This window comes from Cydia pomonella, chromosome 7 (assembly GCF_033807575.1).
Source record: "Cydia pomonella isolate Wapato2018A chromosome 7, ilCydPomo1, whole genome shotgun sequence".
NCBI lineage: Eukaryota > Metazoa > Arthropoda > Insecta > Lepidoptera > Tortricidae > Cydia > Cydia pomonella.
In genome coordinates, this window is record NC_084709.1 from 14671251 (window position 1) to 14743339 (window position 72089).

At 34.7% G+C, this 72089-nt stretch overlaps 1 protein-coding gene across 1 annotated transcript; it reads left to right on the top strand.

Moving 5' to 3' along the window:
* Window positions 1–6178: 6178 nt before the first annotated feature.
* Window positions 6179–47689, top strand: LOC133519905 (uncharacterized). The gene is made up of 5 exons (XM_061854101.1): window positions 6179–6333; window positions 37712–37779; window positions 41412–41596; window positions 43122–43494; window positions 43779–47689. Exons 2-5 carry the CDS (start codon window positions 37756–37758, stop codon window positions 43830–43832), a joined length of 636 nt encoding a protein of 211 aa, XP_061710085.1. The 5' UTR covers window positions 6179–6333; window positions 37712–37755; the 3' UTR covers window positions 43833–47689.
* Window positions 47690–72089: the final 24400 nt, after the last annotated feature.

Sequence of the window (72089 nt, forward strand, 5' to 3'; positions counted from 1 at the left end):
TTCCAGTGCAATAAGAGCGTAGTACCATATTAATGAGACGATTCTTTCGATACATATTTTTGGACTTGACTGTACATATTTTCTTTTTTACATTTTTTACAGCTCACTGAGCCACTAGCTTACTAAACTAAATGATGAAGTATGTACGGATTTGTTTATGGTTTTATTGATTTTTAGGGTTCTGTAGCCAAATGGAAAAAAACGGAACCCTTATGGATTCGTCATGTCTGTCTGTGTGTCTGTCCGTCCGTATGTCATAGCAACTTTTTTCCGAAACTATAAGAACTATACTGTTGAAACTTGGTAAGTAGATGTATTCTGTGAACCGCATTAAGATTTTCACAAAAAAATAGAAAAAAAAAAACAATTAATTTTGAGGGTTCCCCATACTTAGAACTGAAACTCAATTTTTTTTTTATAGGATAGGTCTATAAAAATGATATTGAGGTTTTTACTATCATTTTTTTCTAAACTGAATAGTTTGCGCGAGAGACTTTTCCAAAGTGGTAAAATGTGTGCCCCCCCCCTGACTACTAAAATAAGAGAATGGTAAAACTAAAAAAAATATATGATGTACAGTCAGCGTCAAATACTTTGTAGCAGTCAAAGTGGCCAAATAGTTCGGTACACCATACTAAATATATGGTGTACCGAACTATTTGGCTACTTTGGTTGCTACAAAGTATTTGACGCTGACTGTACATTGCCATGCAAACTTCCACCGAAAATTGGTTTGAACGAGATCTAGTAAGTAGTTTTTATTTAATACGTCATAAATGGTACGGAGCCCTTCATGGGCAAGTTCGACTCGCACTTGGCCGCATTTGAACACTCATTTTATACAAGCTATCTTATTTGAGTGGGGTAAACCATCTATTATTGGCCACCTTCTAACAACTGGCCACCTTATATTTAGTATTGTTATTGGAAAGTGGCTAGTAAGTAATAGACGGTTCACGCTATAACATTTACTTTTACTACATGGCATGGTCTAATTCGCATGATGCTATTTGATGTCATTAGCTAATTAATTAAATAATCTGGTAGGCCGCCTGTTGTTTACCTCTATCTTCATGTTTTTTTATGTGTTTCCATGTACATTTTTTTTCAGAGGTTGGCAATAAAGAGGATTTGTATTGTATTGTATTGTATCTATGATACAATTTTTGACATTGTAGCAGGAAGCGAGTGACGATTATCAGTGAATGCTGTACAAGAAATGAAAGGTATGATGAAATACATATATTCGGCGAAAAATTACACATACCGATACATTGTAATACGATTGTATTATATAGTAATTATACACATGATTAAATATAAAATAAAAAACTGCTTGAAAACGTGCATTCGGTAAAAGAGCGCTTAGAAAATGCCACTTTCATTCATTTTGTGTTTTTTCTACTCAGAATTACGAGTTCTTTCGATCCTAATGGGATAAAAAAATGTCCCAGGGTTTACTCCTATTGTGTTACCAGTTTACCATATACTTTGTATGGCGGTAACAAAAAGGAAAGGTTGAAAAATGTATGGAAATTATATGAAATGATATAAGGATGAAAAAGGGTTCGCGATATTGACTACAAATAACACAAAAGCGGCAAAAAAGGTCATATAAAAAAGGAGCACAAAAAGAAACGCTCAATAAGATGTGCCAGATCATGCATGACAATTTAAATAATTTTTATAACACGCATAAGACTCTTACATTTATTAAAGTATTATAACCCATCTTACTTCAATATTTGTGCCATTTCAACCAAAAGGGTACTTATTGTTTGGTGTCAATAGGGCGCTATTTCCATATAGCTTCAATTTGAAATCAACCTTCCCGACAACCGACAATGTGGTACCTTTTAGTTGAAAACGTCACATTTAATGAGGTGCAGTCATAAAGTTTAACTGAATTTAACGGTAGTATTGATTTAGTTCATTAAGAACGTTACAATTTTGTCCTTAATATCAAGATATCATAGTAGATCATCAAATACAGTTAGGTATTGCTATGTAATGCAGTAGGAACTTAAGGTATCCGTTAGGAACCAATATTGGAAATAATTTTATGTAACGTGGAAGTAATGCCATGGTTCATATAGCGCCTACTCGAACGCGGCGTATTCTTAAGTGTATAGAGGGTGCTTCATTTAGCTGTCATTTTAAATCTATTAATTATATAGATTAAGGGCAAGATGGTTTGGACGCGTAAAGAGAAGGCCTCCTGATTACATCGGAAATGTTGCTATGGGTCTGAACATCGCTGGGTCCCGAGGAAGAGCAAGACCCAAGATGACATGGGCAGATACCATAGCAAAAGACATGAGTGTCTGCGACGTTACACGACACGTCCGATCGTGCGAAGTGGAAAAAAAGATAAGAAAAGCCGACCCCACAATCAGATGGGAATAGGTAATAATGCCTCGGAGAGAGAAAGAAGGGCAAGCTGTTGTTTTCGGGGGTTTGTTCTCCTAGCAAGTACTGTTAATTATAACCACCAAAAAACAGCTTACGAATGAAAATAATGAAGTTTCGAGTAGTTTTTCTTGTGGATATGGATGGCTGGTTCAAATAAGTTGAAGCAAAAACAAAAACAAGCACCAGTTCCTAATTTTATCATTTGTTCGTATGCCAAAAAATACAAGCAAACAAGTTATTAGACCGTATCGAACATAATTATGTATTCGTCATTACTGGCATATCCGGTGACATCTGTGAAAGTTTTCACTCGCTTACTCGTAATAATTATCGATATAGGTATTTTCGTTTTATTTCTGGACGCATGAATCCGCGCTTTGTTTAGTTATTTTATTATTATTCCAGTCTTAATTTTATAGTTATGTCAGTCCTATCAACAATAAAACAGAATACAATTATTTTATTAATATTTTAATAAGTAATGTCTGGAGCTTCGATAAAATACTACAAGAAGGTCTGGATATGATTTGCGTTAATAATAAAAAACAAAATAATGGTACAAGTAAAGTAATGATACTCGCCATCCAGTTTATTGCATTCCATAGCATTATGAAGAGTTAATAAAATGTGTCTTTAATTTTTGCCCGTATTGAAACAAAAAAATAAACCCACTATACATAAAATGATGGCCGCTTATTGATTCCGATCACATTTTTAAACCATTTACGTAATAATTATCATGAACTACGCGCTGTATTATCGTTAGACATTCTAGCCTTTAGTTGATGAAATATAAAACCATTAAAAGGATTTATTAACTTGTTCTAAATTTGTAATTTAAGTATGCATATAATTGTTCACCGTAATGAATTAATATTGCCAACACGTCTTTGTCTTAGATTACAAAAACATCTTACACATACATACAATAATATGTTAAAGAAGTGTGTTAAAAAATTTGCATACCGTAGAAGAACCTCATTCGTAATATCATTTTCCTTGATCAATACGATGCGATAAGCAATGACAAAAGCGGCCAAGTGCGAGTCGGACTCGCCCATGAAGGGTTCCGTACCATTTATGACGTATTAAAAAAAACTACTTACTAGATCTGGTTCAAACCAATTTTCGTTGGAAGTTTGCATGGTAATGTATATCATATATTTTTTTTAGATTTTTCATTCTGTTATTTTAGAAGTTACGGGGGGGGGGGGGGGGACACACTTTTTACCACTTTGGAAGTGTCTCTCGCGCAAACTATTCAGTTTAGAAAAAAATGATATTAGAAACCTCAATATCATTTTTAAAGACCTATCCATAGATACCCCACACGTATGGGTTTGATGAAAAAAGATTTTTTGAGTTTCAGTTCTAAGTATGGGGAACCCCCAAAATTTATTGCTTTTTTTCTATTTTTGTGTAAACATCATAATGCGGTTCATAGACTACATCTACTTACCAAGTTTGAACAGTATAGCTTTTATAGTTTCGGAAAAAAGTGGCTGTGACAGAATCGGACAGACAGACGGACATGACGAATCTATAAGGGTTCCGTTTTTTGCCATTTGGCTACGGAACCCTAAAAATGGCAATAACCTCTACATATTGAAATATGTATAAGCAATTATATTTCATACATCTATATCTGCGACGACCGGTTTGGCCTAGTAGGTAGTGACCCTGCCTACGAAGCTGATGGTCCCGGGTTCAAATCCTGGTAAGGGCATTTATTCGTGTGATGAGCATGGATATTTGTTCCTGAGTCATGGGTGTTTTCTATGTATTTAAGTATTTATAAATATTTATATATTTATATATATCGTTGTCTAAGTACCCTCAACACAAGCCTTATTGAGCTTACTGTGGGACTTAGTCAATTTGTGTAATAATGTCGTATAATTTTTATTTATTATTTATTTATTTTATTTATAAGGCAAACGTGATTTTGTTCTCATTCAAATCAAATATCAAATATCAAACATTTATTCAGCAAATAGGCCACAGGGGCACTTTTACATGTCCATTTTTACAAACAATAAATTAAAAAAAAAACAATTACAAATATCGAATCTATGAAATAATGAATTTGAGTATGTTCATAATTGGTTATCTTGTAATTTGTTTACAGCACATATGATGCTAAGAATTCTTAATTTCAACGCAACTTGTATCCGTAAACATCTTGCAAACAAAAACAATATAACAACGCATAATTTTAAAACTAATTTAAAGTTTTCAATAATCTTGTTCATTAGGTACTTACAAAAGAGTAAGTACCTAATATAAAAAGTATCTTAACCATATACCTAGACAAAAAGGTAAATATTAAAAATGTCTAGTCTATCACTTAAATAATTATAAGATTATAATGCCACTTTAAATTAGCATCATTGAGTAACTGACATGCAAGCGTTTCTGTTTGTAAACATATGTAGTACTTTAGATTATTTGATAAGGCAAGGAAACGATGACATTGATTACATTATATCTAGACATTTACCTAGTAACCCAGTGAGTATAAATCTGGAAACAAAACCTTAAATACGTCGTAGATGTGGCAAAAAATCCACTCAAATCGATTAGTCTGTTTGGGAGCTAAGGTAGGTACAGACAGTTTCCCAGATACAATGTTAACGCCTAACTAACTAATTAATTATAACGCCTTTCTTTTTGCGTAATATTGGAGATTAAAATACCTATGTAAGTAGAACGGAAATTTTTACAACCTAAAATTTGTGTATCGACCTCCCAGCCTCGTCTGTAGACTGATGGGTCCTGGGTTCGAATCGCAGTAAAGGCATTTACATACATAAGCGTCTGTATATACTATTAGAAGTATTAGAACAAATTAAATTAGTTTCTGAAAATATTTTAATTTGTTTTTATTTCAAGTAGAAACAGTACTATATAAATTATAAACTGAAATGTTATATACTAAGAAAAAGTGACCAAGGCCTCCAGTGCCCCAGGCTGGGATCGAAACAGCGTCCTCTGCTATCGCGGCAGGTGTTTGAGCCACTCGGCCACCGGGATCACGGCGGCATTGGTCGAATTATTCCAAGTATATGCATTTCTTACTGAAGGCTTACGGCTATGTAGCGGCGTCTGTATATAGGTACTATAAACTAAAATAATACATACTCCTATTCAACGCAAGTACAGTAAACTACTTAAGTATTGGACAACAAATGAGACTAATCATATTTACAAATGGCAATGCGGCCAATATATAAATTTATAATTAGCCAACCACCTTTTATTACGTACTGATCGTTAAAATGTTAATATGATCAGTAGGTACTTCGATTATAAATATACTTCCTTATATGCTCATTTTATTTTTAATTTATAAAAATGATTTCTTTTTTCAAAAAAATCTCAACCTAAGTAATTAGCCATATCTCAATTTCAATTAACACTTAAGAGTATGGCTACCACCAGTTTGACACTGACATATTCGCCATGCATCTCGCTCGTACTCGCATATTAGTACCAGCGAGATGTATAGAAAGTAAGTTACGTAGACGATAGCGAATATGTCAGTTTGACACTGCTAAGAGTGGTAAAGGCTACTGTAAATAAAAGTTTCCTAAATAAGATAAAAGCTTACATCCTTGAAGTCATTCAAAAAACTCGATTCTAGCTTGTCATGTCATTGCAAAATGTTATATTCTCATGAACATAAATCTGCCATCCCATATACGTTATCAAGGCCCTCACAACTTTCGTCCAATTTCAGTCATTAACAAAATCTTTAGCAAGCTTATCCGTATCTGTTATCAGCCGGGTGAGGAGCGCGAGCGCACGCCAGTTGATGTTCGCGCGCCGCGAGGAAGACACATCCGCGCTCTCACAGTGAACGTTTTAGTGCTCTTGGTATAAACCGTGGAACGTGATACGAGCTGGCGATTATATCCAAGGGTGCGTGTATTCATTATACACCCTTTTTTTCAGCAAAATTAGATGCCCACACAGAAAAGTATGATTCATGTTCAGTTCAGAAATTAAAATGCTCGGTGCTTGAAGGGATATATGTATAACCTGAAGATGATCTGTGTTATAATTGCAGTACCAAGGGATAACATTGACTGTATATCGAACGCATGAAAAAGTATATGATAGTGTCCCATTAAGTATTATAGCTAATGGATTATTTCAATTTTTTTTCAGTTCATGAAATAAAATTTTCAATTAATAATCTTACACCGCTCATTTAGTTATAACTCAATAAATGAGATTGTAAATATACAAAGTCATTCAATTGTGTGTTATACTCGTCGTTGCACCTGCCAAAACTGTAAATATGTGTAACTTCTGTATAATTGTTACGAAAATTTGATATTATAATTAAAGTTTTTACATAATAGTGTAATATGGAGGCCTATGCGAGTAGCAACTGCTAGATGAACTAAATGCACGGTCAATTTTAACCCCTATCTCCGAGCACTTCTGACTGTAATAGTATAAATTGTTTATAGGCGTGGTAACGTTTTTTTCTAATATTCTACATATACTTTCTCCTGTTATCTGTAAGTACATGCAAATGATTATAATCGCCTTAATTTTCTGCAAGAGAAATGATACATTATTCAAGTAAGAACGTATTTATCTACCAACTTTCGACGTTATGTGAATACTTTAGGTTTATGGCGACGATTAGATAGCATAATTAATCTGATCATAATTCGCCCAAGGCTTCCAAATGTTGCATTTTGTACTTCATGACTTTAGGCGTCACAGAAATAACTCAATTATTAATAACAAATAACAAGTCGTGCTATAAATAATTTTCAAGGATGATAAATTTGTTTATAATGCACATACTTACATAATTGGACTGGCTTAATTTTATCAATAAATCACTCAATGTTGATGTAATTTTAAAATGGTGCTAATAGGATAAATAGAAGCATGACTTGATTATTTACAGTGTCCATATGGATTTTAAATAATCGTGAAAAATGGTTTCTGCTTCAGTTTTTTAAAGTATGACGAAAAATGACTTATTTTTTATAAATTATGTTTTATACGACGATGGGAACACAATAACAAAAAGGAGCAGTAAAAGCCTTTCGAAGTCGAAGACGCGTAGCGGTCACCGCCCTGTTGTCGGTCGCTGTTGTATTAAATTTAAAATCATTAATTGCATTAATTATAGTGACCCTGTAAATAAATTGTGTAGGTAAGGCGTAATTGTATCTCTATTTCTGTCAATCTCATCGCTCTCTTAGAGGGTTCCGTAGTCAACTAGGAACCCTTAGAGTTTCGTTATGTCTGTCTGTTTGTCCGTCCACGGCTTTGCTCCGTGATCGTTAGTGCTTCTTCTTCTTCTCTCGTGTCTCGTGTCCCCTAAACAGTGGTGTTAGTGCTAGAAAGCTGCAATTTGGCATAGAAATCAAGCATAGTAACAGAGTGGTAAAATAAAAACTACAAAAATATGGTTTTAAGGCACCTCCCATGGATAAATATTTTTTTAATAGGTGTAGTGTATCGTTGGATAGGTCTTTCAAAACGAATAAGGGTCTCGAACAATATTCTTTTGATAAAGTAGATATTTTCGGAAATAATGTCTACGAAAGAATAAAATGTGCCCCCTCTAACTTTTGAAACCCATGGTAAGAAAATATGAAAAAAGATATACAGTAAAAGAAAAGCTTAGTAAATATTTTCAAGGAAAATTATAGCGAATATAATCTGTCCTACCGTTTTTGAGTTATTGCAAAAAGACGTACAAAGCGCTGTGAAGGTACTCCCTTATGCTTATAATGTAATGATACTTACTAATAGCTCCCGTTTAGCCTATTCTGACAGAATAGTAACTACGGAACCCTAATGAGCATGGCTCGACATGCTCTTGGCCGATTTTCTATTTAATATTGACGCCAAAGATGACACTCCAGGTACCCTTGATCATAGAGAAGCGGCATTCGAACAATTATAATGTGTTATTAAATTGATAATGATTTATCGATAGTCTTACGTATTGTTACCTAATCGTACGTACAACATCCCAGACGCATCAATATATAAACCCTTTGTAATCATCAAATACTTTAGTTTTTTTTAGCAGAGCCCAACTGGGGAAGTACCTTACAGAAAACCGCAGCCAAATAACACTAGACCCTACTCATAGTGTTGTGTTCCTGCCGGTGAGTAAGGTTGCCAGAGCTCAACCAGGGTGCGGGGTGTTAGGGTCAGCAACGCGCATGTAACTGCTTACCACGAGGTGGGCCGTATGCTTGTTTGCCACCGACGTAGTATTAAAAAAAAAACTTTGTAACATTCCAACAATTAATTGACCTTTGCAAAAACCAGTGGTTGAAGAATATGACACGTCCAAGGTATTAGACTCGTTTACGCCTAGTGCCTTCATTACGGATGACATATTGTATAATGATTTTAAAACGAATGCTAAACTTAAAATGCAATGCGGTCGGCTATTATTAAGTGGAATTGAAATAAGTTATTTACCATAATTTACACATTTTCATTTTAATGATGATAACTAAGCAATGAAAAATAGTGTAATACTGAAATATCCCTTCGATATGCTCATTAACATTTAGCTGCATTGATCAGATATTTTAAACTTGCTCCTGTTAATTATACCTACAAAGAAAATTACTTTGCCGGTAATACACATTGCAAGTTCAAATAATTTATCTTGATTGTGATAAATTAGTATCCTTATTAAAACTAGTCAAGTGCGAGTTCGTTTAACTCACGCACCGAGGGTTCCGTACAATCTTTCAATTATCTCATGTAAAAATAAACACGAGAGGCTTTTGAACAGAAGCAAAGCATAATTGTGAACAGCGCCATCTATCAGTAAATCGGTTAACTAATCTGTTTTTTATTATTATAAAATATTTTATTCGAAAGAAGGTGTTTTTTATGTAAGTCGGAGGTTTTATTATATTTTTCCTGTAATATTTTTGATAATGTTAATGTTATGTAAAAACTTGATAGTTTTTCGTTGCTAAACTTCGGAGATAAAGGCGGGGGAATGGGTTCTTTTTTCACATATTCCTTCAAAAAAAAAACATTTTTTTCTGCTATGAATTTTAACTTGAATTTCAACTCTTTCTAACGTATCTAGAATTTTGCCCTTTCTGAATATTGGGCATTTTCCATAGTTGATAACAAAGATAAATAAATAGCACTTTCAATGTGTCTAGTTTAGCGTTGTTCACAACTATTCCAAATTTCTAATAGATAGTTCTCGAGATATTTAGCAATGTGACAGACAGATGGACGTTCGGACGAACAGTCATACCATAAGGGTTTCTTTTGTACCTTTTTGGTACGAAACCCTAAAAATGGTTAACTGAAAAAAAAAACTTCGTGCATGTTTATGTCATTGTTAAAAGTCATATTTAGGCAAATAAATTGTTAAAATAACTTATTTTTTTTTCTTTCATTAATTTTATAATAACCTCTTTAAAAAAGTCTTCAAAAGTGCGAGTACACTTATGTAACTTTACATACCTTTGTATTTTTTAGTTCTCGAGTGCATAAAAGGAGGCGCTAGATAGGCACCTTATATGGCGACGCGTTTAAATTGCTCTCAAGTAATTGGTTTGTAAAAATAAATACTAGAGCGAGAGGGAGCATGTCGACTAGGCATTCTTTTTGTTATTTAATCTTTGTATGTACAATAAATCATGTAGGTTATACACTGACAATAAGGTTGACCATGGAAACATTTACAAATTTTTAGAGTATTAGCTTACAAATGCTAGTAACCTAGAGGCCAATTCCGGATTAACGATTTCTTATTGATGTCAGATTGTAAGTTGTTGTGCGAGCAATCAGATAAAGAAAAGATAAAAATAAAAATCTATTTATTAAAGTATGATCTGTTAGATCTCTTTTGCGTCGTCAATATCTACATTTTATCTGAAACATGCACAATTATGATGTGAAATTAATTAAAAAGAGTCAATAAAATAGAAGGGAATGTTAAGCAAATCACAAAATAAAAGAGTTGAGTCAAAACGAGACGAAAGCTATAACAAATTGTTACATCAAAATCAGCTCTTAAACTTGATATTTTTAAATATGTTACCAATTTATCTGCAGGTTATAAATAATGAATAGCAAACTTCCTAGATTGAACATATTCGGACTACATCGATAACTTCATTACTATTCCAGTCATACTTGTTATGTGTAGATGGCTAGCCGATAGCGTCGCAAGACCTACTTACAGAGCTGCTATCAATAGTCAATACGTAATATTAATAACTTTGTCAGAGACCAATTGTGATGTATTGGAGTTAAAAACGTAACCTACTATTAGATAATAACTAACACTAGTATGAACACTTGTGCAGTTTGGGGTGGTAATAGTGTTAACCAATTTTCCTGATAGTGTATAATTTTTTTTTACCGAATTTTATTTGCCGTTGCCGTCGAACTTTTTTTTACGTTCGATTTGGATAACATTTGGCTGCTTTGAATTGAAGAGGATCTCATTCTGGACAGACTAAAAATTTGATCACAACTTGTCCCGAAAAAATGAAAATAATTTTCCGACTAGTTACGTAAATACCATACCTACTTTTTTTCGTAATTTATGGCATACCTACGATAAAACTGTGCTTATATTGTACAGTATAGGAAACTTTATCTATCCAGTTAATACTATCGAAGTCTGATGAAATTAAAAAATCAACAACAAATAACATTCATCCTTCATTCCTAGTAAGATCATCCATATAAACCTATTCGGTCCTTTGTGCGCCTGGTATCTCTTCTTGACATCTGTCTCCAAGGCAGAGCTTCCTAGCTCTAAATAAGGCGTTGGTTGCATTTCACTTTGGCCATTATGAGTAGCCGAGTGCACTCGTTTCTCCTTTTACACGTTCGAATTACTTGTAGAAAACACGGTGATTCCTATTTGCAGATGGCCTAGAAAGTAAATATTATGTTATAGAAAATAGTCATTTATTTTACAAAGTTGTAGTTTAACCACGAGCGTTACGCATATTTTGAAAAGTGGGATCATGAGCGGTGCAAGGATTTCAAGGCACGAGGGTTAAAGAAACTTTGCTACCGAGTGGGAAAATACTAACGGTCCGATTCGAAAAATGATTAAGACACGTTCAAGATCTTTAAAAGATCGATGACTAAGCGACATGTCAAAATTGACGTTTATTTCGATTCCGCTGTGATCCCAGTAAGATCTATCTACGATATTTCTAACGTCAAAGTTACATTGGTTGCCCTATTCGAGCTGCTTCTGTCAATTATACGAATTAGAAACGATATCTAAATGAGATCTCGAGAAGTACTTAAGCTATCGATTTGAAATAGTAATGAACAACGCTAATTCAGACTTATTGGAAATCTATTTATTTTATTTTATTTATATTAATTATGGAAAATGCCCAATATAAATAGGGGGCAAAATTTCAAAGTCTAGTTACTAGGTCAAGTAGGGTATCATTTGAAAGAGCTCAAACTACAAACATTTCTTTTATTATTTCATAGTGAATAAAAATTGACTTATGAAGGAAAATGTGAAAAAATACCATCCCCCCCTTCATCTCCGAAGCTTACGAATGACAAATTATGATATTTTTACATTGTAATAACATTATCATAAAGATTGCAGGAAAAATAAAATCAGACCTCTATCTTGATAACTTTTTTTTATAACAAAAAACATTTTATAATTTAATTTGCAATTTAATCCAGTTTGCGGGTGTTTATTATAGTTAAAATTACTATGAGACTACACTAAAGACACTTCCTTTCAAAAAAAAAATTATTGAAATCAGTTCACATGATAAAGAATTATCCCTAAAAAACCAACATACGGTGCGCAAGATAAACGAACTCTCACTTGACCGGTTTTTTAAGTTGTCTGTGAGTAAATATCCAAAAGAACACAGCATTGTATTTATTATTTCGTAAGACCTATTCACACTTATTATAAGGTTAGGCGGTGACAGAAATTTGATGCCAACTATTAAGGTTTAGAAATATCTTCATTATTTAATCGGGTTGCATCGTATTTACCAATAAAGGGCCGTGTTCGTTCGATATTTAATCTGGCTTGTCATCGATAACGTAGAGCACTACGCTGTCAGTTAGTAATCGATCATGGAGCCACGACTGCCATTTTAGGCAAATTGAATAAAATAGTAAATCTCATGAATCGTTTTTAGAAATTTATGTTACAGTGGAAAAAACAAATCGATTTAGGTGGATTGCAAATTGCAGCCACACAGTGGTCTGTATAAATGTGATCGCCGAATAAACACGGTTTATTAGGCCCCTTAGGGGCAAAACATGCTTTAAATAAGGACAAATAAAAAGCTTTTTAGGAATAGAATTAGCAATTTAGTAGTTTATCGTCACATATTGATACTAGATTCTACCTTTAATAGCTGTGGATATCCTTATTACTATTTTAATTGCAGGGAATATATCCAGTACAGTTTTTAGGGCCCCGCAGTCAGTCAGTCAGTCAGTCTGTCTGTCTGTCCGATGCTTTGCTCCATGATTGTTAATAAATCCAATAAAGCGGAAAAATAAAAATGTTTAGTGGAGAGGGGTAGGGTTCAAAACGAATGTCTTAGCATTTTTTTTTTGATAAAGTTAATTTTTTCAACATCCCTGTAACATTTGAACCATGGGTACAAAAATATGAATAAAATGAGAAGAAATGAATAGGGCTTAATAAAGACATTCAATGAAAACTATAGCTGACTTGGTCAGTTCACCCGCTTTTGAGTTATCGCAAAAAAAACGTCCCTTCATAGTAAAAAGACATAAAAATCTTCCCTTCATAGTAAAAATACGAATAAAGCGCTAATATCACCCGTTCAAGGTCTATTGTGACGGACGGGTAACTACGGAACCCTACACTGAGCTGGCTGATGTCACATAAACTATGAAAACTATGCAGAGCGATCAGCTGCAGAGAAAGGTCCAATTTAAAGCAAATATTTATAAGGTTTTGATTTTTATGTGAGTTTTGGATTTTATTTAATCGCCTCTTCAATATAAAACCAATGTGTTATTGATTTTTTGAAGACTGCTCGAGGCGTGACGAAAATATCTAAACATAGGAAAATAACCACGAAAAATATATTAAGTATCGTTGCTTGTACATGTTACCTATGTACCTACATTATTATGCTGTAATTTATAAGAATATGCGCGCCGAGATGCAATGCGAGCAATGTCAAAATGAAAATGAGATCCAATACATGAGTCAAGGTTCAAATAAGATTAGATGTACAGATAACGTTTTAGTATTTGAACCATGGCACTTTGGATCCCCTTAAATCAACGTGAACCAAATTGTCGACTGATTAATAATCGTATCATTTATTAAAGCGAGATTTCACCAGTGTGTGCCTGTGAGGCATAAGCATTTTTATACTGAATATGTTTGTACCGCACAGTACCGCACACTGATAGAATCACGCCTTTAAGGTCTGGAAGTGGCTCATTGTTTATCTGTTAAACGGTTTGACAGTGATACGTTTTAGCTCTAGGAAGTCATTTTCCAAGTAGCTTTATTTAATCTTATAATTAGCAATGACAGTTCGGGTTTAAAAAAATAGTAAATCCATTCTGATACTTAACTCCCGATTCCATAAAATAACGATCCCTTTACCTCAGTCAAAGTACTCTCAACAACTACCTACTACAAGTTTAAATTTAGTCATATTTTGTAAAATACGCATGTACATATTTTACTTTTCTCGTAGGTATTCGAAATGAAAAGAATAATGTTTAACTCGGGTGACAGACTATACTTACTCGAACTATCTCGTCAAAAAATGGGTGCCTTTCATTTTTTTGTGAACAATATACTTAGTACAGTTATTAGGTAAAGTGTCACTTTGTCACTGCATGTGTTAGTTTTTTTTTATTTTCGGAAGTACTTCAGGAACCTCATATCGACAAAGTAACATCTCGTAAATAATAATTCACTACCTATATTATAATCTTTATGAAGGCGAATCCGAAAAAATATAATGTGATGAAATTTTCGTTTTTCCACCGTATGTTTTTCTATTTAAATATTATATATCCCTATTGCACACGTGAGAAGACGAAGTTTTTTCCCGAGACTCTACCTACTTAGTCTTAGGTTTCGTAGGTCTCTTATATACACGAAACATTTGTAAGATGGGAATTGAAATCGATCCTGGTACATAGTACTTTTAGTCAGTAGAATAAATAGAAAGTGCATTTGTTATTACCGCCGTCCACACAATATAAAACTGCACTGTAGCTTTTAGCTAGGTTGCAGCTGGACTGGGTTGCTTCATCTAATTCTAAACACAGACTGCGTACCAACGCCCAATTCATTACGACACGCTGGACTCTTCCCAGGCGATCGACCCAACAAAATGTCTTTGCCATTTCGAAACCATATACATGATAGAATTTCTAACGATATTCATATTTCTCTAATAATATTGATAACATTGCCAAATGCCATCGGATATTCGTATAATACAGGGTCGACCTTCGGACGTTCATTCGTTATTACTTAACCAGTTATTTACGAGTATGTTTTAGATTGTTGAAAAATGAGTGATCTTTAAATACCAACCTATATCTTGTGACGCTTTTTCTCCTTCAACGAGCTCAATATTGACCCTAATAGTCTATACCGAAAAGGACGACTAGTGCAGGCATCATTTGCATTTTTAAACAACATTAATTTATTTGACACTTAAATTGAATACGACAGGAAATATGTAAGTACCAATTTAACAACTCCATTACGTAAAGTAATTATTTATATTTAATGGAATAATAAAATCGTTAGTTCCAATGAATATTAAAAAAAAGCTGAGTGGCAACTGGTATCATGTCGTTGTCCACACTTTTAATAATTCATAAACCTGATATTACAAAGAGTGTTATTGTTGGTACACATACACATAAACCGCGAACAATAATTTTTCACCACACTGATTGTTGAAAAAACTGTTGAGAAAACTGCGTTTTATACACAAGAGTGACATTTGTGGCAAAGTAATTTGATGCAAATTTTGAGTGGTTTTCATCATGTTGGCTGGTAGAATTGACTTTTAAATGATACATATTTAGTAACGTTCGTTTGGATTTTTGTTATGGTTTGATATAGTTGTTATTTTCCGGGCGTTGGTATGTTGAAAAATTTCGTGTTTGACTCGGTGGCAAAATTTTGGAATCTTTCGCTTGCTCGGGTATCAATAATAGCACGAGAAGTTAAACAACACCTTTTCTCCATTGTAAAACTGATAACTATTAAGTAATTTAAACAAACAAGGGAAAGAGAATCGAATCACTCGGTATTTTAATGAGTTTCATTGAAATAATATTCATATGCCATAAAGTAGTTAATTTATAAAGTTAGCTTGAGGATATTCGTGACCGGTGTATCATAGAAACATCAACAATGCTAAAACCGCATTTATTTACATTAAAGTCGCACAGGCTAGTTTAAGAAATTACGGATCTAATTGTGAAACAATTACCGCAACATACGATCTATTGTTGGATGGGCGATAATCGTTTGCTTAAACAAGGGCTCCCAGATGCCAGATGATGTCAGCTAACATTAGGCACATGCAATCTCGTAATTGTTGCTTCAATTTGTAGGGTCGAATTTGAGAGTCATGCGATATAGTGCAACTTTTAATGCTTTATTGCTTAGCTAATTACAATTACCATTATTTTATTGTATTACTACCACAATCATAACATTCGCCTGATAGGTAAGGTAACACCTACGAGTAAATATTAACTAGTATGAATGACTGAACATTGAATTATTCATTTATTATGGTCCCGATTACATTTGTGACCACAAATGTTTACATAGCTAGGTTTTAGCTAGTCTTATTGGGGTTGTACGGCATGGTAGGGTAAAAGTCACATCTATTTTCTCACTATTTTAGACATTCGGCCTGATTCGGTCAATGCTTATAAGATGACACACCAATACTGGCTCGTCAGTGTCAAAAGTGTCGTTTCTGATTGATGAAATGTCACTTTTGAGACTGACAGATCAGTACCTATCGTATAGGTGTGACTTCTTATAGGCATTGTTCGAATCGAGCCGATTGTCTGTTTTGGCGTATTACAGTAGGTATCTTACAAAACCTAAGAAATCATCCACGGACTCGTCTTCATGTCGTGCAATGTTTTGTGCTAAGTTTTAGAAGTAGCGTAGGATTACTTAACCTGGCCCATGTAACGACTTGTTCTGATTCCTTCGTTGCACAGAACGACCCGTGTACCCATTATATGCTAATTGGAAGACGACACGCAAAATTGCTTAAATTTAGAAAGTATGTTCCTAATTTTAAAGCGATTATTGTTTGACTTGTTAATTCAAGCACAAATTAACTCTTATTTAGGTTAAACGAAACAAACGAAAAAAGGAGGACATCCTGATGGTCTCGAGCGTTCGTTCATGCCTCTGCCCGTCTATCTGACATTTAGTACACAATTCGATAGTAGTAGGTTTTCTGAATTGGCTTCAGAGTAAACGTATTTTACAGTAATTTTGAATTCGTTTCCATTAAAAATAACCTAAAAAGATATTTTTGTGTAGAGGTACTAAAATAATTTATTAAAGAGTCAGCGAGTCAGTACAAATAAGTAGTAAATTAAGAACACCCCGCGGTTTTAGCCAGTGAGTGGGTCTTGAGCTTGGGATTGCCTTCCGGCATATTGCAATACAACAATTTTGACCACTCAAATTCAGAATGATAACTAAATTATGACACAATATTGCGAAGATAGAAAGGATTCTAATAGCGATGTTACTACAGTTTTACGTAAGGTACGAACACTTTTCTTGGTGTCGTGTGCTCTTCGGCAGGATCTTGCGTCAACGGGCATTTGTTCCATCGTCTTTGGGGACAAAGCTGTGGCGTGGAACCAAAACTGAGATCGTGCTTGCAAAATAAGTCAATGTGTTACGTAAAACGTTGCGGTAAAATGAAGGATGGACGCGTAGTGCATTGCCGATAGGTATGGCGCCGGCTCAACCCGTAAATAGACGTTTAAGTTTTTTGCGTGCAACGTCCCATACGCAATTTGCTTTGAGCACCAATAATGCACACGCTACGTGCTCTTTTGTTTGAACTCATAATTTGTTGAATGTTTTGTGTTTTGGTCAATGTAGGATTAATAACTGTATTAGATTGAATGATGTATGTCTGTGAAACTTTACTTTATCTTTATTATTAATGAATCTTTGTTGTGTGGTTGTCTTTAGGTACCGTTTTCTTTTATGGGTTTATTAAAGTTCGTTTGTATTGTATTTTAAATAGATGTACTATTGTTGTAGAGTTGCATACTAACCAACTATAAAATTATCGTTTAAAACAAAATAATCAATCTCTCGCCGCACGCGTAAGTAATTAATGAACCATTTTAAGTATTGTGTTTTAGTTACAATTTAAAATCTCTATTTATTATCCAATTAAATGCATTCTAATTAAAGTAACTAAATGCATTCTTCAATATTGTATATTGACATCAATTAGGTCAAAAATAATTGTGTCTATTTACTCTATACTTTAATGTAACTACTAGAGTTGCAAGTGCCTATAGGCTGCGGTCGGTCCGTTTGCTTGCTTGCCACCGTCATCGAATAATATATATAAATATATATGTCGCAGCCAACTGGTTAAATTAGCCAGCTAATTAATCACCTAGCCCGATCATTAAACGCCGAGTACCGTGATTCAATAATCCGAAAAATCTTATTTTCCATAAAATCTGTTTCTCAGCAACTTGACAGAAGCAACAACGGTGTGACAAATAGCTGGCCTTGTGAACAGATTGATGCAGTTCATGATATCACGACCGTGGCGAGCCCCGTGGAACTGGTATTCTTGTGGAATTAATGGCGTATCTCGGGCATTAGCATCTCCTAACGGGTTCGTTTATGCAACAATAATAAGAAGCCGAGCTATTGTTGTTATATATAATTAAATATTTACATTTCAATTAATTACTCGAGTGGAGATAATATGCATAATACCTATAATACCACATTCAATAATAGGTAACAAAGTTTTTAAAATCAATTAATAAATATCACCTATACATGGTGTTTTTATAAACTCCGTTTATTTCAAGGGCGCATCCCTGAGCTTAAATTAATTTTAATTTCTTAAAGACACTGGGTATTCCAACTAACTTCATTTTGAAGATAATCAATAATTTATGTTTTTCAAATAAGGCCCTTACGACCGTACGACCGTATACACTTAGGGCCTTATTATATATTGATTTAAATAAATACAAATTATTAAAAAAATACAAAAATGAACTATTGTAACCTGCATAGTGCAGCCACCGTGCGCACTGGCCAGTGGTTAAAAAAACTAAGCCTTCCCGCATATTTTTTGTGTTTTCCTCATAATTTTTCCTTCTGAATGACTGTAAATCTGAACATAAACTTTGATTGTATTTATTTAATGTTAATTGATTATCATGATTTAATTGTGATACAAGTTAATTCATATATGGGCTGCCTCTAACGCAGCCCTTTCTTATGGTTTAAAACTGAAGACGCATGATTGAAGCTACTTATTATCTTGATATTCGCTGCTAAAGTTTTCATCTATTCTGCTTGCGCCTGGTGAACCCGCGTAGCCCGCAGTAGCACCCGCTGCCGGAATTCATCGCTTGGCTAGACGAACATTAGAATTCGAGAATGTTAAGGCTAGTGACGATATTTGATTGGTTTAGCCTCGTATACTGACGGATATTAGTTAATTTTATTATTTTTAATATTGTATTGTTTTACTATAAGAACCTAGTTTTCATTTACTACCGCTTTAGTTATCTGGCAACAGTTTAGCCATATGACTGAGTTAACGGAGTTTTATAAAAACACCGTGTATTTTTTTGTGGAAATGTTTCTTCGAACAATTAGTTCTCAATAGTAATGCATCGTACATACACAAGCAAATAATTCTTGCAATAAAACTATAGTTTAACTGGTACTACAATCAGTTAAATTTGTCGAAGCACTTCTATCTCCTGATGTCACGCACACTGTCGGTTTTATAAATTGTAATGGCGCGGATGAGTTGCGGTCTAGACGTAAATTATTTTCTTACTCTTCCTTTATATTTCGAAATAAACACGGCAATAGCAGTCCTATTGCCCAATGTGTGTACGATTTTGTCCTAATCTACTCTAGAGAAATGGTGAAGTGTTGACAGGATAATAATCAACCGCTGTCATGACTGAAAGCAGAGTTAAATTATAAACATTGCGTGACCACGCGTACGGCACACGTAACGTAATCTTTAACCTCTATTAGGTACGATGGAGAAGTATTGTGTAAGTGATATAATGAAGTGAAGTCACAAACTACAATAGACATTATTTATTGCTTACCGAGTTCATCCCTGTCGAAATCTTGTTGCCAACCAAAATCGAATACCATGTATTTCTTTGAGCTAATTTATGCGCCTTTTTTGTGCGCATGTGTTTATGATTGAGGGTTTTATACTTCAAACTTTATTCAATGTATCGAGGTGAAATTAAAACAAACATAAAAAGGTTAGGAGTCCCACAGCCTCTAATATTTCAGTTAAGTACATATGATAGTTACCTTTTTTTATTTATATGCTAGTTTATTCACAAGTAGGTATAGGCAATAGATATTTTTTTCAATACTGTATAAAAAAATCGTACTAAATAAATAATATCTATATATATTTTCATATTATGACGTTAAAACTGAAAAAATACAGTCATATAATAAATAAAGAAATAAACTGGTAGTAGTATAGTAAATATTAAAATTTAATAGATTTAACCCCGTTTTAAGTAAGTAGGTACATACGAACAAAACAACATTTTAGTATGTTTTAATAAAGAGACGGCGTGATAAATTATTTGTAGGTAAGCTAAACTATTTTTTCTCTCTATCGTTCTATGTTGTCATTTGATCTCCGTAAGCGTGTTAAATTTCGGCCAAATGGTTTAAGTATCTATAAGTAGGTCAATATCGTGCTACTTAAGCTACTAACACCTAATCATATACATTACCACCGTGTCAAATTCACATAAAGTGATAAATTAAACTGAAAATAAATTCATAGCACTAAATAATGTGTACAGAACCAACATGAGAATTAACGCAGTCATGTCATTTACGCGGTGTTCGCGCAGTCGTAATCATACGCATTACGCAATCATGGCCGTGAACTCCAATGCATGTTCGCTGTCCAAATAATATTTATTACGTAAAAAACAAAAGGGTTTAATAGCTAATAGTTTAGTCTAGACCTAGGTTAGCTAGTTTATCGTGTAGGTTGTGGGCAACAAAACATTACTTTTGTGTAATCACAGTCTATTGGTGTAAAGCAAAAATCTGTGACCGAGCCCCCAGTAATGAAGAAAAATCTAACCAGTTTAATTTGTAGCCAACGATGAACGATCACCGGCGTTCGGAAAACGACGGGAAATCTATGTCAGTATAATGTGTTATTAATCGATGTCTTCCCTCTATTGTTAGAGGACTACACACATCACAACATAAGTAAACAAGGTTGAGACGGCTGTAGTATTTACTGCCATAATTGCTCTTAGCATAATTGTGAATTGTCGTTTGATTATTTTTATGCGTTTAGGAATTATCCGCTAATATAATAAATTGCGATTTGCTCATATCTAATCCCAGGCTTCATAGACACCGCATTATGAAACGCTTACAATAAATTTAAAGGTAAAAAGTGAATGTAGCAGTGTACTTCTATCAAGTATGCAACTACTACAATGTTATTTCATTGGGTGCTAATGACAGAAACCAAAGATTTATACTATAAGTAATAATCATAAACTTTAAAATTACTGGTAAGAATAGATATTTTTTAATACTTATAGTTACTTATACGTAGGTACCTAACAAACACGTTATCTGATAAATTAAAAATAGTAATTAAAATACTATTAACTAATTTTGTATCTAATTTTTGAAACTCTGGGGTCTTTTGAACTCGGTCATTTATATGAAGTGCATTGGGATATAGAGTCAACACGTAGAGGCCGTTTGGAGAGATACGATGCCTTTTTTTGATAAGTTAATTGACACAAGTGTAATTCTAATAAATTAATTTAATATTTACAGTATGCTGCAACCTTTTTATTATGTAGTACCAACAAGCACTATTAAGGTGTGGTTTTTTTAGATTTCAATACAGTTACCAAAAATGTAATAAGCAATCTTTTTCTAGTAACTACAACGATTCGAAACCTGATTTCTTATTTCTAATTATTTTTTTAAACGCAACTTAATTCTTTTTTAACTATTTTTGCACAAAAGAATAAAATTGCTTCAATAAATTAAAATTAAAAAACATAATACCCGCGATCCCGGGCACGCACATCCCTCTCGCTCACACTTACACTCAGTGAGAGTGAGAAGAACCCGGACTCACGGGGCCTTACGTCAGTCATTCAGTCATGTGTGTTCCGAGGTTCCGACCTCGTTTGGGCTGTAATTATTACAAGCAAAATTTTATTGTTATAAGCAAATATATAAAGCTTATTATAAGCAAAATAAATCGTACTTGAAAAAAAAATGCAAGATTTAACTAGAAATTTGGTCAGGATCCTTATCATATACAATACAAGATGCCTTTGTTTATTATAAAATACTCTATATCAACATTCAGAAAGCAAAAGTATAAATATTTGCTAGATGTCTGAATAAAACGTTTAATATTTTAAATATTGACATTAACATGATGTAAATATTAAATAAAAATATTTAAAATATATTCGATTGTTACATTTAACTAATGACCGTATAGCTATACCAATTGCATCTAGTAAACGTACTTAGGCACTTATCTTTCTAATAGTAGGTAGGTTACTTTCTGCGTCGCTATAAACCCTTGTGGGCCTTCTCAGCAAAGTTCCTTGTTAATTTAGTACGCCTCCACTATCTTTTTGTCTACGTTCGGATTTGACGGGAATGATTTTCGGCCTGATTTCGGTTTGTTATCGAAAGTATACTCTTGCCTAAACGTTTCAATGGCTGTTCGGACTGCACCAGTACTGACATTTTAAAACTTAGCAAGCTTTCTGCAAGTGATTATATGTATGGTACAGAATTTGTCTACTGTTGCTGAACGTCCACGCATTTTTGTGTGAAACAGTTTATAAGAAAATCAAATCACCTAAACTAAAGCTGACATTTCAATGTACACATTAACATAAATTTAAATGAAATACATATAATTTAATATTAGTTTTTTTTTATCAGAATAAATGTCTGTCAACGTATGTATTTAAGCTGGCCATACAAACAAACTAGGGAACGCCTGCGCAGTTTTATCAAGTGTACAGGTAAAACGGAGCGTGTATGGCATTCGAGGGTGCAGTTTCCTATACAGCTTTTCCTGTGCAGTTGAACTGTTCAGGCGAAACTGCGCAGGTATACCCTAGTGTGTATGGCCAGCTTTACACTAAACGATACAATCCGATACAGTCTTTATTGTTTGCAGCCATGGTAAGACACAAACCTCAAACTCGGTATGACGATAAAGTAAAATGTACATATCAACAAATAGTAAAAACTGGCCAAGCGTGAGATGGGCTCAAAGAATAAAATATTATAAAAAGTGTGGGACGGTTCAGAAACATGAGCGTGTGACTCCTACTTGCACTTACTTTAATCTTTGCTCCTATTTTAATCTTTAGTAAATTTTACTTAATGTTAATATTAGGTGGAAACCTCTAGTTAATCTACCTTGCCCTTGCTAAGCCAAGTATCCTGTGATTAGCATCTGTTAAAGATGTTAGTCGGTACCATGACTATACTTTATTATTTCCTTGTTTTTCAAATAGGTTTTAATTACTGTGTTCCTTTAACAATGGCTTGTTATTAAAACAATAACAGCTCATACCCATGGATATGTAGTGGTTGTTTTTGCCAAGTTAATGAATTTATTGAAACGTTGAATAATTCTGATACACGTATCGTGTAAGCGGATGTGTACCCAACTGTAGTAAAAACAAGACAAGTGCCTATAGTATTATTTGCTAAGTCTACGTAAATACATTTTTTTTATGTTGACGCTCTACAACGTTCTTTATAATCAAAAACATATAAAAATGACAATAAACCATTTTGAAAACATTTAAATTCAGAGGTCGCTTAAAATAAAACAATTTTGCAGTACTAAAATTAACTTGACCAAAGAAAAAAATACTTGGAGGCGTTATAAACGTTTTATATCAAAAATCTGTCTAGTTACTACCTACTAAATAAAACATAAATCGGCCATTTTTTTATATTAATACTTTGTATGAGATGTCTGCCTCCGTCTACCACTTTACTGTTCAAAAACCACAGATTTTAAGGGTTGAAACACATCCATTGTGTTTCAACTTTATACTATTGTGAACTACATCCTAATTTTGGTCAGTCGAAGAAAAAGTCAGATAATTTCATAAACTTAAAACGTTCTAAACTATAGGTGATAAGACAAAGGTTTTATTAAGTCCTCAAATACATTTCTAAATTGAACCTTATTAGTTAGTACGTAAGAATGCAAATCGTAGACAGTTTCAGGTAAAACTATAGGTAAATATAAATAAATAACAAAAGTCTGATTAGTTGAGATTTATCAAAAACATATTTCGTTTAAAGCAATTGAAATATAAAGCTACATGTTTATTGTGTCCTTGAGGACAATGATCACTCGGTCACTTTAAAGTTAGCTTAGCCTGCCCAATTAGTTGTCTGAAATATGATCTCTTTAAGTCCTCAGGTGTCAATTCTGTCACCTTACATCAGTCTCCACGGAATGGACGAGCTAACCTTGTCCCATGAAATTTATGATGTCATTAGATAAATGCGTGCTAACCACACTCATTACTCATACGTACGAGTAACTGAGATCCTAGCGGTATAACAGAAGTGAGCAACCATAACTGAGTCTTGCGTGTAGGCGCCAGTCGATGATTTATTTATGAACTTATATAAACTGTTATGCCTTTTTAGTAAATCCGACTACTTAAATTGGTAACTGAAGGTTTATTTCGATTCTTGTATTTTAATTTGTAATGGATAATTATGATCTCTTCAACCAGAAATGTCACTTTTGACAGCTGACAGAACATATCCAATTGATAAGAAGGAATTACTATCAAGGGGGCTTCCGGTTCGAGCGCCATCTTGATAGTCACGCCTCGTGATTAATTACTTTGTTTTTTGCTCATTAATATTGTTTAAAGTGTAATATCGATAGCTAATTGTACAGTAAACTATTGTGGTAGTGTGCAGTGAATGAAGAATTAATAATCTTGAAACGCGTTTAACCACCATTTTGGAGTCAACGGTCGGTAGTCCACGTGCCACTTGTAAAGTCCAGCTATCGCTTTATAAGTGCTGATGAAATCACCGTACACTGTCTTATACTAACCGTACAATTTTAGTCGTATCTGAAGCTCATAGTAACTTGATACGGGCGAATTATAAAAGAAGAAGAAGATAATAAAATCACCGGACACTGTCTTGTATCAACCGTAGAAAGCTCCACATACCTTGAAGTACTATCGAGACCGCTCAATTTCGTGGGTTAGGTCAATAGCTCCACTACTAGGCATTTAAATTCTACTAATAGAATTGGAAACGAGTGATTGACACCAGTAGATTACCGCCTATCAATCTTATTTCAAAAATAGCATTTCGCCGTTTACCAGAGATTTTTGAGTGACGAACTATTTACATGCACATGCTTATCAATTAATGTTAAAATTCTATTTTTTAAAAGTCAAATTACGGTCTAGATTTAAATTATATAATTTAGAGAATATATTACAAATACATCAATAAAGTTCGCTCTCACTTAGATATTCGTATATGTCATAGTAGCACATTGTTTTCAATAAAGTTTTTATCGTGTTGCGGAATCTGTTTATCGGTAAAGTTTAGCAGTTCGTTAAAAAATTTAACAGCGATGCTAAAAATGATTTTGTTGTCAAGCGGACCCCAGGCTCCCATGAGCCGTGGCAAAATGCCGGGACAACGCGAGGAAGAAGGAGGATGCTAAAAATGATTTTTCTTAAAAATGCGCAATTTACACGTGGATTTCAAAAATGTATTTCTTTGCCGGAAGATACGTGTCGGGTTGGGCTGTTTTTATGAAAAACGACTGTCATATTTTTTTACGAACATTAGGCACTCCAGTATGTATAAACAACGGACAGGCAATATGGCAAGGTCTTTAAAAAAGGGTTTGCAGCTTTCCCAAATCCGTATTCCGACTCTGGCACGTATGCACCTTTTTTGAATACCATATACTTGGTGCCAATTTTTTGAGTTATCCCAAAAAACAATGCTGTACCTGATCAATGATTGGACATGGCTGTAGTAAGCAAAAATAACCTTTATCTACACACATATCATAAACCCTCTATGATGCCTTCAAAATCCGTAAACAATGGCCAAAATTACGATAAACTGTTTTGTTACAATAAATTTCTTATCTATGATAATGTTGTAATTGCTTCATAACTACATTAAAATCGATTTGGTTATGAAATTTAAATTTGGAACATCTCTAAAAAAAAGCAATTTGATCGGACCTCTATTCTATAACACTCGAGATGGCTTTTTGTTCGAACAATTTTGACACATCTCGCATATTAGTTTTTATCAACTGATACGGAAATAGGCCCCCGAATTTAGTTTGTCTCTGAATTAGAAAAAAATCTACGAATGCGTGACATGCGTGAAATAAGTTTTCATTTACCGCCATTTGACGTACAGTTTATCTTTTAATTAATTTTAAGTATAAAATGAATATCTTTTGTTGTTTTTAAAGTGACTATAGCAAAAGTTTCGTGTAAAATGAGTGATAAAAATATTTTGGTGACGCCACCACATATCCGCGAGTTCCGCCAAGAAAGCAAACTTCGTTTGTTTCTTAAACCCACACTCGTATATTTTAATGCCTTTTATTATGTAAAATTCACATAAACATACCATTACCTTTGATAGATACTTTGTACTTTTTTAAAAGTGCAATAAAATTTAAAATAAATAAAAAATGTCAAAACGGATTAGTTTTAAAATGTGCAAAACCTGATTAATCGGGATGCTAAACTGGTTCGCGCGTTTCCTGTAGACATTGCAAAGTTAAGGCAATTCGAAGCTAATTTTTACGCCGTACCTTACAGGTGGGATACATTTTTCTTGTAAAGGAAAAACGTGTTATTATATTTGTACAGGGGGGCGGTTTTTGAATTTCGAGCGCTCAATTTTATCACTCGAAAATGTGCAAAAAACGACAAAATGCTATTTTTCAAATACGAGCTATAGAAATTGGGATTGGTATTTACCACTCGTTCTGGTGACGACCGGTCTCGCATAGTGGGTACTGGTACTGACCCTGCCTATAAAGCCGATGGTCCTGGGTTCGTATCCCGGTAAGGTCATTTATTTGTGTGATGAACACAGAAATGTGTTCCTGTGTCATGGATGTTTTCTATTATGTATATGAGTATGTATTTATTTATATACTCATACGTATGTATATTGTCGCCTAGTACCCAATAGTACAAGATTTGCTTAGTTTGGGGCTAGGTCGATTTGTGTACGATTATCCCCTTACATTTATTTTCATATTTTTATTTATTTTATTAGTAGAATTTAAATGCCTAGTAGTGGAGATATTATTAAAGGGAGAACACGAAATTGAGCGATCGAAATTCCAAGTCGCCCCCCTGGTCACTAAATTTTAATGTATTCTCCTCACAAAAGTGTCTATTTTCTAAAATGTGGTTGTCCCAGTCTTGATATGCCTACATATTGTTACTTGATAAAACCTATTAAACATGCACGAAAAAGCACAAAATATGAGTATAGAGGAAAAAAAAATGGCTAAGTTAGAATTTCCTTAATTCATGATTATCAACATATGGGTTAATTTAGATATGTTCTTATCACCAGAACTATTTCTACCATGTGCATAAATACTTAATATATGCGTATATATTTATTTTCTGCCTTACACGGACAGACTTAATAATTTCTTATAATCAGACCAAGATAAGTTGGCAGCGATTTTGACAACCCAGACAGTGCAAGTGTTATTTTAAACGTCAAACTGCTATGAAATTATGACGTTTATTTAACACTTGCGCAGGCTTGGCTATCGAAATCGTTGAAACCTTGCTTGGTCTGACTATGCATACATTGAGGTACGACAAAATAACTCATAAATATCATTAATCGATGTAAAACTGTTGTCCAGATATTTAGAGGCGTAGATGCTTTCTGTAGATACACTCTAGTGAGCCTGAGAAGAGAAAACACTTCACGCATGAATATCACACATGCACATTAGTGATTGTGCTACATTGGAAAGTAAAATCTATATTTTAGTGCAGAGGAGAAAGGGCAGGTCCAGTGCGGCACCTGGCCCTTCCTCGTCACACGCAACCTGCGGACACGTAACCATACGGCTCGTGTCATATAATACCTTGTATGTTAAGGAAACTGGCACAGTATTTGACGATAGAATACTGTGTATACCTTAAATACTTTACCTATGTTTTCCTAAATCTTTTACTTAGGGACTAAACATCACAATTTTACAAGGTGTAATCATTTTTATCCACTTATCCATATCTATTTTATATTATACCTTTAAACGAGCAATTCTTGTATATTGTATATATATATTTCTGTGATCTCGGAAACGGCTCTAACGATTTCGCTGAAATTTGGTATATGGGGGTTTTTGGGGGTATACAATCTATCTAGATTAGTCTTATGTTTGGGAAAACGCGTGTTTTCGAGTTTTCTTGCGTTTTTCTTTCGACGCAGAATATGGTCGCTATTTTCGTGTTACCGGCCACTGTCCGTCTGGTCCAGCGGGTTATAACGCGGACTGCTAAACGAGTGTTACGGGTTTGAATCTCGCCCGGTGTCTAACTTTTTTTTTTTTATATGTTCAAGTTTATTTTTTAATTTTTATAGTTATAACCGAGCAAAGCTCGGTCGCCCAGGTACTTACAGTTTATTCGGCGTAATGTAATTTTACTCATTGGATGACTCACTTTCAATATCAGTTTGAAGTTTTCTAATATCTGTTATATTTACGAAATAATCGCCTGATTACAACCTGTATACCGAAAAGACGAATTTTCTTAAGAATGAAATCTAGTTCGTTAAGAATCATTTTGCCTTTGTAACGGTATAACAAACATTAAGCACCTAAAAATTAAACAAAACGAGCTCAACCACGTAAAGCAATTTTGCGTAGTAATTAAGTAGTCACCCACTTAATCACCTACTACCTACTACTGCTGCCAACTGACAAGGTCCAGATTTCACACTCAGGAAAATTACTGTATAATTATGGGCCTAATTTGTGCTAAAATAGCCTGGAAATAATGGCTAATTTGTGTGCGAAGTCCAATTATCAAACGATTGTCGATTCTCATTAGCTACTTAAATTAAGCAGTCAAACGGCTACATTTCGTATTACGAGTAGGTCCTGTTGAATGACGGTGGAACGGTGAAAATGAGGTAGCATATTCAGACAAGTAAGTATTTAAGTGTTTAGTCCGTTTTATACATAGGCTGAAATTTTTATGATTGACCATACGCTGAGGGATGGGTATGTAGGTCATACTGAACAACCTTTAACTATGGTCCCAAACCAGAAATCGTGAAAAAAATCTGCCGTGTCATACCTTTTGGGGAATCACATGTCAATGTTTTCTACGGAACTGCTGATTTTTTTCGCCATTCGAGGTTTGCCCCATAGTAAAACTTGTTCAACTATATAATCACCCCTCAGCGTCAGCAGCCCCCCCCCCCCCCCCCCTTGGACGCAATTACATAAATAAAAGTGAAAATATTTTGATGGCATTAACGATATATTATAAATGGATTCTAAATTTAATTACAAAGCTATAATACATAATTTTTCAGTATTTTATTTCTTAATCGAGGGTATTTCATGGGCTTTACAATTTCAAAGAATTTTTGAGTTCCTTTATATAAACTCCTATAATTATCTAAAATATTCATAAAATGCGCTTGTACGAGACACAACAGACATTCTATTTAAGTTTTGAATTTATGTATTCAAATTCACTGAGCACGTTTATGTCATGTCAACCAAGTTCAGTGCAACAATTACATCGCGATTCGCGATACATTGGATAAGTGGGTGTGATAAATTTGCATTAGTTGTCCTGACTAATGTTACCTCTTTGTTATTTGACACATTGTCAAGGCACTGAGCCAAGGAGAGCCAATTACATATTGGCTGCTCGAGCGCACAGTGCTAAAGGTTCGTTAAACACTGTATAGTGTTTATTCTCATTGTCTATGCAGTTATTCCTTCAAATGCCTAGGTATATACCTAACATAACAATTAAAATGCAAATTACATACGCATGCTTTACTAAAAATAAATCGCTAATATGCATACAGAAAAGTACCCAAGTGTTGGTTATGCATGGATTTCTAGCGATTACGCTCATAATTAACTAATCATGGACATTTAAGAGCTAAAATTGCAGCTAAATAAAAAATATGGATGCTCATCAGGGTTATCCAATGCATAGCGGTTACGGTGGTTGCCTATACGAGCGCTGACACTCACGCATTTCTCCGTACATTGTAAGAAAGGCATCAAATGTCGGTTGTTACAGACGCGAGGTAAATTAAGTAGCGAGTTGGCAAGTAAAAAAGCATTTCACAAGTCATAGCCATCCCGTACAAGGAGGCGGGCGCGTTCCTAATTTATTGCAGAGAGCCGCCTGCGCCGCCGGAATGCAGCTGCGCTTTATGACAAATTCCCTCACACGCTTAGGGAAATAAAACGCCCAACTAGGCAACCACGGGCCACGCCGGCCGGCGACTGCCGCCTAATTTATTACAACTCCTATGAATGACGTTTGACATAAAATAGCGTCGTAAATCTGGGCAAATAGAGATAAGATTGATAATGATACTAGGTTTGAAACTAAATTAGACTTTAGTTTTGAAATTGAAAATGTTTACTTGATTTAGATGTGGCTAAAATGTTACGTTTAAAATAAAGCTCGTTACGATTCTCAGACATAAAGGTAGGGTTTAATTTCTGATTAAAGTATTATATTATTGGAATAAAAAAACTTATGCCTACTTTAGTAAAGTATTGGGTTGGTGTAGTCATCGGAAGGGACAAAATAGCAGTGTGTGTGAGTGTGCGCTATGCGTAGTTGCGTACTGACGGCCCGATTCGAAAAATGAGATACCATAACGATAAGTTCTGGTTTAGATAAGTTCTCATTTAGATATCGTTTGTATGTCGTATAATTGACAGAAGCATCTCGATTTGGGCAACCAATGTCACTTTGACGTTAGAAATATCGTAGATATTGGGATCACAGCGGAATCGAAATAAACGTCAATTTTGACATGTCGTTTAGCTATCGATATTTTAAAGATCGTTCCAAGATCTTAAACGTGTCTCAATCATTCTTCGAATCGGCCCGTGAGTTGTGCTTATTTCTGTTTGTTTACATTTTACATTTTCTGGTTTGTTTTCATGTACTACAAACCTAAGCCATTTATGGATTATTACGATATTATGTATTTACTTTTATAAAAGTATATTATTTAAAATAAATACCTATTAACAAGTATATGTATTAAATATTAGCAAAAAAAAAATGCAAATTTGTACCGCAAATGTTTAAGACAATAGTGGACGACCGCATAAATTAGTATATATTATTACTGGTTCCCGTTTTCCTCCCTCACCTTATAAAAATATTTCCCATAAAGTCAATATTCGGAGAAGAAAATTGGGACTACGTTTGTATTAAGAACCGGTCGTCTCCTTTCCTCTTTATTTCAACCATTTTTTATTTTGTGACAAAGACTTTATGTAGAAAATAATTATATTATAATTATTTTCATTACAGTATTACTTTAGAAATTCGTAGGGTATGTACATTTACACAGGTACATATTAATAATAATTGCACTTCAATCAAGCAAATTTAAAAATGTCGTATGATATGACAGTAATTGCAGGTCATGAGGCGATCGTAACAATTTATACAATGCGATGAGATTGCAATTAACCTTTTCAGAATAATACTTAATATCTGGTTATATCCATATTGAGTAAAACAAGAACAAGTTCATGTTTACTTCTTTTAAATATAGGCAAATATTGTATCTCAATACGTCGCAAGAATAAAGCTTTTTGTTAGTGAGTTATGCCGTATGATATGCGAGTACATGACAAAAAACTTACTAATAAAGATTTCTAAGAAAATCATATTTTGTCAAAAATATTCCTCACTTACATTAAAACGCTTCTTTACGTCCAGATTAAATAATCCTGAGCTATTTGAATTTAACATTCTTTATCTACACACATATCATAAACCCTCTATGATGCCTTCAAAATCCGTAAATAATGGCCAACATTACGATAAACTGTAACAACAAATTACTTATCAACTTATCTGTGATGATGTTGTAATTGCTTCATAACTACATCAAAATCGATTTGGTTATACATTCAAATTTGGAACATGAAATGTGGTGACGCCACCACATACCCTCGAGGTCCTCCAAGATAGCAACGATGCTCCGACGTTGGCTGTAATTTGGGTTAGTGAATATATCGTAGAAAGTTTATAATATGTGTATAGATAAAATAGTGTATGTAACTGTACATAATTAGGCATTAAAACACGCGTGTGATCCTATTCAGAAACTCACTTCGTTCGTTTCTTAAACCCACACTCGTGTATTTTATTTTAATGCCTTTTTTTAGGTCTTTCTAAATCTAGTCAAATAGTTAATAAAAAAAAATACACTTAATATTGTATTATCTTTCAGAATTCTATTTTGTTCACACAAATATGCCTGCCAAATTATTAAAAAAATTCAAAAATGCTTACTACGTTTATCTAAGCTGCTAAAACCTTCTCAACATACAGGTAATCTAATCAAGTAACTTTGTCGACTTTTGTATTGGGGTTCGTTTGCGTCAAATCCGGTGGTTCTGATTCTTTGCAGAACTTTTATGATGTTGGGTCTGATGGTCTCAATGAATAATCTAAGTTTGTGACCTCATACGCCGAACGCAACTTTGTCAAAAAACTAAAAAAACGCGATATTTTCGTTTTAAACGGGCAATTACAACCCCAAAAAAAGTAATTATTGATATTACTCGTACCTTTTCGTGGCATTAGTTAGTGCTTCTGGGCATTTTCCGCAAATCGACAACCATTGTGCCTATTTTGCGTGAAATCGAGGTAGCGCTACTCTAACCACCCCAGCTCCTCCACGAAGCCTAGCAAAGCTTTCAGGTTGCTAACTGCCTCCTTTAGCGTGCACGGAATCCCTAGGTATTTGCTCTTGTATACTTCTACCTGTTTGGAGTCTAGAAGAACGTGTTTTGTTTTCAGAGTATTTTGAAGTAGACTAAATTTGCTACAATAAGAGCCTAGAATTGTGTCTGTAGACCCAATAGTTTCCGAGATAAAACCTTTCAAAGTTTATAAAAGAAGGGAGAAAGAGTCGGCTCACCAGGTCCAATCTATGCTATATGTCTTCCTGCTCTTGGGAACTAGGGCAAGTTTATATATTATTTTCGTATAATTTAGGAATGAGAAATTCATTTTTGAAATATTTGTTATATCTTTTCATACAAAAAAGATGATTTTTGCACAATAAATGAAAATTATGTATATATGTATTTATTTGTGACAGTTTTGGTCTTTACAATCACAGGGCACTAAATAAAAAATTGGACAATTTAATCTATTCCTTGAATTGATCTTGTAATCTATTCCTTATTCTATAAAGTATCACTTCATAGCAGGCCGTCATATTTTTTTTGTAAAAATATGTAGCGGATGGCGGCAGTGACGATTTCCATAGAAATGTAAGTATGGCCAAAGTTAAAGATTAAAAATGTTAAATAAAACACTTAACTTGGCATTTTAAAAGTATGTGTATAATGTTTTTGTCCCTTAATTATATGATAATGATATATAACTTGCTCTAGTTGCTAAGAGCAGGAAGAAATATAGCATAGATTGGAACTGGTGAGCTGATCCTTTCCCCCCTCTTATTGGGGGGTAGCCACGGTACGATCTCATGGCTTCCGCCCAAATCAGCTTTGTTTGACCTAAGGAATAATCGTGCCAAGCGGCATCGACACAAAAGTACATAGTTACTGCACTTGCACACACTACTAATTCCAGCACTGACATAAATGTGTCCGCCATTTTCGGCGTTTGACGCCTGTCACTAAGCTAAAGAATAGTGAAGCTAGCCAGAGGCGAAACTGTTATGACAACTGTTAATATTCTGCCTACGTACTGTAACGAATCTAGATAAAATGTATTTATTTCCTTACAAGTGTATTTAAATTGTTGTACGTATATGACACTGACGACATTAAAATTTATAAAAAAAAGTCATAAAACTCTTTCTATTTGGCTCTCGTACTCGTAGCAATTTTGATCAAATCGCGCTTATAGCATAATATACTCTTTAAATATAAGAAAAATATTACAAAAAAAAAACGAGATAAAGAGTAATATATCATTATTGTGTATATATTCTGCAAACAATAAGGTAGGTAATCGTTAGTACCTAGTAGTAATCTGTGCGCCAAAGAAAATGGCGTATCATCGCGAGTGTTTAAAGTGACGTTTCAAAATAATAAATGAGCCTAAAGCAAGAGTTTTTCGCAGTGGATTGTTATTATATTGCTTTTACTATGTTTCTTGATATTATATGAAAACATTTTCATAACGCACAAAGGCATTTTTGATTTTAATTTATTTTTTAATTTTTGTTACATGCATGACATCTCGCCGGTAGTCGTAGACGTACTAAACGCAATGAAGTGCCGGCACTTCATTGAGGTGCGGAAACATTTTGTTTGAGATGCCGACTCTAATGAATTCTAGGTCGAAAAAATTATAAATTGTAGAAGGCTTTATCTCGGAGACAATTCTAGTCTCGAATTGTAGAAAATTTAGTCTTCTTTAAAAACACCCTGAGAAGGTAATATCAGAAACTAGTTCTTTAGGGTTATAATCGGTCAAAACTAAAAAAACACGAAATTTTCGAGGTTTTCTCGATTGGATTGAAACCTGAATTATTCTAGGATTATTCTAGGGCTCGCGGTCGTGTCCGTGATTCGTGAACCCGTAGCCGTGCGCCCGGTTTCGTGTTTCACGGCAACGGTTTTATGGTCCGTTCCGCACGTGACATTCGGCTACGTGAAATAGGGTACGTGAATCCGTGTAAATCCGTGTAGGCGTGATCACGGCTTCACGTATCTTAAGAACACGCCGGTTCGGTCCGCCCGCGACGTTGAGTGAAGATACGATGCGGTCTCTAAGAGCTACGAATAAAAATGTATCGTGAGTTTTTTATTCAAAGCTCTAATTCCGTTTCATTACTTTTGAATTAAAATTTATTTCCATTAGTAAGGCCTTTTAAATATTAATGAGTAATAAATGAAAAGAACCAAACATTGATTACAATGAATAGCTACTTTAATAAACGGGTTGCTAAAATACGACAAATAATACGACAGGAAAACTCATTATTTGTGCGATCATTGCACAAGGTACATAAAGCTGTATCTCCGACTCTCGTGTAGGGTTGCCAGATGGTCGGGATTTGGCGGGATTCTCCCGATTTTTAGCATGTGTTCCCGATTCCCGACGAAGTGAAGACTGTCCCGATAAACAGCTTCACGTCACGTTATAATAAAACAATAATTTCAAGTTCCGAACTGTCGCCGAGCGAACGAGCGATCGACCCGCGTCAAGGGCGTCTGACTGCGCGCGCGCGGGGCGCGCGTGGCGAGCTGGCGTGAGATTGTGCGGTGAGGGGTGCGGTGCGGGGCGGGAGCGCGTTTGCCTTACCTCTACACAAAAGAAAGGAATAGAATGGGAATGGATCTAATTAAAGCCGAATTAATGATTCGACTCAACTTTGACGAAAACTGCATGACTTTCAAGTCTAGCTTAAATAGCGAAAAAGGCCAAGAAATGGTAAAATCGGTCAAAAGTAATATAAAATACATGTGGCAAGCTAAGAAATAAATTATTTCCATAAATTTGGTTGATTATTGATACCTAATAAGTATAAGTATGATAGTATAGGTAGATAATGAGAAGACATTTTTTTTTATTTGTTCAAGATCTCAAAGAATTTATATTATTTTTATATAAAAACGTCTATGGGCAGAGCAGCTGACGTAGTGCCAATAATGTAAAATATCGTTGTTATTAATACAATTACTATAATTTGAACGTTTTTTTCCCGACTTCAGTCCCAAAATCCCGAAAAATTGATATCTTTTCCCGATAATACGCCTTTCGATCTGGCAACCCTACTCTGGTGGCATATCTCCACACCCAACTTCTCTTCATTGTTAATAGTTTAAACACACCATTAGAGTAACACTAATCATACACTAACAATAACAAAAAAAATAATTACGAAACAACAACAAAAATAACTTTAAAATCACGGCTAAATTAAAACTTGAAGACCAACTGTGATGTCAGGAGTAACTAATGACAATGAATGCGAGTTCAAAATTCTAAACTGCCCCCTCCAGATTAAATAAAAAATACCACGAATTTGTAAAACAAAACATCGCGGTCACTTCTTTCAACTTCACGAACAAAAGGTAAAGCCCACAGCTACTTATGTATATGGTTTGTTTCATTTTAATAAGTCGCTCGCAAATCTTATTATCTTTGTCTGCACGTGCAACTGCACTTATTATCTACAAAAAAACCCGGTATGTTGGCTTAGCTTGTTAGTCATACAATAAAACACTCTAACAATAATATGTCATTATTACCTTCAATCTAGAAACAAAACAGTACTCTTTAATGTGCCGAAAGTCCGAAACTGATAAGTACTGCAGCTGCGTACTTTTTTCCGTGGCCCCGTACATGTGTTTTTGTTGAATTTGTTTACCTGTATTATCTTTATCATACCTACCAAAGATTTGCAGAAATTTACCCTTTTTTTTTTCTTTGGATTAGGATTGCCTTGTTTATATTTAGGCTACGTTATATTCTTTGACTTTGACAACCAGTAGCACAGCGTTGCTTAAGTTCATAATTTTATAATGATACTTACTAGGGAGTTTTACACCTTATATTTATATTAGTGCAATGCAACGAGCAGGTCACTAGTTTTGACTAAAATCAATAGCTGGTTATACAAAAAACAGAATAACCCCATAAATTATTTAGATATAACCATTATATTCAAATCGATGCAAAAATACAATTTAAGTTTAATTCACACGTAAATGTTTGTCCGATGTACGTCCCGTATTCAATATACTAAGTGGTAACTCAATTCAATAATACCTAGTCCTTATTTATTTTTCTCCCGGGCGTGTCGAACCTACGAGACGTGCGATAAGTGCCTATCCAACGGAACCGAGCCCGAAGCTCCGCGCACGAACGCAGGTACGGGCTACGTATCATGGCGTGTCACGGTCACGGCGTGTCACGTGAATCCGCACGCGAACGCAGGTACGAGGTACGTACCTTGCCGTGTTCGTGAAATTCGTGATCTTAGTACCGCCGGGCTTAAGAACCCGTAGCTACGGATCGGCGTGTATCACGGATATCAGGAGCCCTAGATTATTCATTGGGCCGACATCATAAACAAGTCTGTAAGGAATTAGAACTACCGGATTCGACGCAAACGCTAATGTATAAAGTTACTGTATTAATCTGTTCACAACCTAAAAAAAAAATGACATTATCAAATCGAATAGTCTCAAACAATATTCGAATCTATATCATCTCATGCGATAACGAATCAATCCACTAAACAACCGCGGTAGCGTCAGTAGTTAAATGCCAAGCTCTACTTAAGTTAACCATTGTTGTGTGTGTGAAAGATTAGCGTGGCCTGTTCACCTTTCTTTTATTTCATAAGACACATTTCTAAACAATATCAAAGTTCATTAAAATGCAATTTTTGTTTATACCCTCTAGGCAAATTTTAACTATGATAAAAAATGGTTTGGCGTATTTATTTGTGCACATTAAACTTTCAGTAACTAGGCAGCCTTTCGAAATTTGAAACTACCATTATTACAGCGATTTGTCGGCTTAATCTTTGTAATATGTAAATTTGTGTAAATGTGAATAAATGTTGGTAATAATATTTGACATTTTAATAAGCTTCATTGATGAACAGCTTCACCTTGAGGATCGTATAGCAGATTTTTTTTATTGAATGTCATTATTGTTTCAGAATAAACTCGGATGAAAAAGTAGACCACCTGAGACGAAAATAACATGAGGTTCTCGGCGAGGTTACAGGTATGTATCGTAAAATGAATCTAAAACCCATTAACACATTTTCCATATCTTGTAAAATCATAAAAGGCTCGACCAGAACCATCGTTTATATGAAATAGACTATGTTGTAAATCATAGAAGGTTGCAAAAGTTGATTCTAAATCAGTAAACAATGGCGATGAAATGACAGTTCTACGTAATTCAGTGCATTTTAAATAAATGTAGTTTGCTGAAATAATGTATTTTTGCAGCAACACTGCATGCATTGCAGAATTAGAATGGTAATTCACGTGGGAAAACTCACTGAAGCCGCTAGTCAAGGCTAAGATGGGTGATCTTGATTGAAATTAAATTAATCTAAAACGACCTACCCTACACTTCGGCAAGCGGATGTTTTTGTAATACGCTAGAATGCCTTCAAGTATCGTGGTTTGTTTTTTAGGGATCTAATACATGTCTATGCAGTAGCAGAACAAAGGGCACATTATGGCAGATAGTTACATCTATGACTTAATAAAATGTTATTACTTACGGTAAGTATTACTAGTGGCTTTGTGAGCTGTAGATCACGCGAGCATAACGTAAAACTGAGATAAGGATGGTTCCGCCATTTTGAAGTTTTCCAAAAAATGAATAGACAGAAAACTCTAGGTATTTAATCATGGAACCTGCACAAAATTTCACGAAAATCGGTCAAGATTTGCAACCTATAGAAGAGAATATCCGGACATACGAAAGCATTTTTGTCCAAGCTCTACTGGAGACCTCCGCTAACGCTCGGTCAAAAAAGAAGACTGGTTCCGATTTAATAAACGAGCATTTTAATATATAATATGTCCCAATGTAATGATATTTTTACATTTACATAAAATTATGGAAGCATAGACGGTTTAGGAAAGTAAGCACAGTAAATTATCTTGTAATTTTAAACAGCGTTAGCTTTATATGGATTATTAGTTTTATTGGCAATATAGAAGCTATTGGAAACCGTCAATGGAAATGAATAAGCAATGAGCCAATGATTCAAATTGAAATTACTTAAGTATATATTCCCTGTCACCTTCGTATATTAGCTTTTTGATGTTGTGACTATATGATTTTGTATTATGAATTTATCGTAAGGTGAGATATGAATACTTAAGAAATAACAAATAAGATAAGGAATGAAATATGCGTACTTCTTTAACTTTATATGTAAAACAAAGTGGAGTTTACACTTAAATATAACTCAAGAACGGCTAAACTGATTTTCATAGTTTTTGATTTGCTGGATTTGTCTCCATCCCTAAAAGCAGAATATATTTCATGTTATAATAACTTGCGTTTTTACTTGCTGTATTACGTTTTTAATTGCAATTTTCTTTCGAACCTCAATGGTTCACCAAATAAATACAAATATTCTTACAGGCATAACCCTTTCCATGCATAGTACGATTTATCGACCACATACGCGCCATTAGAGTATCAACTTTAGCATTCCGATTTAAGGTTCAAATTAGATTACACTTTCAAGAAATGTTATTTGTCTTCAAATGAGTCATCAAAGCTGGATTAATTGGAATATATTTGGATTTTTTGGGAAAAGCTTGTAGATTGGTGCGGCCTGGAATATTAACCATATTTACACTCTCGGCCAAAAGTATAGAAACAAGCTTGTATTAGAATAGAAAAGTATGATTTTTTAAGCGATGGATTTTATACTAGGTACTCATTAGCAATTTAAAAAAACGGTAAAAAAATAATGAAACATTTTAAAAGTAAATTACTCAAGGGAAATCTGGCTGTGATGCCTGCTCAATATTTTGTAAAGCAATTAAAAGGGTATAATTACGTAACTTTTTATATTATTTTTATCTTTTTTTTTTTCAATATTTTAAGATGTTTTGATATTTAGCGTGTATTTATAATCTTTTAGAGTTGCCTTACATAAATTTTAGGTTGCAAATATACAGCATAGACAGAAACATGAGATATTAAATAAAATGAAATTGTTTCCATTCTTTTGGCCTTGGGTGTAAGGCTAGAATCATTGTATGCTGATTCAATAAACATTACCTACCTATTTGTAGTGCCTCGGAGTTTTGACAATAGCTAAGCAATTTTCTATTTAAGTTTAGGGATTGTCAAATAATGGCCAAATCTTGAATTTTGCCATTAGTATGTTTTATTTCATTTGAATAAAGTAAAAATAAGAATTACGCAACAAGCTAATGGCCATTCGTTCATGTGATTCTCTTTGCTTTACATATAATATAACTATTATGTTGCTAATAGTTACAGTGCAACTTTTGGCTGCCAGATCCTAATGGCTTATCGATCTCCTTATCTCGTCACTTAGCTTCTTTAAACACCTTAGACTACAAGCACATACTAACAATCGATAGCAGTTCTTTGGCCTGTCTAGTCACCTGTGTACGAGACAGTACTTATACAGTTCATTTGAATTTTAAATTGCGCGCCTGAGAAATGTGTATGGAATTACCCCAGGTTTGTAGAATTGCTTTAAACGACAAATCGGTGTATTTATCCATCAATGTGTTTCTAGGACTCGATTGATTTATGTAAAACGATTATAGATAACTTGCATGTCATGCGCACAAACTTGTAACACATTTTTCTTTGTGTGTTTAAAAGCTGATTTCCTTTTTAATTTTTAGTTTCAAAAGCTCTTGAGCAAAAACTGTTAAACTAATTTTAACCATTTGCCTGTGGATACATTACGATACGCTTATTTTTTTTAAATATACGAGTAGCAACATCTTAACATTCATAACATACGCGCTGCGCTGTTTATTTAGGACTGCTGAAATATTTTATGTATTTAAATTACGTGGCGTTAACATTTATTATACTTGCCCCATGTAAAGTCAGCATCAAACTAACGTACAACAATTCTCTAATAGCCTTAAAAAATAAGTATGTCTCTATATGTGGAGTAATAAGACTGTGTGTGAACTGAAGATACATTTAAAGTTATAAACACGAACTGTAGCGATATATAACAATTTCGATTTTTTTTCGATAGTGGCACATCTCCCTATGCAAGTGTAATTATGACCTTAATATTCAATACCAGTGTTTTTATTAGGGTTCGGTAGCCAAATAGCAAAAAACGGAACCCTTATAGATTCGTCATGTCCGTCTGTCTGTCCGATTATTTAAATCTGCGGGTGGCAACCCTACGGGTGGCTGTTAGACATACGTGTTTTAAGAATGTTTACATGCAAACAGCTTCATTTAACCCCTTGTCTGTGTATGATAAGGATCCGTGCGTGGGAATTTGAATTTATCGTTTTAAACTCACTTTTCAATGATCAAATTTGACAGGCCGCATACGATGGGTTAATTTTGCACAAAAAAAACATTTAGCAAGTAGATATAAGTATTAGTGACCAATTTTAAATTTGAAGAGCTTGAATTTGTTAATACATTTGCATTAGGTATCAAAAAACTAACATTATACAATAGAACATAACACTACAACATTATACTCGCCATTCCATTTTGTGTCGTTTATCGCCAAAAGATACCGCATTGTCAGTAGCGCCTTATTAACTAGCACCGCTAAAAAAAAGTACCTAATATACCTCTTGACTGAAAACAGCACACGTAGCTTACAAAAACATTCATACTGTAAAGCCAAATTGTTCCAGTTGCTGACTTGCCTGGTGCTGTACGCGTCGTGCGCACACGCAATCATGGTGAAGTTCGGCACGAAGGACGGGCCCATCGAGCCGCCGCCGCCGGAGCGGCAGCTGCCGCCCGTGCAGCCCTTCCGCGTCCCGGCGCCCGTATGGGAGGAACGATCCAACGACACACCCGACCCTAACGCTCAATGGTATGATAGATGATACATATGATCTTAGTATTAAAAGATGATGTACGGGGTGGTATGTGAAGTGACTAGCAGGCGTATGATGAATTTCGTATTCCTCGTAATAAAATGAGTGTCGTTATTTAAAGTGCTAGGCATTTTCATTATCACTCTATCAGGTAGACAACTACCATCATAACCCTTAAATGGTTCAAAGCACGAAATACCTAGTATTTCTGCTTCTCGGCAGCTGTATGGAGGCAACGATCTAACACCACGCTTGACACTAATGCTCAAGGACAGACACGGCCTTAAAATTAAATATACATCTGATCATCATTCCTGCATGATAGATATGACCTCAGTACTAAAAGACAATATAATGATCGGCGATGATACCGACCCCGATGCTCAATAGTATGACATACCAAGGAACCATAGATTTTTCCTAGATGCAAAATTTGCTACCCAAGAGCAGCATAAGCGCAATTCAAGCGCTAGGATTTTCGTCAGATTTAGATTGAGCAAGCCGATAAGATTATTATAAGATAACCTAAAGCCCGAGAAAGATAATTTAAATTTAAATAGCAAGGTAATAGTGATTTGTTCTTTATTGTTGCAAGATGCTGCCAACTTTGTAAACAATTCATATATATTTAGATTTTCCCACGTTTTCGTTAACTATGCAAATTTTATAATTACGCAAATAGCTAGAAACCCAAATATGTAATGCTCGTAACTGTAATTGACTAAGTATTACAACTTGACGGGAATTCGCATTGAAGAATTAATTCATTATTAGGTCGGGGTTAACGTTCTTTCGTTTTTATAGGCGTAGTTGTGTGTATATATTAAAGATGAAGCTTGTTTTGGCAGTTACGGATAAAGTCGATGCCATTTTTGAAAAAGTGAAGCAAGATCGGAATATTATTAGTTATAAAATAGCTGAAAGTGTATGCAAAGAAGATCAATATTTAGATGCCATACGAGCTCACTAAAATAAACCTTATTTATTGGTGTATAGCATTATACCACACGCGTCTTTAGCAACTCAGCAAAAATTGAGAGAGCTTGGTAGGAAAGTGTTAATACATCCGCCGTATAGCCATGATCTTGGACTCTCAGATTTTCATCTGTTCCGGTCTCTTCAGAATTGTGTAGGTAGTGTTGAGTCATCACGAGAGCACTGTCAAAACTAGTCGCAGTTTTTTGAGCTGAAGAGTCAAAATTTCTACAACAATAAGATAATGTCACTACTTACAAAATGGCAACACGTTATCAAACAAAACGGCACATATATATTATAACTAAATGAAAACAAACTATGTTCAAAATAATCTTGAATTTGTACAGAAAATACGAAAAAACTTTTTTACTCATTTTTATTTGCCTACTCAACATTTTGGAACTATAATTTACATTTCGGGGATTGATTTACAAAGCAGGTATTTTATGGGTATAATCTAGCGACGTGATTTTAAGTTCCCTTTAGTAAAAATAAGCAAGTTTATGTCAACATAATTTACTATACTGTTTTTTCATTCAACAGGCGGCCTCAACTCTTCGTACCGCAGCCGAGGTATACTCAGGTAGTCTACAATCCACAGCCTCTAAACAACGCGCAACGATTCGTCAACTCATATATTCCAATTCGTCAACCCATACAAGCTCAACCCATTCAACCTCAGGACTACTTCACACCTTCTCAGGTCTTGAGTTCACAAAGTCTGCCTGGCTTCGGTCTGAGATACTTCCTACCTACTTACAACCCTGATGACCAGCCTAAACAACCTAAGCAAGAAGACGCTAAATTGAACGCAATAGATGCCAATAATCTAAATGACAGAAGAGACTCATCCAACGATCTACAATGGCAGTTCGAGAAGGATCTAACTAAGAGGAACACAAGAAATACGCAAGAGGTATGTAATTCTTAAATAATAACGGCTTCGTATTCGATTTGCAGCTGCATTCCTGTTACGGTGCCACTGTATATGTCAATTACCTTGATAAAATAAGTGACGTCATATTCGTAGCAGTAATGCGGCGACAAACGCCACTCATTTTATCAAGAAATTGACAGATATATCGGTGGATACGACGCCGCAACAGAAATAGAGCGGCAGTTGACATCCGAACGCCATCTCAAATCTACTTATTATTTTTGGTAGCAATTTTTTGTCTTATAATAGTATGATTTTCGCAGGCAGCGGTTCCCTACGTCTACTACTTCCCAGCGCACGTGTCTCGGCATCAGTAATAAACTAATCTTAGCAATAAGTGTTAACAGTATCATCACAGTTCTATTGAATAAAAAAGGAAATGTCAGTAAAACTTTATAACTTTGCGATCAATCAAATCTGACTTGTAATTATTGGTAAGTTATCTGATAAAAAGGTTTTTTTCATAATTATTATATCTATACATTCAACGTCAAGCCTTTGTGAAGCATTAAGTACATAATAATAAATTTATTTAAAAACCATCTCATTGAAATCGGGATCGCAAAGTAGAGAGCTTAATACTGATGATGATGATGTTATTAGATTGTATCGTAGTGTTAAATAAAAGTGCCAGAAGATAAAGTATTTTATAACGCTGATGCGTTATGGTCGTTGCCAATAAATCTCTCCTTGAAAAGAGGAACTCTTGTGTGTTTCGAATTGGTTATACAAGGTATGGCTAATAACAGTTGGTAAAGAGTAATTAGACGACGAAATGAATCGTTTAATTGAGATATTTCATAATTGATACGAGCATTGAAATGGTCAGTACTGAATATGTACTAAACTTAGTGTTGTAGAACATTATGTATACATTTTTGGTGAAATGTCCTTTTAACATTTACAAAATACTTAGTGATTGATTTAACCTTCTTGAATGACTATGTGGGAGTTATAGTCTTTCTGATTTACAAATCATGTTAACTTTACATTTTAATTGCTATAATTTTCAAAGCCAGCTGTTATATAACCAGTATAGTTCCATTCACATTTGCTCCGGTCCGTTAACCTGACTGTCATTAATAAATATATTATGGATGGACTGAAATTATATTATGATAATGACTTTTTGAGCTGCACAAACCACAAAAACTCCCTTTCGTGTGCTCAGCTGCGTAACGAATTCGTCCGCCTTTATTCGCTTTGTGCTCTAAGGAGGACGGATGACATAATTGTCTCGACTATTTCAAAGTTGAATATTATAATTTTACTTATTTACAACGCTTTTATTAAATAAAAAACGTAGCCTAACAAAATAAATCTATTCAGTCGCAAAGTATTAAAAATATACATTATCTTATTGGAACACGAATTAAAATTAAAATTCCTCGGTACAAGCAAGATCGTGAGGTATTTGTAGATTTTATTAAATTGTTTACTACTTTTTAATTCTCAATGAAACTGGTAATGTTTTAAAAATAAAGGGACGTGTGTATATACGTTCTAATTTTCTTCTTAGAACAATGTGTTACTTGCTTGTAAATTAAAAATAACAAATGTATGCAAGTAGCTTAGGTACCTACCACGCATAGAATGTTTAGTAAAATATATACTTAAACATTCTTTAAGTAGGAAAGGATCTCAAAACTTTCATGGAGTATGTACTAGCATCAACAAGATACTTCAAAAGTATTTTGTAGCCTGGAGCGTACAAAGATCTGTCCACGAAGCGAATCATCAGCGTAGCGTAAGCTACATTTTCTCTCATCTCTTGTTAGATATTAACACAATCTTGACCTAGTTACTTCGTATTTCAGCCTTTCGAAACCCTTTAAGTATATTGTAAAGCCGTTATTGATAATCCTATTAAATTGGACTTAGTTTACAGTATATGTTAATACAGAAATAATTTAAACATCAATACTTACTATGAAGGCCAAGCAATATGAAGGTATAGAAGGAAATGCTCGGAACACAATTTTTCTCCGTAACCTTTTTTTGGACTAGTTAGGAGGTGAAAATTCCCCGGCCGTAGCCCTTGAGTTGGGGGGAGAGGGGTGTTTGAAGGTCCCATTTTTCAGTTTTTCACTTATATCTTGGAAACTGCGTAGTAACGACATGACTACTAACACAAAACGAAAGATGATTAAATTTGCTACAAGTTTACATAAGTTAACCTTTTCGATTTCTTGAATAATTTTAGAGATATCCTCTCTTGAAAAATTTAAAGGCTCTTGATTTTATCTTGACATTTATATTAGTGAAGCTACTAGGCGATGTTTGGTATCGTTTTCGTATACTTAAATTGGGAGCGCCAAATTCATTAATTTATGGTATCACATTGACACCATTATAAAGTAAAAACATTATAAACTTTAAACAAGTACCTTTTTTTAACTTCTCTTTACGCTTATACCGCTTAACCTATTTAGTTGAAATTTGGTACACAGTTATTTTGAGTCCCAAGACAGAACATAATCATATCAGAAAAATCATCCCTTAAAGGTGTTAAAGCTATTCAGCTTCTTTGCCCAAACTGAATTCGTGAGGTTAATACTGTTTAAAATTAGATTTGAAGTCATGTTTGGTATTATTTTCAACTAAATTAAAGATGTAGACCATCCCAAATTTCATCTAAGTCGGTTTAACGGTTATTGATTCCTCATACAAATTTCCACCCCACTTTTCATACCCTCAAAAGATGCTTTTGGTTATAAAAACTATCCTATGTCCTGTCCTGGGACTCAAACAATCTCTATACTAAAATTAAACTTAGTATATTTAAAAAAGAATCCATCAGATTATTTGGTATTTGATGAAACATACTTTTTGACATTTAGGTATTTTGAGACTTGGACGATATGAATAAAAGTCATTATGACAGTCAGCCATTTTAAGAAGGAAACAATTTGATATTTAGGCATTTTGGGACTGAGTTGTTATGAAATTTAGGAGATATAAATACAATGGCATTATGGTATTTAGGTGCAATGAAACCAAAGCTAAATTTCAACGAAAACGGTTCAGCGGTTTAAGCGTGAAGAGAAGTTAAAAAAAGCATTTTTTTTATTTTATTTTTCTTCGGAATGGTGATACCATAAATGAATTCAGCACCCCCGATTTATTCGAAAACGACACGAAACACGGCCTAGCAGCTTCATTAATGTAATTAAATATTATGATAAAATTGAGAGCCCTAAATAAACATTCCAGAGCGGATATCTCATAACCTATACAAGATATCGAAAAACTTGACAAAATAAAACTTCTATAAAATTTCAATTCTATAATCAATTTTAATTTTGTATAAGTGACATGTCGCTAAGACGCATAGTTTCCGAGATATAATCGTAAATCCAAAAAATGGGACCTTCAAACTCATCCCCCCCCCCCCCCCCGGTTCAATCGTACGGCTGGGGATTTTTAATATGTTCACCTTCTCACTAGTCCAAAAAAAGTTACGAAGTCGAAAATTGTGCTCCAAGCATTCCCGTCCATAGCTTTTTTGAGCATTAGTTGCCTGGTCTAATGTATTAGACTCAGTTTGTTACATTGAAATAAACTGATCACATATATATATGAGTAGTGTCATTTTAGGGAAACAAAACCCAAATATGCGAGATAGTGTTAGCCCAGCTCAAATAACCAACTGTGCAGGCGTACGATGTAGCCCGGCGTATTGCACGCGGTACGCCCAGGCATATATCACGCTTCGTATGTGTCGCTTACGCTTCGTGGACGGAATTTGTGGACTTTTCGGGCGTTTGGATACGAACTGTTCCTTACGCTTGTTTACATAGCAGGCCTTACAAACAACATAAAAGAGAACCTTTTCGCCTTAACCAGATCTTACGTTACTGGAAAATTTAATTGCGTTAAAATGAAGAAATATTTGTGTGTTCATCAATGTCATTGCCCATTTTTAAAACTAGAATTATTGAGTGCATCGTAAATTATCAGCGAATTTTCTTAATATTACGGTTACGGACATTCAGTAAGTGAGTATTGTATGTATAATTGAATACTAGATTTTTAGTGTAGATCTTCTTTGAACGTTGTAACCTTGCCTTCTTTTTTATTTGTTTAATTTTATTGTTTTTGATTGTGTTTTCTAGCTGTAACTATAACGCTTGTAAATATGTACAATAAATAAAAAAATATAGACATTTTGTAATTACTTTTTTTTGAAATACGATGTAGGTACCTTACCTTTGACAGAGACTGGTGGGAGACTTCCGAGGATAGGGACACGTCGAAGAATAAGAGGGAGGCCTTTGCCCAGCAGCAGGTCATTATGGGCTCATAATAATAATAATATGGTTCTGCCTAGCTACGAATCCCCTTAGCACCCAGCTGAAGGATTCGGGACTAGGTTGCCGGCTTCGGAGAGAGGGTGAAGTCATTTCTCCCCTTCTGTACCAAATAGCTAAGACTTGTTGGAGCTACTGGAAACCGCCGAAGTCTTCACTAGTGCCATCAACATGGAGTATGGTGTCGATAAATGTGCGGTTATGCATGTACAGCGGGGGAAGGTTGTAAATTCAACAAATTTACAACTATCTGAGACAATGCCTTTCAGATCTATCTCTGGATCAGAAACATGGAAATACCTTGGTATGTCACATTTCATATTTATTTACATTTATGTACATCCCACGGAAGTGTGGAGGTCGAGACTTCCTAAACGCCAAAGATCTCCACAACCGTGAGGGGTGCAATCTCAGGAAATATTTCCTTAACAACGAGTGTGGAATGTATCGTGATGTGGTAGCAGTAGACAGGAACTTCACGCCGCTTTCCTTGGCAAACGAGAAATGGCGCAAACCTGTGGTACTAAGTAATGCAGATCGCAAGGCGGCATGGGAGAGTAAGGTGCTACACGGGTGGTTCTACAAGGCCCTCACGGGACCCGACGTGGACCTGCTCGCGTCGGTAAACTGGTTACGATTCGGGGACCTCTTCGGAGAAACCGAGGATTTTGCCTGTGCAATTGCGGACGAAGTTATGATGACGAACAACTATCGGAAATATATCCTGAAGGACGGTACGGTCGACATTTGTCGGGCATGCCGCCGTCCCGGAGAGTCACTCAGACATATCATTTCCGGTTGTTCTCATCTTGCTAACGGCGAGTACTTGTACAGACATAATCTCGTAGCCAGGATTATTCACCAGCAACTTGCTCTTCTATATGGCCTTGTGGACCGCGAAGTACCGTACTACAAGTACTCACCTGCGCCAGTTCTCGAAAATGGTCGTACCACGCTCTATTGGGATCGACCTATTATCACTGATAGCCAATAAGCCTGACATCGTAATAATAGATCGATCGCAACGCCGGGCCGTGCTCGTCGACATCACCATCCCCCATGACGAGAATCTCATGAAAGCCGAGAAGGACAAGCCCAGTAAGTACCTAGACTTGGCTCACGAGATAACCGCCATGTGGAATGTTGATTCGACGATCATTGTTCCGATAGTCATTTCAGCGAACGGTCTCATAGCGAAGAGTCTCGACCAACACCTTGAGAGTCTCTCGTTAGGTGGTTGGATCAAGGGTCAGATGCAGAAGGCGGTGATCTTGGACACGGCGCGGATAGTACGGCGGTTCCTCTCTCTGCAGCCCTGACCAACGGCAGCTTGGGCCCTGCCCCGCCGCTCGCGGCACCCTAGATTAGGTTTTTTACAATGTGTTTATATGTGTTTTGTATTTTTTTAAATATGTTTTTATATTTTACTTTTATATCTATGTATATTGTAAAAAAATCTCAGTCTAAGAAATAAAGGGATAATAATAATAGGTATGTACCTTATAATTAGGAACATGAAATCTGCCAGCTATCGCAGAGTGCAATATTAAATGGAACTGTCAGCTCGGAAAATCAACAGTGTACCTAGACATATTTAAGACTTGCTAGTCTAGAGACGTTTTATAACACGCCGTATAAACAGATGAGTAAATAAGGTAAGTACGTAATAGCGTGGCATCAAACGTAACAAAGCACAGCATGATAATATGTGGCACAAGCGGACATAATCATCTTGATCTCAACGAGTTGAAGCATACATCGTGTGTGTGGTGCGAAAACTGCTAGGAATAATTAGAGATTGAATGTAACCCAAAAATATGTCATATGAGGCCACTGCTACTCTATTTAACAATGTTTTCATTCTGTAAACAAACATTAAAAGTTTTTCTCTTATTAGTCAATCTTTAAATCAAATACGCTTCTATTTCAAACGAAGCGATAAACAATCTTCAAGATAAATACTCAATACACTGCTGTCAGGAACTGTGTTAGAAACTTAGTAATTTAGCAGTCGTAGTTTTTGTGTAGGATGTGATTCCGTCCATGAACACTTGGGTAATGCGCGTAAATTAAAAGTGGCAGTGCCTTATTATTTTTACAAGTAAGATTTAGGTTTCATAACACGAAAAAAAAAATTAGATCAAGGTCTGTATTTTAGCTGAGTCATTTGATTCGGTACTAGCTCTAGTAACAGTCCCTTGTACCGTTAAATGTTAAATATTTTTAACATGATTTACTTACACCATTATGAGTCTGTGACAAGACGAGGAAATTATTTACGTAACTTATTAAAATAGCATAGTTAGTTATGAAAACATCTCTCCTGCCTTGCACCATGAGATAGACACGCTCATTACACCAAGTATCATCTCGAGAGGGCTGCAGTCGAAGCATTTCCTAGTAACATAACTCTAAAGATAAGAAGATGACATGATGTTTCATCAATGTACCTAAATAATAAAAGTTCACTTTTAATAATTTACTAAATTAGAATAATGTGTACACCTACATATGCGGTCGGCACCCATAGTCACTCTCAAAGATTCTTAATATCCACAATTATTTAACAGGCACTAGCACTACTTTTTCCCTCTGCACAGAAAAAAACGGACAAGTGCGAGTCGGACTCGCCCACCGAGGGTTCGGTACAAATTTAACTTACTGATTATGTTTTACAAAATAGTTTTCAGATTTTTCCCTGGACTTGTAGTGTAAGACGACATGCACTACTAAATGTATGTAATTATATTTACTAAATTTTATAGTTCTAGGTCAACGTGACAGAGTCAAGGTACCCTATACATTTTAATTTCCTTGAGCGTCGAAATATACGTTACTTGCGGCATAAACGGCCGTATCTTTTTTTTAAATTAATGTTGAGGTTTGATTTTTTCATAGCTCAAAGAGACTATGGACCTAAGTATGTGGTTATAATTTTAACTTGATACCTACACGCGTTTCCGCGATAAAGGGTCTTAACAGCCAGACACACGAACAGACGGACGGAATGGACAACAACGTGATCCTATAATGGTTACATTTTTTTGAGGTACGGAACCCTAAAAAATTAGTTATGAGTTATTAACCTTGAAAGAAATCCAGCTAACCTGGCATAATTGCAGTAGATAATCGATTATTTAGACACACATATTCAGTATACAATGAAAATAGTGGTTGACTACTAGGTCGGTAGTTTTTTTGTTTGGAAATAAATATTTATTAGAACTGTAACACTGTATAAATACGGAAGGCCTGGCTGTGGTCATATCTAGTTTCCACCAACAGCAAAAACTGGTCGTGTGAGTTGGAATTGTACACTAAGGATGTTTTTTTTATATATATTTTAGAAGAAATAAGTAAAATAAATATTATGAGACAATCTTACACAAATCGATCTTGACCCACAATAAAATCATGTGTTGTTGATTATAGATCGATTTAGATAATATATTGATGGAGATGGAGATGGAGATATTATTGACATCCAACCAACATAAAAATCGACGCATACGAAGTTGTGAGCCGCTAGTAGAATTATATATACCTATATAAAAATAATTAATACATAGAAAACATTCATAACTCACAAACAAATATTAGTGATGAACACACTAAGTAATAAATGCCCGTATCAGGATTTGAACCCGGGACCTCCTTCTAGGCAGGGTCACTATCGACTAGATTAAAAGGCCGTTAAACTAATAATACTGTAACCCAAGCAGGGTATCAAGATGGCCCGACATGAAAAAAATAAGCCACTTCTAACTCTCAGGTTTCCTAAGTGCAACCAACGCACGTGTGCACAAAAGCACGTCGACGCAACATTAAGACGCGAACAGTAACTCTCCGCGGAGATTACCGTGGCTAATAAGCCTGCATCAAGCCACTTTACCTCGTAATTAGGTTCCACTCGTTATTGCGGGGTATTTATACTACGCGTTTCTTGTTTCTAAATATCAAACGACCAAAACAATGAGTGAGCTAACATACCAGCGAAACTTAATTAGTGACCTAGTCGTGAACAAGTTTCATTAAGTAAAAAGAAGTGTATTCGTCTTAGATTTTCATGACTTACAAAATAAATATATGGTCGAATTGTAAGATTTGAAACCAATAACAAATAAAATAAATAAATAAATAAAAAGTCATTAATTGTCGCAAAAATAAATAAATAGTTCATACAGCAAGCAACAGCAAACATGATTGACTAATCGTTTTGACTGAGCAACTTGATTCGACTAAACAGTCAACCACTCTATAAGCATTCAGCACACAGTAGCAATAAGTATACAGCTTTTGAGAACTATGATAATACACCATATAAAACTATTGTTTACATTCAAACTCTTAAGTGCGACAATGGGCTCGGGACTCAGCTTTTACCGTGAGTCTGGTGACTGCACAGCGCTGTTTTTCAGCCCGTACCTATCTCGTTGCTTATTTAAAAACTAAAATTACTTGCTAGCTATAGGGAGAATACATGCCTTCATAGCCTGCATTCACATTAAAGTAGGTGCTCATTAAAATTAAAATTTTATATAGGTATAAATTACTTGTTCACGTATCTTTGTCTAGCAATGGGGCCCTAGGCGTTTTAATTTTAATTTAGCAATTTATCAATTTATCATCGTTCACATTTTTGTTCTTTTAAAAGCCTTCTTTTCAAATAAGTTTTGATAGTTGGTAATGACAATACAATACAATACAAATCCTCTTTATTGCACAACCTCTGAAAATAATGTACATGGAAACACATAAAAAACATGAAGATAGAGGTAAACAACAGGCGGCCTTATCGCTACAGAGCGATCTCTTCCAGACAACCTTTAGGTAGTGGAGAACTGAAACTTAAATTAACTAATTAGGAGGTGCAAAAAAACTAAATAGCAAACTAAAATACCCTTAAAATTTAAGTCTACAACAGTAAGACAATATATATACATATACACACTACTTACATAATTATATACCTACATATATACAATACTATATAATTCTTGCCAAAAGTGATAACCAGTAACACGGACAGAAACACTAAGGAAGGGACAGATAATAGTCTTTAAGATGGGATTTGAAAACAGCAAGGGATTGAGCGCGTCTTAGTTCGACAGGGAGAGAGTTCCATAACCGAACAGCCCGAACAGTGAATGAGCAATTATAAAATTTTGTGGAGGAAGGAGGGACAGAAATAAGCAAATTTTGTGCGGATCTAGTGGAATTTAAATAACTAAAGCGTTATTTTAGGTAACGGGGAGTGGTAGGATTAAAGAGTATACTATAAAGAAGACAAAGAATATGAACATTACGACGATAACGGATTGGGAGCCACTTGAGTTGCACGCGAAAATGAGAAACGTGGTCAAATTTACGCAATCCAAATATAAACCGGATGCAGAGATTTTGTATTCGCTCGAGCTTATTCAGTTGCTCTTCTGTGAGATCAAGATAGATGTCGGCATAATCGAGGATCGGAAGAAGAAGGGATTGAGCAAGCGCAATTTTGGTGGCGATCGGCAAGAGATTACGTAGTCGCCTAAGAGAAGCAACAGCAGCAAACACCTTCCTACTAACCTCACCCACCTGAGGCACCCAAGATAAGGACCGGTCCATAATAACGCCAAGATTTTTTACCTGGTGTGAAAATGGAATCTGGATACCATCAAAGTATATGGGGGGAAGATTCGCAAAATCTATGACATATTAGTACGGAGATTATTTTTGCTATTAAATCGTAAAAACGTGTGTAACCATCATGACGTTTTTATATAGTCGAATTAAGTATTTAACAATGAAAAATGGGGTAAGACACGCATAGGAAATAACCACAGTACTTTTATGTATTAAGGATACAAGTTTTTACTAGCTTTGTGTGCGAGCCCGCGATTCTCTTTTCGTAGAAGTCGTTTAAATACCACCGGGCATTAAGCGTGTACTATGTATGTATAAGTATAATAATAATAAAGTTTAACTGGATGTAATTCATTCCACCCTGTTAGTATAAGGCATAGTTATGTACCTATACTAAAATAACTATCTGAAAAAATAATCTAGTACAGTTTAAGCCATTTACTGATAGATACCCTTTTCAAACATTATAATAGCTATAATATCTTTTGAAGAGAATTATATAATTAATCACACTGAAATCATTACATATTTAACAAAATATTCAAAATCAACTTCTGATGAACCGTCACTAGAAAATAATGAAGGCGACGGTAGCGATGGGAAAATTTTCAGATTCTGTCAATTTCACATACAAGCGCACTTCACCCACACTACTTATTTTACTGGGACAGGTCAATGACCCATCATGTTTTTTTAAGATAGCACATCATGTCCATACCATTTGACATTCGGGGACCTCGAGGAATCGCAGCCATCTTGGAAAATGTGTACCACCCTGGAGAAATTCGCGTTTTACTCAAAGTCATGGTGAAAAATATGGTGTAAGACTAAATTAAATAACTAATTTTAATTAAATTCTACACAAAAAAGTGTTAGATATCTTTGCGAAAAAAATACATCTTGTTATAGAAAATACTTGCTGAATCTAGTTTTAGCGCTTATACACTTCCAGGGGACATTCTTTTAACAGGAAACACGTATATTTCTACGTATTCCATCTTTGTCTATACATTTGTGCATGATCTACCCCAATATCAATAATTTACTTGACTGCGGCTTCTCCAGAAAGTAGGGTTATGGGTTTAAGTACTGAATATTAGTACACCCTGTAGCTTAGGATACTGGCCGGATTTAAAAAAAAATGACATATCGGTAGATTCCTCTTACCCTTTACAACCTGTTTACATTTGTTTTATTAAAGAAAAATCAGTAGAGCCGCCTTGCGGGAACGCAGAATATTAAATAATATTTTTTCTTCTAGCGCTTCAGATAAAAATATGTTCTTTTTTTATAAGATAAAATATGTTAGATACGATGTTCTACTCAATAATAATTTATCTAAATATAAGTATAGTTTGAAAATAGTCATAATTTATAATTTAAAAACATTCATAATTTCGTTAGTTTTAAACAAATATTGGAGAAAAGAAGGGTCATTCTACGGAACTTTTTTACTAGTAATGTGAAAAGGATTTGTTAGTAGTAGTTCTAAGAATTAATTGCGACAGTCGAATGATCTGGCTTTATTAAGTATCTATATTACGAGTCATTAAAAGCTGTGCTGTCATTTTCTTAATTGGCCTACATTTTCTGTAACAAAATATGTGCGACATCAGCTTACTATGGATAGAAATGTGGAAAATTGAACGGCACTGCTTTTTCAATTACAATTAATACTAAGCTCGTTAGAGCCAATATAAAGGACGATTGATTTTCTCACAAATTAAAAGATTAATTTAGATTTGGAATGAACATGAAATACTTTACTATAATTACTTTGCTTTGTAATAAGAACTTCTATGAATTTAAGTGTTTATAATATATTCTATATATCGTTGTCTGAGTACCCACAATACAAGCCTTCTTGAGCTTACTGTGGGGCTTAGTCAATTTATGTAAGAATGTCCAATACCTAATTTATTTTATTTTATTTACCTGTTACTTTTATTCGTTATTTGTTTAAGTTGTGTCTATCACCTTATTTGTGTGTTGTATTAATGCTTGTCCTATATGCTATGTTAATACGATGGTTAGTGAATATTCAAGAAGTAATTGCCTTTGATCGCTAACTGATTTTGCATTCACCTAACGTAGGTAGTCGTATTTGATTAGAATTTGATAAATTATTGATGTATATTGACGACTATTTCTCTGTATTTTATCCGACTACTTAGTAATGTGGCTAAATTATCACCGCGTTAAACATTATGCATTCCTAACCGACTGACCCTGTCATTGCTTAGGTATCGGTCGTACATATTAGGTAGTCTGTTGATGTGGTATAGCTGAGTAAACACCCGGAATGCTAAGTTACCTAGCATTTAACGGAATATTGGTAATATTTTTTTAATCCATTCGGAAATGTTCTGAAAGCTCACTTTGTATTTTAAGAATAACTCGTTTCATGTGTTTCACCCTCAATTTCTATTCCATAAATCACATAGAACTGTAAAGTGTAGGTAACTAAACTTGACCGTGACGACATATTTTGATAGTGTGTCTTATAAATTCCATAGTGGCATATTGGCTCGTTGGGTGGACGACATTCGGAAGACTGCGGGTCACTTCTGGATGAGATTGGCTCGGGACCGGGATAAGTGGCGTACTAGAAGAGAGGCCTATGCTCAGCAGTGGGCGATAAAAGGCTGATATGATGATGATGATGTTAGTGGTATATTGTTTTGACAGTTCGAAAAAAGAAACTGATTTGACTAGTAGTGCTACAAAAAGAATCAAGCCCGAGTCGTTCCTGGTGCAAAGGCTGTCTATGGTCATCCAGCGTGAAAATGCTGCAAGCATCATGGGCACCTTCGCACCGGGGACGACGGGAAGCGGTTTGTTTATGTACATTTTTAGTTGTAATTTTTAATTGTAATTTTATTGTAAAACGAAGGAAATGTTAGTTATTGTGTAATACTCTCAAAATAAGTAAATTATGCGTTGGTTTCCAAGCGTACATGTTAAAATAGTATTTCAGCGACATTCATAAATGGCTCTTCACGCATGGTCGCCCGCAAGCCTCGCACAGTTTCATGAAAACCGTTGTACAACCAGTTCCGTGGACGGATTACACACGACGACCCCGCGGTTTTTTGTGCAATTATCCGTAATCCTGCAACTAATCATCCTTAATAACAATCTCATTGTGTACGCTCGCGTGTGGTCATCACTGCGGCTTCTCACGATGGGTATCTTTTTTATTGCGGAACAAATAAAATGAATAACATCTATTTCGATTTTGTCACTATATATAGAAGTGGGAGTCGAGTATCCATTAGTTTTGTTGGTGCTTTTAGTAAAATATATTGCCTAGTGTTGTAAGAGAAGCTAAACGGATTACACAATTATACTAATTAAAGTTTGTATTTATTATTTATGTGATTTGTCGCGTAGCCAACATGCCAATCGTTAACGCACCGTAGCAAACGAACTGCAACTGTCACTGTCGCACTAATATAGAAGAGTGATAAAGAGAGATGACTACGCTACGCTGCGTTAACAATTGGCATGTAGGCGGGCTGATTGATTTAAGTGGACTGAAAATAACTAATTTTATAATAAGTCAAAACTTTATCTAAAGAGTGGTAATAATAGAAAGGATGGGATATCCTCCTGCAATTTAGGAGGGATTTAAATCTTCTCGGACAGGAGTGTAGGGTTAGAGCCGGTGTAGCTTTATAGATCGTGGCTTGAATCGTATTGTCATATTATTAAAGGTTAGATTTGACAAATCTGCACGTCATCGCAGATGACATGAGCTATATTTGAAGTTCAATAAGCGCACTGTAATATGCATACCTACTTGAGAAATAAACTATCTTTGTCTTAAAAGGATGATTAATTGATTACTTTTTCAGTCTTTGTACCTGTGATCACCATATTGTTAAAAATATTACGATCTATTAGGTATTTTTCAAAAATAGGACATTTAAGTTTATTGAATAGATTCGTTTATTTAATAAACTTAAGTAGAAACGGACCGCAATGGTCACTTTATTTTAAAAACCGGACCCCTGAAGAAACTAATTAGTGATTCCTGGCATATACGTATACGCAACTTCAATGAGCATTTCAGCAGCTTAAAGGTATTTTACATTCTTATCAACTTAATACATTCGTTGAATATTTAACAGGTTGCCAGGACTAAGCGAGGCTACTAAATTAAAAGATAATAAGTAATGATAGTAGCATGTATCTGTTTATAATGCTCCAGAGCACAACCATGTGCGTAAGCGCGACGAACTGATAATTTATATTAAATAGGTACTTACACTGGTATTGAAGTTTTGTTTCTGAATACGGCGTGTATTGCGTCTGGCTAGACAATAGTAAAGTTCCCGCGCATCATCATTGTCCGCTAACTGGGTCAACGTGACTGACTTGTCTTCACACGATGCAACCTGACCTATGGCCTTGATTTGATAACACACTATTAATCAGTAAGTACATATGTCTCAAATTGTAAGTATAAAATATTTATCCAAAAAAAATATATATAACTACAGATATAAAAACTGTCTGTTAACATTACGTTTCCGATTTATGGATGCATAAACTTACAAGCTGTAGGTATTTGGACGTTAATTCATTTAATCATAAAAATTGGTATCAATAATTGCATAATGACTGGTCGAACCCTAGATGATATCACTATATTACGTTATTGCCTTTCAGGGAGTAAATAAATCAATGATGTCAATTTCCTTCATCACCTCTTATGTCATAGGTCATCGTCGTGACACCCACTAAGACCAGAAGGGTCAATTGTAGTATTATTCCATAGTTTGCATTTTTAAGGTGTACAACCTATAGAAAGAGCTTTGAGGTTAAGGTACATTCGGACACCTTAAAATGGTCAACTATCTACCTCTCACTGTATTTAATTTTTCTCTATTGTTAGAGTAATGCGAAAAACACAGTATTGCAAGCGTCTGACGAAAAAATTCGTCACTTAGTGACGAAACGCAGTTACGAAAGCATTCGTCACTGAGTGACGTATGATCAAATTCACTTTCGCACATTCACTTTCATTGAAAGTGCAAGTGACCCTGATCAGCTGGATGTGACGCTAGTGATTGTGACGTAGTACTTTCACACTGCGTCACTGCGCAACGAAAGTGACAGTGGTCAAATACGTATCACCTACTATCACACTTTTCGGTACTCTGACGAATTTGACGTCATTTGTAGCTGACTTATAGTTGCGAGGTAAGTGTTTCCTTTGACGAACGGATAGACGCACAATTTACAATGCAATAAAGGAAATTAAAATGCTTATTTGAACATCATCGATGTAACTACTAATACTCATAGTATGAATAATGTGACAACACTGAACACATTTATGCCTATAGATCGTGGCATTCACGATGACGCGTGCCTTGGATCGTAATGTCATGTTGTTAAAGGTTAGATTCGACAAATCTGCGCGTCATCGTGGATGACCCGAATTATATTGTAGTCCACAGATATCAGAATTTTATATTTAGAAAAAGCGACATTATAACTATTGTTGACACAACCATTTTACAGTTCGTGAACATTATTGTGATGTGATAAAAACTAGCGAATAATCAGTTATGTGCGTTGTTGTTGGTATTTAGTTATTATTATTATAGCGCCTGATGATTTTGTTCCCATTTGAAACGGTATCTATGTTAAATTCAAAACCCAATAATACAGCATAACTATGAGGTTACATTAACTACATGTACCTTCACTTATACTGAAGTCGATCCCTTAGTTTATGATAGATTAGAATTCAAATGGGTACAAATGAGCTGATCATCACAGAACCGGTCGTCTTAAGAGGACTCACTACACTAATTCTTAATTCTTTACCGTCATTCGTAGTAGAAAATCGACGCTACCCTGCAATTAAATTTATAAATTAAATTATGAAAACAAAAAAAAAACCACACACACACACACATAGTTTAAACCAAATGTGTAATGAGAACTAAAATGGCAGCTGGTATTTTTATGAAAAGGTTGAAGGAGGGAACAGTAGCTCGGTAGAAAAAAGGCGATTACAGTGGCTCACTTAACCTAATTTCAACACGAGAGAGGCGATATTTGGACGACTGAGCCACTGTTTCCGCTTTGACGGCCTGTAGCAATGATAACAATGCAGTTATGTACAATGTATCAAAAACACAAACTTTTTCTAAAGGGCATCTTAACTTTAAGCTGTCACTAGCACGTATACAATAGAAACAAGCCCAAGGCCCGTCGCCTGTGGCCAGCGTGCGTTGCATAATTAGGCGACACGTAAAAGGACATTGATGGTCCGCAGTCGAGATAAGGTTCGGCCGCCGGGTTTTAATATGCATATTGTGGTCTTTTTATTGCTTTAGTACACACTGGCACATAGTTGGTCAAGTAGCAACTTAGGCACTTAGTTTGTATGAAAAATACAAAATAATTAATAAGCGAATTATGATATCGATTGAAACATCAATGTACTATTAGAAGTACTTACGTTCAACTGAATTCTAATTAATAATTTGTGGAAATGATAAAATCGGATCCCTTTGTTTGACATAATTATTGAAAGTCATAATGTAATGATAGTCATATTATCATTAGTCATAACTCTGAAACCGTTAACTTTTCAGGAATTTCCTTAGATTATCCTATAGATAGGTTAGGTTAGGTTAGGTTTGTTTTATGGCAATCCTGAAAAGTTACGCGTTTCTGAGAAAAACCAAATTATGACTAACGAAAATGCGGACAAACAATACATTATGACTTAAAACTTTATGGGAAACAATAGAGACCCTGATAAAATATCTAGTATTTACGGTGTAAGGATGGCTACATTATGGCACTGGTGAATATAGGAAACCTCAGTGTATTGATCATTAATAATATTTAAATACGAGTAAACTGTTATCAATAATATTATTATCCTGTCGTGGTAGGGCCAGAATCCATAACGCATAATGTAGCTCCTCACTTTGTAATCAGAGAAAAAAATTGGAGTGATAACAATAACTTGGCATTAGGTTACTTTTATTTCGAATCCTTATATAAAAATACATATTTTGACCATGTCATTATGTACAGATCAGCAGCAATTTGAGAGTAATAATGTCTAAAATCGAGGAGCTTCTATGCAAAATCTGATTTGTCACCGTGATGTCAAACTGAGATAAATGGAAAAAAACTATTATTTCGTATTACATTAATTGATACCACTGAAAGTTAGCATTGTTAATTAAAAAGAATATTGCAGACCCTTTTATGCTAGAACGTTATAAGGAGAAATAATCATACTTTGTTCGTTACATAAAATCTATTTTTCGGTTTCACGTAAGATTACTTTGAAAAAGTTTACATCAAACCAAACAAAAAGAGTTTTCTCCATAGGCACAATGGCGGCAATCGACTGTTAACGATTGGCTAAAGTGATAAATCACTTTTTGCATGAGAAATTCTTGTGGACAAATCTCTTTTAGTCCACAAGAATTATCCAGTAACGCAAAATAACACTTATCCAGTGACGAAACATTTTATATAGGTGCTATTTTTAATTTTCTATATACTGATAACATTAATTTAATTTTGATTTTTTTGTGACAAATCAGGTTTTGAATATCCTCAATTGTTAACCCGTAAATTTTTCTATTCTAACACTAACAGTTTTTTAGAATTAGTTAATAGAATCAGACGTTACTTTGCGGAAATCCATGCTAATTAAAGCAAGAAATATTACTTTGCTAATCCGCGAGAAAATAACGTGTTAGTCAAACAGTGCTAACCCGTTATACTTACTTACGGAGATGTTGACGGTCTGACACCCGACAACTGACAAGTCAAAAAAAAAAATTACTACGTCATGTTTCATACTATAAGATGTTTTCCTCCATGTATGTATGTACAATGTATCACTAAAATAAGAATCGATCGATAAGTTAAGGCAACGTGGCGCTGTAATGCATTTCGTTTTACTTTAATTGGCTATATAATAAAACAATTGTCATAAATTGGTACCAGCTGAAAGGGCAGCGTTCTTTATGAGCGTTGAAGGCGTATGTTGAGGTGGTAACTGCAGTATCGTCCTTTTGCATGTGATAAAGCTGAATTTTATTATAAGCCAAGAACATGATATTTGGGATAAGTGTTAATAATCATATCAATAACATTTTATGAGATGCATATTTCACAAAGAAACATACATATCAAAACAGATTAAAATGCAAAGCAACCCTAACACGGCTATGATACACGATATTCGTATAATACTTACACACTTCACTTTTATGAGCGTAAGTTGTTCAGCAACCTTAACAATGAAAATGAATCTACAAACGTGTATACCTACTATTACTTTGTCACTGATTTTCATGAGCAGTTCCACTCCACTAAACGGTTATTATTTTTGATAGTAAAGCTTGATTTATTGATAAAAAAAAAAAAACATGGCAACGAAATTGGGGCGGTTTGTTAAATTTCTCATAGGTTCCATTGTGCGAAGTGGATTTTATGAAATATTTGATCAATCTGTATATTATTTCAATTAAAAAAAAATATCTAATTATTTTCTATGAGTGAGTTAATCTACCTTACCGACACAAAAATATGACAGTAAAAATACGATATTAAAAACCTATTTAGCTATTGTTTTCACATGAAATATTATTTTACGCAAAAAAAAGTACGATCAAACTATTCAATTAAATTCAATGCATTTATTGCATATAACCATAACACATTTTATTAGTTACACTTACAAACTAAGTAGGTACAGCTTACACCTACATAACTTAAACATATGTTTAATAATATGAATTAGTCAGTAAGATTTACTCAGTCTCAGGGTGACATTTATGTAAAATAGATCATCCGAATAACACCCTTGACCGGTAAAAATCCACGACGAGTATTAAATATGCACATAATAACCATGATGAGGCATTGGACGTAGCATCATAAGTATTTAACCTCGAGAATGGAGGTTCCAGAGATCTTATTCTAAAAATATACCAGGATTGGCTATCTGAAGTATATATTATATCAACGCGACAATTATACGGTGCGTCGCATCTGCAGAGGCAAACTAGTTTCAAGCCTCAAGTGCTTGAAGTATGTGAATACTTCAATAAAAGATAATTTGTGTCGACGATGACGATGTAGTAAAAATGGGAATTTAGGTGGGCCCAAAATTTCATACTATTTTACATACATATGTCAACTGCAGCTAGTGCTGCAGACTACAGTGACTACACTGTGTCTTTGTGTACAAGTTTCATGAAAAATTAATAAATACATTTTAAATCACTTTCTTAACAATTAATTGAGATAAAAAGCTTCTTATCATCTTCGAACGCAAAATTTCACGTATATATTCCCAGCGAAGTCTCAATTAATTAAACTAATTATACACATATGCACGAGCACATTAGAATCAAGATACGTATAATATATTTATAAATACATAAATGATTGCAAATCAATTATCGAATACAGTTCTCAGCATTTCGATTCGATGACATTTTACAATATTTTACATCGAGATTTTATTTCGCTTCCATATTCGGATATCTTAAAACTCGACAGTAATCAGTAATTCGGATTATATTTATATATTACTGAGGCATTTTTATATTACTTACTTTCTTTTTATTTAACGAAAACAAATTGCATTTTAATTGCATTATCGAATGTTTACTTTGTGCTTTAAGCTGCCATTTAAATATCTGTCAGAAATGTCATGATGGGCAGTGATCGAGTCCAATAAAGATATAGGTATATTTTTTAAACCGTGAGTAATATCATAATAAAACATTGGTAAACTTTTTTTTTTGCTATAAAATTTGTACCTTTATTTTTATATAAATGATACATATAAACGTGCCAAAAAATTTAATCCATTTTATATATTTATATTTCTTGTTGATAATGAATTTCTGTATAATTATGACAGAAACGTATAGGTATTTCAGCACTACGTTAAAACATTTAAAACTGGTGCAAGTACCTTCGTTGGGAGTTGTACAACTATGAAACCACCTTTTATGCAGCTTATAGTATCAAGATGGTGTTGTAATAAATAATAGAATATGTATAGCCAAACGATTCATTGATGAACATAAAAACTTATGTGGTGCCCAATAAAGTAAGGCAAAGCTTATGTTTTATTTATTTTTAAGGGAATTTGTTGATTCCTATTAGGTTATGTGTCTATGGCGCTTCTACTCGTGTTTAACGTACTTTGGGCGGCCACGCCACCATGTTATGTTTAGTGATTGATGAACGATCAGAAGAGTTTTTACGAAATAAAATCGGTCTAAACTTTTGTCTATGAGCTTAACTTTCATACCCATTCCTCACTCATATTTCGGATTTTACTTTGCAGGTTCTTAAATTTTATTTAACAATTAGATTTCATTTATGTCCCATAATGCTCGTTCAGTAAAATTGTTAGTACAACTAATAATATAATATGCTACCGACATCACGGTAGAAATATTATTATGCTTTAATTCACTTACAAATAAGAAAGCAAATACTCATAAGTAACATAAAATCATGCAATAAACATTATTTTTACAGACAAAGATTAATGGCTCCTCTACACGATGGCCCAGCGCTGGGCTCTGTACAAGAATGGCACTTACACAGTGACAAGTGACGTATGTTAGAATACGTTTAATCCATTCGTGAAACCACTTATGGCTTACGTTAACGTCGCCAGACATATCATTGTGACAAAAATGAAATTTAGTTTTACTACATATAACATATAATTTAGATTAAACATACTTACTCGTATTTATGAATATAAGTACATGCACTCGACGTTATTGAACGCCAGGAGAATGTCTATTCCACATTCACTCTAGTGCACTACACAAATTAAGATTTGATGTTATCTTAACACGATGTAGATCTTTGCATTTATTTGTAACGCCTCGGCGGGTCAAGGACCTGTTTACATATCATTTCGCAACGAATGGCGTTATCCGATAGTTAATTACTCCACGCTCTTGGAATTCCATCGGACGTTGGTGTCGATGGGTCAAGTTCAAGTGTGCCAGTTTTGGATTTATTTTAAGGTGACTTTAGGATGGCAGCTGCGACTGCATTATACTGCTGCGACATTACTGCTGCGGACTTGGTACGGGCGCTGTATAAGTATACATAAAATGAGTGATGGATTGAACGTTATAATTTTTATAAATAATTGCGGCAGTAATGCGGCGGCGACCGTCACTCATCAAGGAAATTGACGGAGACAGCGGTGGTAATGTCGATAAATGCCGTTGCAGCCATTTCGCAACAGTAATGCAGCTGCAGTTGATATCAGAATATCACCTTAAATCTAATCGGGTACTATCTAAAAAATACTACAACAGTCCGATGACAATCTTGTGACGTGGCGAGAAAATGCCGCCAATAAATAAGCATTCCCCTGACGTCGGGCAGCAGCGGCATCAGTATTGGATGGAAGCCGAAGAAGTAGGTTCTGGTAGAGCTCTAGACCAAACATCAAGAAGCGGGAAACCGATTTTTGAGCTGCGGTGTGGAAGGCAAGTGGGATACCACCACACTAATATGTTCCCAAACATGGAGTATATGGAAGTGCAAATGAATCTGAGTAACGTTCTTGACAATGGGCTTCCACGACGTAAAATTCCGTGGCGGACTGAGTCCGGCAGGGTTAGGAACAAGGCTAGCTTGGTCGTCATCCTACGAAATCCTTGTAGAATCGGAATGTGGAATGTAAAGACAATGCTAGCACCAGAGAAGACAGACGAGATGAAACTGGAAATGGAAAGACTGAATATCGACATATTAGGGTTATGTGAAGTAAGATGGGAAGGCAGCGGCGATTACTGGAGTAACGACTATAGAATAATTTACACTGGTAGAATAATTTACAGAGGCAAGGCGCAAGTGGTACTGCAATCATGTTAAACAAGAAATGGGGTACATACACAGGTTGAAAACACTATCCGCCACAGTGACAGGGTAACTGCAGATAAAATAAAATCAAATCCAACAGATATCGTTATTGTTCAAGTTAATATGCTACCAAAAAGCTACCCAGATGATAAAATAGACGAAGTGTATAATAACTTAGACGAAATATTAGATTCAGTTAACAAAAATTATAGCTTAATAATAATGGGAGATTTCAACGCGGTGGTAGGTAAAGGAAAGGAAGGGAAGATTGTAGGCGATTTCGGACTTGGAAAGAGGAATAAAAGAGGTGACCGATTAGTCCAATTTTGTATGGAAAATGATCTAACTATATCAAATACACTTTATAAACAACACAAAAGGAGATTGTATACATGGAATATACCGGGTGATATAGGAAGATACCAAATAGACTACATACTCATAAAAAATTGTAACCACCACCAAGGTAACATGTGTATGCTTTTCCAGGTGTAGATTTACATACTGACCACAATTTACTACTTAGGGCGCACAACTTCACTACAACTAAGATGAAGAAAAAGCCAAAGCCGAAGAACATAGATCTGTATAAACTTAAGGATGCAAATAGCAATTATAGAGCGAAATTTAGTAATTATATAGGTGATAAATTTATAGACTTTAAGAATAATTTAACGGAAAACATTTGCAATATTAGTATAGAAGATAAATGGACGAATGTGAAGAATATAAAATAAAAAGGGGCTGAAGAAACCCAATTGTTCTCACCAATAACCCCCCAATTCAGCAAGTGAAAAGTTTTAAATATTTAGGCAGCTTAATTACCAGGGACTCTAGGTGCACACCGGACATCGTTGCAAAGATTGCTATGGCAAAAAAGCTTTCAACCAGAAGAGACAATTGTTGAAATCCCGTCTCTCATGCAGAAACTGCTGATTAAGGTGTACATCTGGAGTATAGCCCTCTATGGAAGTGAAACGTGGACAATGACCCTAAGAAACAGGAAGATAATGGAAGCATTGGAAATGTGGTGCTTGGGACGAATGGAAGGCATTAGTTGGAGAGACAAGATAATCAACGCAAGCTAGGTAGAGGAAAACCCAGACGCAGTTACTTAGACCAAGCTCTCTCTCCTTAATGTCATGTCCATTGTTGCCCCGCAGATTAACATATTCGCGGATAGTGTTGGTGGTTTTGGTAAAAAGCTATCAGTATTCCTTAGCCAATATTTGGCATATTATTTTTGACTTTTATTTTTAATAATTAATTATAATGATGATGATTTCCATTTGATTTATTTAATTTATTGAATAATCCTATATTTCGTATTTTTGTAAATAATGAATTGTGTTTTAATGTACATATGTAATTTTTATTGTAAATCCTACTGTAATCTATAGCTAGTTTGTAAGCAATTTGGTGCACCTGTTAAAATTATAAATGTGTAATAAATAAACAAATAAAAGTAGGGGTCGTGTCGTATCAAAAAATCAAAGAGTTGGCGCAAGATAGGAAAAGCTGGAAGATACTCCACCGACAAGAGATAACTCTTAAGTTCATGATGATAATGAAAAACACTAACCCACACATATTGGAAGTGTATTTTTTTTATTTATATAAATTATGGAAAATGCCCAATATAAAGAGGGGGCAAAATTTCAAAGTCTAGTTACTAGGTCAAGTGGGGTATCATTTGAAAGAGCTCAAATTGAACATTATAAAACATTTTTTTTTAATGTTTTGGCACAGTGAAAAAAATATACTTTTCAAGGAAAATGTGAAAAAAGAACATCCCCGTTATCCCCGAAGGCTACGAATGAAAAATTATGAGGTTTTTACGTAATAATAATATTATCATAAACATAACAGGACAAATTAAGTCGGACGTGATATTTTTTTTTTATAAAACAATTTAAAATTTAATTTGAAATTTTATTCCGTTTACGAGTGTTTATTATAGTTGAAATTCCTATGAGATTACACTAAAGACACCTTCTTTCAAATAAAACAAAAATTATTGAAATCGGTTCACAACATAAAGAATTATCCTTGAAAAACATACAAACAGGTCGCACTAATTAGTTAGTCACTTTGCCCATAGATGGCGCCACAGACCACCTAGACGCCGCAAACATGCTCAGTATGTAGTATAGTATACGCAGTACGGGGACCGAGCGTGTCAATTTTTGATGCCTACTATGAACGTCACGCAAGCGATTTTGTGATGTGCAACGCTATCGCCACAGTGATCCGATTCAAAGGCGTTTTTATCATTGATTTTAAATCGATTTTTTTATCGAATATAAATCGAGTTTATGGACAAAAAATTCGAAGCGATTCCAGTACAGTCGGTGCTCCTGATTTGAGAAATATAGGTACTATAATATGAAGAATAACATTAGTACATTACGATACAAGTGCGAAAAATAGGAAATTCGAAACGAGTGGCGATAAATTAAAACACGACCGAAGGGAGTGTTTCAAATCGACACGAGTTGCGAATGACCTATTCGCACATGTATCGTACAACGTTTTACAGTACATATGGCCCTTTAAATGTTCGACAAAGTAACGTAATATGCTAATTTTCGCACTAGTGCGGTAAAGTAGCACCATATGTACTGTAAAATATATTATATAATCTCTCACTTTATACTTAAGCTTAAACTTCATAAAGATCTTCGTAACACGAAACCGTCACAAAATCGATTATAAATCGAATTGCACAGTGATACTGCATGAAACATCGCAGTGTACACCATTAGTGGCTTAAAATCGACAGAATATAAGAAAATCCCTCCTACCATGCAACTAAACAATATACGAAAGTATCTTTTGTTTGCTGTCCATTGCGACCTACAAATAACATGCCTTTAGTGATGTATCAAATATAAGCCGTAATGGATGACGTACTTCGTAAATACACTATCTTTTGACTATCTTGGTAGAAACGTCACGACATCATTACAAATTGAAAATAAATTATTTAAAAAAAATAAGGTATATTTATACCAAATTTTATATAGGTATATTTAATACCAAAATTACTTACTTATGAAAAGAAATGTCACCTTTCACACGACTAACCACTCTTGTCCTTTGTTGCGTGGTATTAAAACGTCTGACACTTGGGATATCATGAGCACCACTGAGAAGTAGTGAACTGTACTACTTAAAAACTCGCGCAAGTCTTGTACTGGCGGTATCTAGTTAATCCTAAATTTGTGGATGGCACTGTACACAATTTGTGGCATTATTGTTTGTTGTTATAATAACGTCTCCTGTTAAAATTTCGTTAATTTTAGTTTACTTAATTAAATTCATAGATACTGTCTAAACACTTTTAATAAATTATGGGGCCAGCGGAAAATATTAAATTAACAAAGCAGGCTCACTTCACACTTATCGTATTACCCATAAATTATGTAGTTGTTGGTTAATCTCCTCAAAGGATTTACCTTTCCAATTTACAATTATGAGCTATTCAAGTATTCCGCAATAATATAAAGGCGTAGAACAACTTGATTCCTTTCATTCTTAACAAAGAGGCATATAAAGCGAATAAATCGTTTCTTTCAGAAAATTATTACAGATGTACTAGTGGAAAAAAAAGGTTCTATCTCTCATAGATAAGTTTAACTTTCTTGAGTGTTCTATTGGTTCATATAGGTACTTTTAGTTCTTTTTAAAATTAAATTTCATAACAAATTCATTTGCATTACCTATCAATAGTACTTAGGTATTATGTAATTTAATGATTCTACGTAGGTAATATAACCGATATCTGTTTCAATTCTTTAAATTCAGTTTTATTACGAGGTTAGTTTTGATTGTTTTTATTTTACGTAGTTAATTTAAATCAATTACGAACACTAAACTTGCTTTTGCAATGCAATAAAATTTAATTTGAAAGAATGTAGCACGCTCTGTGTAATAAATATTTCGGGTTATAAATTTATATTGGTCGGTAGGTTTTGCAAAATATTTGCCGATCACAGCCAGAAATGAATACTCTCGGAGGCATTAAATGATTATTTGCCTGCTAGTGACTGACAATCCTGTAACACGGCCAGTTAAAGGTGCTACCAGACCGCAGCTTAAAAAACGGTCACGATACGGAATCGCAGTGACGCGTCGTATGCGTACCGTTTTTGACGCATGCTCCCCACACCGCTACTTAAAAAACGGTGACGGTACGGAATCGCAGTGACGTGCTTCACGCGAATCTTTTTTGTTTACAAAACAGTTGCGTCTTTTACGTCACCGGTGTGGTGTCTGGTGTCTGCCATAAGATCTCCGTGTAATATTTTTTGCGATTTTTACGCAGATCAATTTACGGTGCGTCAGCTTATTTTAAGCAGCGGTGTGGGGAGCATGCGTCAAAAACGGTAGGTACGCATACGACGCGTCACTGCGATTCCGTATAGTGACCGTTTTTTAAGCTGCGGTCTGGTCGCACCTTAATAGTGTGTGCGACGCACCTTTTTAGAAAATATTTACTTTATATACTTTTTTTATATTTTTGAATTCTGTTGTTTTATTGTTGATTAATGTTCTTTTTTACATTTTGTTATTGTGCATTCTTCTTCTTGTTTCCAACGAATAAAGTACTATCAATGAACCAGCTCACTATCAGTAATATTGTGGTCCTTGGAACCGGATTTAAACCAGCGACCTATGGATAAGAGATATTTTAAATTATATTATTGTATATGTTATAAATGAAATGAAATGAAAAGTATTCATTAAGTCACCACAGCTGCACACATATCATAGTACACGTCTTAGTCCCAGTAAAGACAGGCACAAACTACGCAAAATAGTAGGATTAATAAAATTACAGGACATAACACACTAAACAAACACCTACATAAAATGGATAAATCACGCAGCCCCATGTGCCAAGCGTGCACGGAAGAAGAGGAAACAGCAAAATATATTCTCCTAGAATGTAAATAGGTAGAAGTATACAGGAGCAAATACCTAGGGACTCTGTGCACCCTAAAGGAGGCAGTTAGCAACCTGAAGACACTGCTAGGTTTCGTGGAGGAGCTGGGGTGGCTACAGTAGCGCTACCTCGTTTTCACCCAAAATAGACACAATGGTTGTCGATTTGCGGAAAATGTCCAGCAAAGCTAACAACCTAACTAAGTACTTATTCGTTGAATGAATGAATGAATGAAATGAATGAATTAATGAATTACTTGAATGAAATACTTTATTGCGACAAACATGGTATACATAAGATGGTAGGTACATTATTGTTGAGTAGAATACGTTACGTTTAATACATTATAATAGAATTCAAAATGACATTTCTAAGCACCTACATCAAGAGTCAATTATTTAAAAAGTCCTTAATCGAATAAAATGTCTTTTCTTTTAGCCACTGAAATAATTTCCTTTTAAATTCATTTAATATCAAGTTTTTAATATTTAAAGGTAACTTATTAAATATACATATAGCCATTGGGAAGCAATTTCGACGACACAGGTCTGTTCTTACTCTTGGACAATATAGCCGGTTTGAGTACCTCGTATTGAAGTGACATATCTGGTCTTTTGTACAGAAAAGGCGTGCATGGGTCTTAACAAATACGGATATTTCAAAGATTTACAAAGAGGGCACTGTCAGGGGATTTAATGTTTTAAATAACGGCTTACATGAGACCAAAGGATGTACATCACATATACCACGTAAACATTGTTTTTGTCCTAGAAGTACCCTATTGATATCTACGGAGTTACCCCACAGTAATACACCATACCTCAAAATTGAACCAACATAACCATAATAGGCTTTTAGCGCAGTATTTTGGTTTGTTATTTTTGCAAGTCTCCAGAGCGCATAAGAGATTTATTTTACTACATACTTGTTGAATGTGATGACTCCAGGAGATTTTATTATCTATTATAATACCTAGAAACTTTACATCGTCAGATTCTGATATATCTAACATGGTTTTCGTATCTGAGTGTAATATCTTCTTTGTTGCCAAACCTGCTCAGGAATTGCATGTATGTAGTTTTTGCTAAATTTATATGTAGATTGTTATCATTGAGCCATTGGATTATGTGGACCACCGGACCACAACTGAGATGTCATCAGCAAAAAGGGTGCAATGATGGAGCGTTACTAGTGGCAAATCAGTCACATGACGACCGGTCTGGCCTAGTAAGTAGTGACCCTGCCTATGAAGCTGATGGTCCCGGGTTCAAATCCTGGTAAGGGCATTTATTCGTGTGATGAGCATGGATATTTGTTCCTGAGTCATGGGTGTTTGCTATGTATTTAAGTATGTATATATATATATATATTATATATATCGTTGACTAAGTACCCTCAACACAAGCCTTATTGAGCTTACTATGGGACTTAATCAATTTGTGTAATAATGTCCCATAATATATACTTAAAAAAAAACATATATTAACAGTAATGGACCCATAATACTTCCCTGAGGGACTCCCACGTTATTTCGTTTTGCAGTAGAGTGGTAGGTAACTGCCTCACCGTTTGGATCAATGCTCGTTAACTCTACTTTTTTATACCTATTACTGAGATAGCTTTCAATTAATTGTTTCGTGGTTCCCCGCAGACCATATGTCTCGCATTTTTTCTGCAGTATATCATGAGAGACAAAATCAAAAGCTTTACTGAGGTCAAAGAAAACGGCAGTAGTTGGTATTTTCTTATCTATTTTCATTGTTACCTCTTTAATCAAA

What these genes read in the sequence shown, in the direction of transcription:
- LOC133519905 (XM_061854101.1), top strand. Translation starts at nt 37,756, where the DNA reads ATGAGGTTCTCGGCGAGGTTACAG. An exon ending in CCCGACCCTAACGCTCAATG is followed by an intron (nt 41,597 to 43,121) that starts GTATGATAGATG and finishes TTCATTCAACAG; the next exon opens with GCGGCCTCAACTCTTCGTAC. An exon ending in ACACAAGAAATACGCAAGAG is followed by an intron (nt 43,495 to 43,778) that starts GTATGTAATTCT and finishes TGATTTTCGCAG; the next exon opens with GCAGCGGTTCCCTACGTCTA.